The sequence below is a fragment of the Oryzias latipes genome, chromosome 9 (assembly GCF_053564925.1).
Source record: "Oryzias latipes strain Hd-rR chromosome 9, Olatipes_Hd-rR_3.1".
Classification (NCBI taxonomy): domain Eukaryota; kingdom Metazoa; phylum Chordata; class Actinopteri; order Beloniformes; family Adrianichthyidae; genus Oryzias; species Oryzias latipes.
The window spans coordinates 24,278,893-24,335,526 of NC_136245.1; the positions used below are offsets into that span (position 1 = coordinate 24,278,893).

The 56,634-nt window shown below is 37.9% G+C and overlaps 3 protein-coding genes across 16 annotated transcripts; all 3 read right to left on the bottom strand.

Moving 5' to 3' along the window:
* Window positions 1–7,609: 7,609 nt before the first annotated feature.
* Window positions 7,610–14,976, bottom strand: ndc80 (NDC80 kinetochore complex component). Its single transcript, XM_004072249.5, has 17 exons — window positions 14,840–14,976; window positions 14,262–14,360; window positions 13,665–13,748; window positions 13,301–13,427; window positions 12,962–13,134; window positions 12,566–12,668; window positions 12,393–12,482; window positions 12,187–12,280; window positions 11,937–12,037; window positions 11,668–11,812; window positions 10,970–11,175; window positions 10,682–10,825; window positions 10,485–10,574; window positions 10,305–10,397; window positions 10,100–10,230; window positions 9,841–9,943; window positions 7,610–8,391 (listed from the first exon to the last, which is right to left on the bottom strand). Exons 1-17 carry the CDS (start codon window positions 14,845–14,847, stop codon window positions 8,263–8,265), a joined length of 1,920 nt encoding a protein of 639 aa, XP_004072297.3. The 5' UTR covers window positions 14,848–14,976; the 3' UTR covers window positions 7,610–8,262.
* A 375-nt stretch (window positions 14,977–15,351) lies between these two features.
* On the bottom strand, window positions 15,352–41,692 carry nipbla (NIPBL cohesin loading factor a). Of its 2 annotated transcripts, none has more exons than XM_011479041.4 (48): window positions 41,262–41,692; window positions 38,476–38,625; window positions 38,079–38,244; window positions 37,054–37,154; window positions 36,788–36,899; window positions 36,420–36,583; window positions 35,730–35,872; window positions 35,196–35,286; window positions 34,373–34,594; window positions 33,999–34,253; window positions 33,718–33,893; window positions 32,300–32,510; window positions 31,475–31,651; window positions 30,251–30,424; window positions 29,872–30,033; window positions 29,680–29,786; window positions 29,504–29,590; window positions 29,173–29,404; window positions 28,726–28,877; window positions 28,542–28,622; window positions 28,343–28,443; window positions 28,092–28,221; window positions 27,894–27,976; window positions 27,284–27,416; window positions 26,869–27,012; window positions 26,025–26,111; window positions 25,524–25,744; window positions 25,258–25,360; window positions 25,034–25,132; window positions 24,694–24,840; window positions 23,181–23,315; window positions 22,974–23,072; window positions 22,400–22,453; window positions 22,209–22,317; window positions 21,975–22,105; window positions 20,949–21,089; window positions 20,758–20,851; window positions 20,502–20,656; window positions 20,264–20,354; window positions 19,616–19,789; window positions 19,286–19,476; window positions 19,040–19,147; window positions 18,646–18,846; window positions 18,299–18,445; window positions 17,643–18,019; window positions 17,079–17,253; window positions 16,741–16,938; window positions 15,352–16,641 (listed from the first exon to the last, which is right to left on the bottom strand). In XM_011479041.4, the coding sequence occupies exons 2-48, from the start codon at window positions 38,537–38,539 to the stop codon at window positions 16,279–16,281; spliced, it is 7,068 nt and encodes a 2,355-aa protein (XP_011477343.1). In that variant the 5' UTR covers window positions 38,540–38,625; window positions 41,262–41,692; the 3' UTR covers window positions 15,352–16,278. The 2 variants fall into 2 exon arrangements, with proteins under 2 accessions (XP_011477343.1, XP_011477342.1); XM_011479040.4 differs by having other exon boundaries at window positions 33,148–33,893.
* Window positions 41,693–43,412: 1,720 nt separating this feature from the next.
* LOC101170347 (excitatory amino acid transporter 1) lies at window positions 43,413–56,204 on the bottom strand. 13 transcript variants are annotated; one of them, XM_023958404.2, is made up of 11 exons: window positions 55,924–56,204; window positions 55,746–55,860; window positions 55,185–55,417; window positions 54,490–54,627; window positions 48,556–48,760; window positions 48,122–48,164; window positions 47,277–47,545; window positions 46,961–47,194; window positions 46,589–46,783; window positions 46,253–46,387; window positions 43,413–45,399 (listed from the first exon to the last, which is right to left on the bottom strand). In XM_023958404.2, coding segments are annotated over exons 2-11 (1,665 nt in total). In that variant the 5' UTR covers window positions 55,748–55,860; window positions 55,924–56,204; the 3' UTR covers window positions 43,413–45,188. The 13 variants fall into 13 exon arrangements, with proteins under 13 accessions (XP_023814172.1, XP_078808415.1, XP_078808417.1 ...); XM_078952289.1 differs by having other exon boundaries at window positions 55,676–55,860; window positions 55,924–56,142; XM_078952291.1 differs by having other exon boundaries at window positions 55,775–55,860; window positions 55,924–56,113.
* Between the last annotated feature and the right edge of the window lie 430 nt (window positions 56,205–56,634).

Below are 56,634 nucleotides of genomic sequence, written 5' to 3' on the forward strand. Positions count from 1 at the left end.
TGGATGATGGGAAATGGGGGTGGGTTTACTCTGCACCAGTTCCACCCACAACTCCGAGGCAAATTTCTGATGATTTACTTCTGCTCTGCAGAAATGATGTACTAGAAAACAACACTTTTTTTTTTGGCTGAAAATGGCATATTCATCATCTAAAAGGCCACTGGAAATGCTTTTACAATAGATCCAAAGATGATCAAAGTGGGACTTTTAATCGATTTGTGACAAAAAGCTAAACAAATTCTTTCGTTTCTTGATATTATTTGTTAATTAAAAATACATAGATTCCTACTGAATCTTTGATAAAAGCTGACCAGTCAAAGCATTCCACTTGATTGAAATATTTAGCGGGAGAAAAAAGTTCTATTTGCTTATCTGTCTCCAGCCTACCTTTTTTTGATTCAACATCCTGAGCGGTTAACCAAGTCAACCAGCTACAAATACCATCGATCCAGATGGATTACAAAGACCCTGTTGTTCTAGTAAGATTTCGAAGAAATGCAAAAAGGTCATTTCTCCTTCAAGCATTCTTCCGTGAAACATCAGCAGTAGCTGTTCATGTTCTGCTGTAGCATGGAGTCTGTTCAGCGACAGCACATGAGGACATTTTTATGTTTGGTCAAAAAATGTTGAAACAGCATTACAGTGCAAAACCAGGCTGTCTCTCTATAATTTTATTATGAAACCACCATGATCCTAAGACAACTGGCACTTGTAATGAGTTTGCTGAGCAAATTAACTATTTTTAGAGTAAAAGAATAGATATTTATTTATCTTCTTTACTTGTGAATGACATCATGACCAGGCTGTCAGAACTGAGTTTATTTATTTATTTATTTATTTATTTATTTAAGAGAAAATCCCTGCTTTGCTCTCATTGGCTTGACTGAAACACAAAGCTGAGGGATGGTGGATTAACACCAAGTTGTAAGCCCAGAGCGCTGATCATCAGCAGGTTAGCGCTAACGCGCAGGTTCCATTCAGGACCACCAACTGCAGACCTCACACAAAGACCACTCCATTGTCCTGCAGAGGGAATATGCTCTTAAATTCAGAGATGAGGGCGGATTTGATTGAACATTTCTTGGAATATCTTGCATGCATTTTTACCAGGTGGCGTTCAAAAAGCAGTGACTATAACAAAAACTGAACAGAAAAAAAGTCTAAAGCAAATGAAAAATCTGGGATATTTCTGCAGCCGTTTAACATATTTGACAAATTACATTTGATTTGACGGTTAAACAAACAAAATGCTTTTTTTCCAACACATTACTGTAGCTTGTGTAACTCTATCACCTGCTTGCTGATGTCTGAGAGATGCTTAAATATTTATCTGAAATCGGAGAATGTGCTTTGCAGCTTTCTGTCAATGCCTCACACCTGCTGCGCCTCTGTGCCTCTGTGTAAGGAAAAATGAATCTGCTGTAAACATGCCCTTTTTTATTCACTTATTTGGTCAAATTAAGTGTTTGTGATGAGATTATAAGAAAAAGAATGCGAATGGCCTTGTGTTTTCTATTTACTCCCCATTATGTGTGTTTTTATGGGTGCTGCAGTGGCTTTTGTGTTGTCTCTGTTTTTTATTATGCAAGATTTTCTCAAATTTTTAATTATCTTGACGCTTAATCATTTCTCTTAGACTTTTTAGTCCATTGCAGGTTCATTGAATCTCATGACAATGATACTATAATTTAGTCAGAAAACAATCTCATTGCTGTTTACATTTATGAAAGTCTGTGAATGCCAACGCTCAAACACTTATGTCAAAAGATTTTAAAGATTTAACCAGCATCTTTTGTTTGCTCAGACATCCACATTAGAGATGAGTGGAATTCCTGAACAAGCATCCTCATGAAGAACCGTCAAAACTGCATAATTCATGAAAAGCTAGTTGATGAAATGATTTCCTGATCAGCTCATTTTGACACATTAGTGCATCTGTATTTACAACTTGATCTTCATTTTATTTTTTAAATTATATACTTTTTAAATATTTTTTAAATTTAAATATTTAATCTCACAATTCTTACTTGTGAATCCTGTTTAAGCGTTGGTGTTATTTTTACAAATAATTTACATTTTGGATGTTTCGTGAAGAAATGGGAGTGCGTAAAAGATGAACAATTTCAGAAATGTAATTGTATCTTTATTCCACTTGTAGATTTACAAACAATAATCAGGCCTAAATCAATACTTTGACCGGTGTTTTTGATTGCAACCATGAGCTGAAATGTTACAGGTTTTTATTTTTGAAAATCCCTTTTTTTGTTTGCTGTGTAATGTGTCCAGAAAGCACTTTCAGTCCCTGTGGATTTAGCAGCATCTCGCATTAATTCAGTGAAGGAAATAAATAATGAACAAAGCTATGGTATATGATTGTGGTTTTCAACCTTGAAGTCGTGCCATAGTCCTGCAAACATCAGACACAATTTTAACCTAATTCACCTCAGTCAGATGTTATTTTTTATTTTTTTTAAAGGGAAAATTATAAATGTTCTGTGATAGTTAATGCTCACCCTTCTCATCACTCACACTTAAAGCCTTTATTCAGCTTTATTCTCCTTTATAGAGACTGTATGTGTTCATGGAGGGCTCTGCCCTGGGATTTTCCTCCCCTGTAGACTTTCCTGTATCCTCCCGGCTGCTCCCTACTATCCTTCCCACATCCTTCTTGCTCTTCCTTATTCCTTGTGGGTTTTCATGTTGATGTTTCCAGCACTCCTAACGTCTGCTTTTGTCCTGCTTTGCTTCCCCAAAACAAGCACAAATCTCAGCCAGCTGTCTGCAGCCTCTAATGTTTGTGTGTGCAAGAGTTGGACCTCCTTCCTCTTCCATCTAAATCTCAACACTGCAGATACTTTAAACCAAAATGCTCTTAACTGCTTTGAACATTAAACCAATAAGTATTTGAAAATCCTTTTTAAAGTGTTTATTTGCAGACTCAGGCTCCCACAATATGACTTGAATGTGTATTTGCTGAATTTTTAATGCGTTTTTATTCTATTTTTTTATTTATCAATATAACAGATATTTTGGTTTAGTCCAAATAAAATTTGTAAAAATAATAATTTTTACAAATATTAGCTGCCACCAGTTTCACCTTTTAAAATGATAAAGGAAAAAACTTAGCTGCCACCAGTTTTTTCATTTATCATTTTAGAAGGATAAAATTATTTGTTATCGGAGTTTTTTTAATAGTTTTCAAAAAAAGATTTTTTTGTTTTATTTTAAAAGACTCTAAAATGTTTAAAGTGGTATATGCAGGTAAGACATTTCTGGAAACTATGTAGTAATGTAACCATCTCATTAAAGAAAGTTGATCAACCTTCCTGCATGCCACTGTTTTTATGATATTCTTTTCTTTATATGTTCTTTTGTCATCTATTTGACACACTTATGTGTGAACTTAACTGTTTATGATCATTTCTAACCACTTTGGGAATAAAAATGAGGTGAGAACACTAAACAACTAAGTCAAAAAGACTATTGATCTAAAACGAAATATGTTAAGTGTTTGCTTTAAATCAAGTTTAACTCAAAGCGTCTACATCTGTTGCTCCAAAAGCTAAACAGTCCCTGAAATGGATCTGTCTCGACCAGAAAATGACTCACAAGGAGCCACCGGTTCAAACTTCTCACTCACAGCACCTTTGTAACCTCACTGCAACCTTTCATCCTCAAAAATCACCTTCTCAGGACCTCTAGTCGTCCTTAACCCCACCCATCCAGCGCGAGAGAGATTGATGGAAATCTGATCTGCCATGCTCACTTGCTCCGTTCTTCTCTTGTACACATCATCTACTCCTGATGAAAATCTGCGCGCAGGAATAATCTCCATGTCACCGTTGAGGCGTTTAACTGGAACTCAGTCATCCACACCAGGAGGAGTATGCAGATGTTGCACATCTGAACGCTACTTTTCACTTTAAGGGAAGGAGGAATAATCACGTGACATGTTTATTTGCCCTTGGTTTCACTTAAGTCATGCCATATGGCCATAAGTGCTCTTTATCAGTGTGAAACGGGCACACTGGCAGCAGAGATCACTGGGACAGGAAATAAAACGTTCACCTCTGTAATGCGAACAACGGTGACAGTCTTGTAAAAACATAATCTCTAACCCTCAACTACTTCCAGCCAGTTAAACAATCGTCATTTTGTTTCAGGAAATCCCCTTTAATGTTACGTTGGTGAAAAAATGTCTTGATTTTACAGTTTTTTTTTGTTTAACTTCTAACTTTGACCTTTCAGGTTCAACATCTGGGATAGAAAATGTTCTAGTTATGTCAATAAATCAAAGCTAATGTTTAAAAAAAAGCATTTTTTTGAACAGAACAATGATGCACCCAAAGGTTTTCCAATACTCTGACTGGAGTTTTTGAAACTCCACAGTGAAGTCTGCATTGTTGGAAAGTATTTCATGCCTTGCAGCTGAAGTGTTAGCATGCTCAGATGTAAAAAATCATCTTTGTAGATCGCGTATGTAGAACAGTCTATCACCGAGTCCATTGTTCAGCTGAAGACGCCCTAATTACGGCACTTTACGGTGCAGCTCTGCTTTCAGCAAATGGTCAGCGAACAGTGAAATCACCCAGGAAGCCGCTGCAATGTCAACACTGCACTCTGTCATGACAGGGAGCAGAAGAAGGAAGCGTGGGCCTCACGCTTGCCAGTGGAACAGTCGTGAAACACCTGTGATGGATTCAGCAGATAGTTCAGCGTTTCCTCAGTCCAGCGCAACCTAATAAAAGGCCTTCATGAGCTACACATGAAATCTTTTCCCATCACAACCAGCTGCCAAAACAACTAAAGCTCACATCATGTGTCTTCACTCTTTAAAAGTAAAGTTTGTCCTATTAAAACAAAAAGGTTTTCTGGGATTTTTAGTGACTTTTAAAGAAAAGAAAAAAATGTGATTTTCTTTTTCTTTCAACTTTACCAAGAAATTAAAAACGATAAGCATTCACTGCCTCAGCAATCTAACGAGGAGTGAATGTTGACCCACTGATGCAAGTATGCAGCAAAGCACTTATACTCTAGAAATTACATTAATTTAGTATCTGCATCAAAGGGCCTATATCATACAGCCTTTCAGACTAAACTATATTCACACGTATGATAATATTTTAGCTTTGGTGCACTAAATAACGATTTTGTAATGAAAAATATAAAGAAGTAAGACGACTCGATCTCTGCTGCCCATTTCATCACGTTATCCTAGAGTCGGCCTTGACAGCGTGTCTGCGTCTCGCCCTCAAAAAACAAACATCTGAACTTTTGCTAAGATGGATGTACATACTGTGCATTGACAGTGAAAACGTTTTTGCCGATCTGCTACGCAGAGAAAGAGTTTGTGTGTGTTAAGCCTAGGAGTGGTTCCTCACTTATCTGCATCACAAATGTGAGAACCCACTCGTTTTTGTGAATTGGGAGGGGCTGTTGCTCAGACAGCCGATTTTTAGAAGAATACTCAGATGTGTGAATGAATCAAAATGGGTCAAAATTATGTCTAGGATGAGGGGAAAAAAATCACATAAAATTTATATACAAACTCTTTTTTTTAGAATTTGCTAGATATTTTGCCATTTCAACTGACATTTTTCAATAAAGAATATTGGGAGATGTTTCCCAAGGCAAACACATAAACAAAAAAAAAATCTCTTTTTAAAAATAAAAAAAATACACAGGAAAATACAGTAAACCGTATTGCAGACTATTTTTAGAACAAAAACACAATAAAGTAACAGGGTTGGCATTCTCAGTGTAACTATTTTTGATCAACAGTAAATGCATTTACCTGTTTTGCAGTTTTTTTTTCATCAAGCCCATCTGTGCAATCCCCTCCAGTTAGAAATCCATTTGGATTTCAAGCACAAAACAGATTTGTCTAACTTTTCTCTTTTAAATATTCCAACACAATACACACAAAGACACCCACATTTTTTTCAACAGCACATACAGACACTTCCAAAATCCTTTGTTTTCATCATGAGTGCTTTTTAGGGCAAAAAATAGTGTTGAGTTTGAGTTCCGTTATAACAGTTTCACTATGTCAGTTTGGCTTTAGAAGAAACAGATTTGTCTTATGAATCTGGAGATAATCAACTGCAAGAATAACAATTAAATAGCCAGAACAAGTCATAACTAAGGTTCTTAGATATCAATCTAACATTTATGTTTGGACAAGGAGCTGGAAAGAATATTATGTTAAGTTTACTTTGCTTCTATATGTGAGTTTGTCTTTGCTCGTTTTTATTTTTTTTACATCTGATGGATAGGTCATTTTTGGTGTGAAAAGCCAGTGACGAGACAGCGCATTTACACCTCCGTTATATGAGGTTTCTGTAGAGACCCTAGCCTTTGAGATCTTGTTTATGGCCGCAGACCCATCCAGGTTAAGGGTTTGATGCTTTTGCCTCCAACAAGGTCATATTAGCTTCTCCTGAGCAAAAGCATTCAGTACAATAAAATCTTTTGGTATGATACTTTATTTAAATGCAGCAAAAACAGAGCCATGCAGGCTGAAGGAAAAAGACTCAAGGTGCATGTAAAGAACCAAGAAAACCACCAGGTACCTGCATTCCTGTGAGGCTGCAGAAACCATGACTCAGCTCACAGCTGCAAAGACAAGTCTTCTGAAATGGCTTTATGGATGCCACCTGTTCTTTGGGGGGTCTGATAAACACACTCTGGCTTGTTTGGTTGAATAAAGCCTCCTGGGCTGTTAACACCTCGCACCATCCGTCTTTCTGTCCGTCAGCCTCCACCACCTCAGCTGTATCTTTCTAACACACAGTTAAAGTGGAAGCTACGCATCACACGTCAACATTTTTCCCTCTAAGTGGAGCCTTTCGCAGTCACTTTATCTCTCCTCATCACGTCTGCCAAAACATTTCTTCCACACTTACAGCAACCACATCCGAACAGCATTGAAATAATGTGAAGTTCAGTGGTTTGGCAGTCACTTCACATCTCTGACTGTTGCGTACAATGTTGGAGAATCATAATTTCAGGTCCTAATGAGGCTAAATGAGAAAACAGCTCCAAATGAAGTAATTTTGAATATTTAGTCAGCATTTTCATTGGTATCTTTTTCATTTTTAGGAAAGTAAGGATTAACTGTTTGAGCTAAAAACCTGACCTCCGCCTCCAAATTCTTCTAAGATCTGCCGAAGCATATTACGTTGAAGCAGACACCAGGACATTTCAACAAAACATGCCTACCAAAAACAGCATCACAAAATAAACAAACTAGTCGTCTGGAAAAATAAAGAAACGCTTTCTTTTCCAACATTCTCAGAAATCTGTGAAAGTCTTTGGGTCTCAAAAACAATGATCTGTTTAACATTTTTTTGAACAGTGAGAGCAAAAGAAAACAGGTTTAGACTGAAGCAAAAATAAAAAGCATCTAAAGCTTTCTATTTTCTTTTTAAGTTCTTGTAAATACAACTTTATTGCTCAAATGTTTTGCAGAACATATAGATTGAATATAAATGCAGGACTGCAAAACAAGATCACACATAGATCAATGAATGTAGAGGTGGAGAAAGAATCAGTTTAAATGAATAAAATGTTTTTTGGTGATGTTTAAAAATGACAAACAGAACACAGCTATCATTTTACTTTTTATTAGCCACACATCTACTAAAATATTTGACAGTGCAGACATTTAAAATGTCTTGAAATAAATACGTTTTAATCTTATTTTGTACTCTAAATGCATGTAGTTTGCTGCAGATTGTATTTTATTTGTTAGCCTTAAAAGGTATTTTGCCAAATCACATTTAGTTTTATTGCTGCAAACTGAGACGTCCAACAGTTTTAATGTGCTGCCATCTTGTGGCTACATGGAAACATGACAGTCAATAACCTTAACACCTTTTTCATTTATTACGTAATGCGTGTACATGCAAGCAATGTAATGCGTTTTTATGTTATTAAGAAAACGGCTTAAACAATCCAAATACATTAAAGCAAAAGCCTGAAAAACAGAAAAGGGACTATTTAACTGTTTTACCAGGAATATATGAACACAAGAAAAAGAGTTAGAAAGTGTAAGGAAATATAATACATTTCAACAAACAAACTAAAATAAATGAACAATTGAATAACAACCTTTCTTGGTTTTTTTTTTTTACTTCACAAAAAAGCAAATAAAAAAACAGAAAAGGGGAAACTGAACACCCTTCCAGTGTTCTTTTTTTGGCCCCTTTATATACAGAACAACAGTTTTTTGTTGTTGGTTTTTTTTAATCTGCTGTTTCTTTATAAACTGTTTGCCTTGGATTTAAAGGTTTTCAGAGTTTCCCACAACTTCTGTACAGCAGCCTCATCTTCTTCAACTGCCTTGAAGCAAACGCGCTGCACTCTGCTGTGCAGGTCCTCCAGACACTTCTGTAACACATGAACCAGAGGACGCAGTGTTGAGCTGACAGAAACATTACAACATCCATCTTTTTATCTCCCGGCACATTAAACACGGTTTTTTTATGTTTCAGGGGTTGACATAGCCCAGAAATTTGCACTGGCCCACAGGGCCAGTAGTTTTTGAAAGTCACTGGCCCGACACCGCGCACAGCGAGACCCGCCGCTCCGCAGGTGCTTGCAACTTTAGGGGGGTCCGGGGGCATGCCCCCCCCGGAAAATTTTAATATGGTGCAATTTGGTGCATTCTGGTGACATCTAGCACTTATTTATACACTTTTCAATGACTAAAAATAGAGCATATCAAACTAAAATCTGCTCTAGTCTGTTTCAGATGTTTTGAAGAGAGCACTGCAGTTTAGTAGGAAACACTAGTTAAGAAGTTTTCATGGTGCTTCTAATCACTGCTATTTCACATTTGTTCCTAATCAATAGTTAAGAAGTTTTATTGACTTTTTTGCCCTGACTGCCTTAAGGTTCTGCTTTTTGTTACTGTTGCAAAGTTACATTTACTTTTTAGTTACTTTAGTTACCTAATTAAATTAAATAATTGAAAAATTAAATACAATTAAATTACTGAGATCATTCAGCTAACTAGAAATACTTACTGCTTACAGTGTTGTAAAGAAAAACAAAATTAAGTAGTTTGACCTTGTACTCCATTTGAGTCTGAGATTCAGGTATTTTGAGTTGCCTTTGATTCTTTGACATTCAGCTTAAAGCTTAGTGCATACAGTTTCATCTTCAATGCATTCATTAAATATCTTGCTGTCCATAGTACTAATTCCACCCGTCACTCCATCTAACATATTCCTATCTATTCCTGCCATGTCTTCCACATCTCTGACATGCTTCAGTCTCTCTTCAGTGACGGTGTTGGATTTATGATCATCGCGGTGAAAAACCACCAGGGGGCGCGCTGATATGTGTGTCAGTTTAAATATATCTGCCTAAAATGTAATAATAACCCACTGCCTTGTTCCTTCGTTGTTGCTGTTTAACATTGTTTAGTATTGAATTGTTACATTCAATAAAGTTTGAAAAAAAAATTGAGTGAGCGCGTGCCGCGTGGTGCTCGGCAGTGACAGCCGCGCGCGCAGGCGGGAGAGGAGGAGAAGAGTGATAAAAGGTTTCCCATAGAAACCCTTGAATTCTGAACACAGGACTAGCAGAAAAGGTGAATTATAGAGACGAGGTAAATCTACACGTTTTCGCAAAATATACTTTATTGTAAAAGGTGAAAAATGTATTAATTGTTAGATATTTTAGTGGCCCGAGCGGACAAGTAAAAAATAAAGTCTTGTGGTCCGTACTGCTCGAAAAACAGGACCGGGCCAGCGGACAAATGGCTATGTCGAGCCCTGTGTTTGTAAATGCTTTTTTAACAAACTATTCGATACAGACACATTTGAAACTTACTTCAGTAATTGACAAGTGGTTGGCAGCTGTGGTAAACACGGATGCCAAGTTGTTGGCAACAGTTCTCCGCTCCTCGTTGGCCTCCTGCAGCACCAGGTGGTACCTCGAGAAGACAGCAATATGAGTTCCAGACAAAAAGCAATGCTGGCAAAAAACAATTAGCATAAATGTGGCAAATAGTGTTCAAAATACAAATAAAACCAAACTGTGCCAGAAAGTGAGTCGGATTCGCCAAAACTGAAGCAGAGCTGTAGCTTACTGCTGCTGTGCTGCTTTCAGTTGCTGCACGGCCTCGTCATAACCGAAATTGACTTTCTTCTGCAGAAGTTTGCGGTGATTTTCCACTGATTCCATCTCCGCTGCCCACTCCTGCTCTTCTCGAGCCAGCTCCTAAAAAGGGTGTGGGTAGTAAAACATAAGGTGTACGTAGTTTTTACTGCCGTAATGTGGAACGCCGTTCATACCTGCATGTCACAATCCAGCCGCTCATCCAGCTTGCGGATCTGCTCTTTTATCTGCTTTAAGTCATTGGATTTGTCCATGATGTTTGAATTCACCTAAAACAAAGCAAACAAAGTCAAGTACATTCAAATATTTTACCGATGGAAACTGGAATGATGCAGTAAGAACGCCGTTTTGGTTACCTGTTCGTTAGACTCCTCCAGGCTGAGTTTAAGGTTGGATAAGCGACTGTTTTCTTCCTCCACATCACTGATCAGCTTCCTCAAAAGCATCTGCAATACAGACAAAAGCAAACTCAGTGTTGTGGATGTTGTGTAAACAAGTGTATTCAAAGCAAACCAAACTTCATGATCTATATGTGTTTTGTTTTTTTAAATACCTGTATCTGTGATTTATGCTGCACTGTGCTGCCACTCTCAAATAGCCGTATCTCAAAATCATGACCACATGCGTTTTCTGCCGTCTGGGGTATCAGCTTGAGTTTGCGAGCCAACTTGTGGTACTCTGTCAGCTTCAGCTCCGCCTGGGATTCAAGTAAAATAACACAAATAGATCAGACAAATACAAAAACAGAATACAAATTGATACTATCAGTACATAAATGATGAAAAGCTGATTGCCTGAAAGAAAAATCTGTTCAAACTCAATTTAGGAATGCTTGATTTACCTTCTCTTTTAATTTGGCCAGAGCAATCTCTTCATTCCACTTGTGCTGTTCAGCATTTTCAAGAGACTCACTGAGGCTAGAGATGGTCTGCTGGAGCTCCCTCTTCTCTCTGTTGATCCTCTCCACATCAGCCGGAGTAAATTTCTGGTTCTGCAAGAGTACTTGCAGTTCATTCCTCTCGTGCTTCAGACTTTCAAGGTGGCTGACTAAAACAAGAACAAAATGGTCCAGATGTGAAACCAGCTCCTTTTATCTTGTGCGTGTGAAGAAAATGCGTTTGCATGCAGGAACACATTCACAACATTTGACGTTTGCTAAACCAAAAACGATCAGTTGGAATATTTTAACACGCCACCCAACTCAGCCTGTGACTACACAACCATTACTGCACATATAGAGAAGTATTGTCCTGTTTGGTAAAGCACCGTGTAGCTTACCAATCAAAATGATTAAAAAATGAAAATCCTGAATCTGTAAAAATATTGATTAGCCATTAAGAAGTCTGTCAAACTTAATAATGCTACAATATGTCAAGTGTCATGGCAAAAGTAGGTGACTGCTTCATGTATTTAATATTCAGCTGGCACAACATGCAGCTGTAGCTGAGATAAAAAGACTCAACTAAAATTAATCTAGTTAAAAATTCCATTCTGAGTGGCTGTTTATCTGTGGAAAAACAAAGGTTTGCTTGTATTTACCAGTATTCTCCAGCTCATCATTCAGTTCTGAGTCTTTGTTCTCCAGGTTGGTCATAAAAGTGTCCAAGCTGCTGCGATAACTCTGGAGTTTCTTAAGATCTGCCTGCAGTTTAACCCTTTCCATCCTTTTGGTCATGAGACGATCCTGCCCAAAAACAAAACGTAGCCATAAGACAATTGTCAGGGGAAAAAAAGGCAGTAAAAAGTTAAACCATAACATGGCAATAACTGACAAGTCTTCAATGTTGTTGTTCTTTCTGAAGTCTTACCGTCTGACTCTCCTTTTCCAGACGCTCAACTTCTGCACTGAGTATTTGGTGCTTCTCTTCCATTGCGGCCAGCAGCGGTTCATCTACATTATAAAGCTTTTCTGGGGACACAAATGCAAATCTTGTTAATATTCTGACAGAAGAAATTTCTATAGAAACTATTTTGATCAAATAATTTATACATGAAAATCAAACTACTGACTGGGCCATCGTTACATCTGAACAAAATGTAATATCAAAATGTTCTTACTCAGTTTGTTGAGGAAGGCGTCATCTTCATCATCAAATGAGTCTTCAAACTGCATAAACTTTGCGTATGTTTCAGAGGTGTAGTCCAGGAAAAGCTGCAAAAATAAATAATAAAAATCAATCCAATAGGATCACAATAACCAGTTTAAGGTGCTGTTTATTCTCCCCAACACAGTGGTTCTGTTGTGTTTCTGTCTAAAGGAGTACCTTGTTATATTCAGGCCCCTCTTCAATATTGTTGCCGTCTTCACAGAAGTCACTGAACAGCAGCTCCTGCTTGTTTAAGCTCCAGTTGATCTGACAAACAAAACAAACAGGAACAAAACTCAGTGAAGCCGATTCCAGACCTCAATCATTCAATGCCGGTGTTAGTTTCTCACCTTCACATTATCAATAAGCCACATTAGAGCAACCAAAGCCTGAGGCCAGGTATGAGGAGCTCCGACTGAATACATCGAACATTTGGACAAAACAAATGGATACCTTCAATCAGAAAGCAAAGAGATGGGTTTTTTTATAATAATTCTTCCCCAGAAATGACACAAAAGCTAAGAAATAGTTAAGAAAAGTTAAAAAAAAAAAAAAAAATCATAAACTTTTTTTATTAGATCTTTGATTTTAATTGTACATATTTTGTTGCCTAAACATCTGTTTTTAACATCAAAATCGTGCCATTTTTCATCTATATATGCACTGAAAAGTTTGCTGGAAATATAAATTAAGGAATATGTAGCATAAACACAACATCCAAAAACTAAAAACAGCATCATTTTTACCTCAAGGCTTTCAGAATGGCTGGAACTTCCTCCTCCACCTTGGAGTTTGGCATCTCAAAGGTTGGGTCAAGTTGGCGGTAAATGAACTCAAACATCTTTACAAACTCCTTGGTGGAAGGTGACTGGAGGGTCTTGGTTGACAGAGTGCCCGGGTAATTTTGCTCTGTCAGAAACTGTTAAGCAAATTGTATTTTCTAAATGCATTAGAAATTTTTTTAATACAAGTAATTATATATTCTAGATGATGAATAAACATCTTAATCGTTCCCAGAAAAATAAATGTGCAAAAATATTCTAATTCAAATCATTTTTTGTTTAGATACAATTAATAACATTTACCTCGTGCAGCTGCCTGATGCACTGCTGAACAAATGATTTATCATGGAGAGGTCGAGCATCCTTGATCTTCTCAGTTCCTCCAAACCCTGACATGGTGCTATTGCGAGGCATACCTGCACCACTACTCCTACAAATATCACAAAAATAACCAACATCACACTTCAGAAAACACCTCAGAACTCTGTTTCCTATTGCTTTTTTAGAAGTAACTCAAGGAAGATCTATTTTAACTACTAAGTCTGCCATGTCAATCGTTTTGGAACAGCCTAAGCACAATTATATATAATGACAAGTCACTTTAAGTGTTGGAAGTGTTATACTATTGTACTGTACAGAACTAATAATTGAAATGTGCCTTCCATACCGAGCACCGAAGAAGCTGGTCCTCCTTTCAGAAGTCACTGATGAGGGTTTTGCCATGCTCAGTTTTCCAAAAGAAGGCTGTTTACTGAGAAGAAAGTGAATGGAGTCCTGGTTACACAGCAAAGAGATCCACAAATAACACCTCAACACAGTAGCAATAATTTATATGATTGCCCCTCGGCTGTTAGTTTGATGAAGTTAGAAAGATTTCTAACTTTGCTGTCACGCCAACAGCTATGGGAGATCATTCCTACCTCACTCCATCGCACTCTATAACTCATCATCCATTTGCAATAGATAAACTCATTTGAGGTCTGTACGTTTTTCTAGAGCTGTTATGGGAACCGATTTTTTTTTTTTTTCTTATTGTCACCCATAGAGCCTCTATGTGGACGCTGCAATGACCCAATTTCCCAGGCCATGCTGGGATCAATAAAGTTTCTTTATCTTATCTTTATTCAGATTGATCACGAATATTCATTTTTAATTTAAGATCTGTGGTAGAAAACAGGGGGAGGGGGCTTACTAAGAAAGGAAAACATGTTTATTTGTTGAGCATGATCCCACATGTATTATGAATGAGTTTTTTAAGCCTTACCTCTGAGGTGTTGTGTACACCATGCTCATTCTGTTGGTGTCTTGCACTCGCATCGGCAGGTCCGAAGGTCTACTGCTCGCAGCTCGGCTCATCCTTCCGCTTGATTTTGTCATAAATGAATTGAAGTAACATAAATAATCAGGTCGTCTCCAGAACAAAGCCTCGATGTAAAGCGTGGCATTATTATATTGACAATTAATGAATAACCTCAATAGTGACACACACGTTTTCAGGAACTACCGCTGTCAAAATTTAAGCAGATTAAAAATGGCATTTTCCTTCCAACTAAAAGACATTTACACTACACATATCGTGGATTAACTAATAAGCAGTGAGACTTCAAAGTCAATAACACAAATCCAGAGTTTAAACTTTAACGTTTTATAAGAAACACTCTACCGCGATTGTTTTGCTAGCTTACATTTAAACTAACGGTCGCTAGCGCCACTGACGCTAATGACATTTTTTTTAAATGCTGGTATAAAATTAGATTTCTGTTTGAATAACCGCGACATTTACTGTTTTTTTCTAGTAAAAAAAACAAAAGAAACGCATCGTAAGAGTGACTTTGAACATACCGCTCCATATTCGTAAATTTCACAACTACTCCCAAACAAAGCAGTCGTATTTGAAGAACCCCGCCAAAACAACTTTCAGACTAGCAGTGACGTCACAACACTACGGCAATTCCCGTGGTCCAAAACAGTTGTTGCAGTGCGTCTATCGAGTTACGCGAAAATCAATTCTCAAAAGATCTTTAACTGACGAAAATATAATTTTATGGTTCATATTTCCAGTATACCTCCACCTTCATGAGGGAGGAATTTTTTTTTTTTTTTTTTTGCAATATAAGGTTAACTTCATTACATAGAAAATACTCTAAGACACATTGATTGTGGTAAAATATTTGAGCACTTTAAGCTTAGTTTTCTAAGCACAAACTGTACTGTAACTTTAAATGTGTACTTCCCGAAAGTTGTCAGTTGGAAAAATAGAAACATTAAGTTCTGTCATTGAGTCTACACTATGGTTTCCTGAGCCAGCACATTTTGGTGAAGAGGTTATTAATATTGACATGTGAGCAGACAAGTGACAAAGACAAGTAGAAAATTTATTGCAGTATTTGTTCCACCAAAAGGGCACGAATCCCTTTTCCTCTTTTAACTTGAGTGACCTAATACAACAAAATCTACATTTACAAAATATCCTCCAGCAATAGGTCACATATACTGCATGCGTAGTTTCGGAATAGAATAAATTATATTCAGAGGACTCTGCCATTGTACAGCATGGACAAATAAAGGTGAACAAAAATAAAAATTCTTATTTTTATTTATTTTATTTTTTTTAAACGATTTTGTCCTTTTTTTCAAATATCTAAAAGCTAAAGAAAAATCCATCAGGATGCTAGTAATATAATTAAACTCCAAAAAACACTTTATTAAGAACATCAAAAAGACTAATTTCCAACATTCACTTAAGGTTTTATTCTTTTTTTACAGCTTTTTTTATTCAGAGATATAAACATTTTAGTTTTTTGTTGTGTTAAACTATGATACAGTGGGAGTAGAAATGAGCGACTAGAATCTGCTGCACAACAGCGAAGGAGCTCCCACAACAATGTTGACAAAACATTTCCCTCCACGTTTCGTTACTGATAGCCTTTGAAGGAATAACTGGCGAGAATTATTCCTTTAATGCCTTCAGGATTCGATCCTTCTGAACATGTACGCAAACATGAGCAGTCCCTCTGGTACGAGTCTTATGTTTTGTTTCATTTTTGCAAGAATAACCCATGTAAAAGAATGTAGTGTCAAATATTCTTGCCCTCTTGTGTTCTCTTACAAAAAATGAAGGAGAGGTCTGGTAGGAATCCAGTGAAGTTTGGCTGTTGGTTGGTGGTTTGGAAGGAGAAGCAGGGGAAGAGGGGAACAGATGGAAGTATAAATGGAGTGAGGGGAAACAATCCCCTCTCCCAAAAACAAAACAAAACAAACAAAAAAAATAGTAGGAGCCATTAGCTAGTCCCTCCTTCCCGTGCTGCATATAGTGAGCGTAAAGTCTGTACTACTTTGTTGCTCAGTTTGTGGTTGCTGGTCAAGGCAATCTTCTTGTAAATGATGTCCGACTCTTTAATAGTGTCCACCCAAGGCACCACTTTGCGGCCATCCCGTTTCTTGGCCTCCGCCCAAGGCCCTGAGTAGGAGCCCGCCATCCAGTGGATGGTATATCCATTGGAAGTCTTCTGGACAACTCGAGCTATCTGCGGTCGGTCCTTGTATTTGGGGCACCAAAGGGCAATGACATCCATAACATCAAGGATCTCACTCATACGACCAGGATCGGAAGAATCCCCCGCTCTCCTCGGCTTTCGTGATGACTGCTCAGAGTAAGACAGACAGAAGAAAAAAGCCGGCGTTAGTTCTTCTTTATGCTTTGCATGTTATTTTTGCATCTAGTTTGAATCTCTGCATCTCACCCCGGGGGTTCTTTCTTCACCATCACTGTCGTCGTCGTCCGTTTCTGGTCCCGCCTGATTGCGTGGACTGGGACCTGACATGGGTCCGCTGCCTCCCAATAGCGCATTTATGGCTTTGTTTCTGATGTTGGCGCTTGCAGATGCTTCCCCCTCCTCATCCTCTTCATCTGGATCCAGGTGTTCCATCAGCATTTTGAACTGTGAGCATTAAGTACATGGGCTGAGTGAAAGGTTCACAGATAGAGAGCTAGAAACAAAGCTAAACCCGAGGAATGTTTGAGTAAGGCAAACAAATGCATGCACACAATACATTCATCAGATGAAGCTAATTTGCTTACATCAAGGTACTGCTTTACTATCCGTCTTTTCACATCCTCCGTCAGTGTCGCGTGAGCCATGTTGTTGGAGATGAAGTCGATGGTCTGCCTTGGGTGGAAGTGGACGTTGCTTTTTCTGTTCACTGCCTTGTCGTACACCTTGGCCGACTCCGTTGGAGAATACTTCTGAATTTTACTGTTGGCAGAATAAGAACATTTTCGTTTACTCTGGAAGGTACAAAAAACAAAACAAAATTTGTTCGACTCGGAAAACTCCATCAACAGGCAACATGTGGACATAAATCTTTAGATGAAGCTCAGAATAAAAAAATGATTAAAATGAACTACAAAAAGAAACACAGAGACATATTTTTACTAGAAACAATTTACTCTTATTGTTTTCTGTTTTTTACCCATTTATTGCACTCAAGATAATAGAAAAACAGAAGAAAATTATATGTGTATAAATAAATACCAAAAACATGCAAAAAACAATTAGCTAAAAATAAGTTGAAACATATTAAAGTTATTTCAAATTCCTTAATAGCACTACATTCTATAATCTTAGAAACACCGCATTCCTACCTGTCAGAAAAACCGTAGAGATTCTTAAGATGTTGTTTCAGCACCAGCAGAAGCAGAATGCCCTGAACAGCATTGGCAAAGTCCAAGAGACCTGTGGGACTTTCTGGGAGGAGCCTCATTACTTTGTCCGCATCTTCCACAGCCAAATCCTCAAAATCCGACTCAGAATCCGAGCTGTTTGCAATGGGCTTTCTTGTCTTCTTTGGACGCCTAACCACATCTTCGTCCTCGTCGTTTTCGATTTCACTGTTGCCGTTTTCCTCCTTTTCACTTCTGGGAGAATCACAATTCATTTCTTCCTCTTTATCCTCCCCATCAGACGTGTTGACCCACTCTTTTACTTTCTTCTCTTTGCGCCTCGGTTCCTTCAGTAGAAGCTGCATAGGAAAAAAAAAGGAATTACATTTAGTTTTTCTTTTTACTTTTTGGGAATATAGACAACAAAAATAAAGAATTAACTTAATTTTTGTTTTGAAAGAGGTGCATAGCCTAAAGATAAGAGTATAATTGCCCAGAAACCAAGACAAAAAATAAACTTTGTAGAAAGGACATTGGTGGATTGTTTAGAAATTCAGCAAAGGTTTTTTTAAAAAGGACTTCAGACAAAATATTCTAAGATGAACAAAATGTAAACTATATATGGAGATGATTCCTACCTCTCTGAAAGTTTGCAACAAGTTGCTGCCAGAAACAGACAGAGTGATGTCTATGTGGTGCATGATGAAAAGAGGCTCCTCTTGACTCTGATAAGGAAAACAAGCCAGGTTGTCTGCTATGAACAGCAGCATGTTAACCTCTGTCTTCTGCAAGAAGAGAGAGAAAAAAAGTCATAGATGTTAGACAAATTTAAGGGTCTTGGTAACTTCTCAAGTAAAGATATATAAAGATTTATATATATGAGCGCAAAAGTATTTGCACAGAACTTTATTTAGACCTGGCAGGTGGTGTGCCAGAAAATACCAATTTACTCGGAGCGTGGCTGAGTTAGTGCAGGTAGACTCACAGCACTGTCATCAAAGAGGTTCAGCAACGAGATGAGAAAGGCCCTCCGATGCTGCCGGTTCCCACGGATCATGGTGTAAAGGTGGGAGCACAGAGCCGTGTGGGTCTCGTCCTGCCTGAAGCCTCTGATGGTGGTTTTACGAGGGGAATTGATGGCCTGCTGCAAGCTGTAAGACATCTTCATCCCAGCAACGGCCTTCATCTGTCATATTAGGTGATGAAACAAAACTCTTCAATATTGGGCAACAATCATCCCGCTTAAATTCATATCTCCATTCAATTGCATTGCGAGCAAATTTTTCTTGCTTTTCTGTAGCTAGTTGTCTTTTTGTGATAAGCAGTAAGCAAGAAAATGGGCTCTAGCAAGAGAAATGCAATAGTTAAAAGCAGCTCACATGGATGAATCCTGTGTATTTCTTATCAATCTCCACCAGTTGTTGGTCAGATTTGTTCCTCATGGTGGGTTCTGGGTCTGTTCCCATGGCTATGAGGTAGGGTACACACTGTGAAGGAATGAAAAAGAAAAAAGGAGTTTGTACTTACAAGCAAATACTCTTACCATGTTTTTATTTCATATTCTAAAACTAATCTTGATATATTAGGGAAATAAAAAACTAAAACAAAAAAAGTGTGAACTTCACCTGTACAGGATGGATGAGACCCTGGTTTAGCGTGAGAGCTATGACGTTGAGTGCAAAGTGCCGTACACTCGACTGGGTGTGGAAAAAAGCCTCCAACACTTGTTTCAGATAAAGTTGCATGATGGAGCTGCTCATTCCCGAAGAAATGTCTCCCATCTCCTTGAGATCCTCCTGCTTGGAAAGTTTCTTCCCTACAAATATGAAGAAATAAAAAGTGTCTTTAATCAAATATACCTACTTCATAAGCTAAATTTACCAGCCATATGCACACAATAAAGCAGGAGAAAAAAAAAAAAAAAAAAAAAGAATAGAGTGTGTTTCACTTCTTACATTCCCGATCTGCTTCCTGCATTCGCGTGTCTTCTTCCTGAAGATATGTCTGCAGGTTTTTGAGGACCTGGATTTTGAGGTTGATGGAAGAGGACCCATCAGCCAAAATGCCGTTGTACAAGGCCTTCACCTCAGGGACAAACATCTGGCTTGGATGCATGATCACTAGGAAACCTGAGAGAAAGAATCAGGAATGAGTTTTTTAAAAACGGTGCGTTCATGTACTGACACAAGGAAATCCTTCAAAAGTTTACATTCCTTAGACACACTTATTGCTGCTATGGGCTTTAACCAACATTTGTAACCACAGTGCTGTTCAGTGATGTAGAACTGCTGACTCCTTTTATTACTATACCAGATACCCATCCATCAAACCATTCCAAAATATAATCAACTTAAACTTCAAATTTCACCGGGCGCTGAGTGAATCCAGCAGTCAGTTAAATTGTTAACTAAATTTATTTCAAATCTCTTACATAAACATATTGTGGCAAATCTGTACAGATCTTTCTCATATTTGAAGAAAATTTAAGAATATAGAAAAATAAAATAGCCTCTGGTGGTTCCTGAGTGCATGTGAGACAAGAGAAACAGACAGAAATACAGAAGGTGGTGCTAATAAAAAAACCAACAGAAACCTGATCTTACCTAGACCAATGATTGCTTTGGTCTTGACCTCCTCCTCTTCATGCTTGGTGAAGTAAAGAAGCAGTTCAAGAACTTTCTCTTTGATAACAACCTGTAAAGAACACATCAAGAAGGTCTTCCGGTCATTGTGAGACACCACTGGTTATTTATTTGGTCTGTGGCACAACGTTAAAATGAAACGCTTTGATTTCTTTTGTTTAAACCTTTCAAACGTTCATGTTTGCAACAGTCTACCCACCTTGTTGTTGCCCTTGAACTCCTCCAGGTCAAAATCAAAGTGTCGGGCCAAGGCACCCACTGTGAAGAGCGACCGCAGCAGAAAAGGCTTGTTTACTACCAAGGATGAGCTGTTGGGGTCCTCCTGATGCTGAATCTTGAGCTTATTAAGTGCAGCTGGGGGGAAAAAAGGATTCAAAGGTTTTTGGTTTTAGTCAGAAATCAAATTATTACGGCAGAGACTTGACTTTTGTGTTGTATATAAATAGAGATCTCACTATAGAACTTGTTGAAGCAAGCCATGACAAACTTGTAGTTGTGAGTGACTTTGTTTACAACAGCTCCAAGGCAGCTCACACAGTGCTGAACAACCTAAAGAAACACAAAACAACAAAAGTGTCTCTAAAAAAAAAAACCTTAAAAGGAAGATTTTGATGATTATTAGGACTTGAAAACCACTGGCACACACCGTCATGCCGTGTTTGATGATGAGCTTCATGAGGTCTTCTTCAATTGTAGCAAGGAACGTTTCACTGGGATGTTCCATCAGAGGAACGACCAGCTCCAAAATCTTTGCCACGTTGCAGATAACCATGAAGTCATTGGCAGTCTGCAGGGAAGCAATTGGATGAATGCAAGAACGACTCCTGGAGATTCTCAAGTCAAAGCACAAAGAAACTAACTGAATGGTCAGATAGCATATGAGAGAACCACCACAACCGTACCCCTAGATAAAAGAAGAAAGTGACAATTCACATGTTATTTTTAAAATACGTGGCTGCATTTATTTTGAATGCTGAAAACACGTGCCTTAATATAGCTGCACTTCAAATATTTGCTGTGTCACTTGGTAACCATTCCTGTTTTTACATTTAATAATACGTGTAATATGTGTGGGCAGTGCGGCGACGTGCATCCGGGCCGCACGTTTTAGGTGTTCAGTTTTTGTGCGCGATAGCACTTAATATGCGTGCGATTAACAATTTCTCCAACACCTCAACAAATATTTTGTTAGATGGGACAATCTTATTTACGTTATTTGGGGAAATAAGGGGCAATGCTACTTTAAGGGATGCAACAAATAAACTACTTTTTTTTGCATTACTAAACAAGCTAAGACTAATCTTTTTCTGATCACTTTCTCCCAACATCACTGAAAAAAGGCAAAATAAATAAATAAAGTACTAAGGAAAAAACAACCTGACCTAACTCTTTGTTAGTGATCCTTATAAAAAAATAAACACCTTCATAAAATTTAATAGAAAGTCCTATAAACAAACTGATATGAACAATTATCTGTAATTACAGCTTCAAATCCCAGAAGATGATGATAATAAATGAAGCGTAACATCTCTAAACTATCCAAACACTAACAAAAATGTGTTCTTGTGAAGCAACTCTAAAAGACTCTCCTGCCCAAAACATTTTAACTGATGCTTTTCAAATAAACAAACAGTAAAAAACACACACAAGCATTTGATGGAAGTGAACTTACATTACACTTTGTTGTTAGATATGGCTGCATGGTCATGGCATGCTTGACCATGAGCTGGGCTCTGATCTTGCTGAAGAGGTATAAAGTGGTGATGCACGCCACGAGCCGTGTTGAGTTTACCCCTTTGTTTTCTGCAGGCGGAAAAAAAAAAAGAAGAAAAGTAAGACGCTTTACTTAATTCGGATATGTACAAAAATGTTGCTAATAATGACATACAATTAAAAAGCTGCATACCTGCAAGAGACTCTTCGTATTTAAGGATGTGTTCTACCAGATTGTCGACGAGTTGAACACAAGCCTTTTTCGCTGGTTTGTATGAAGCGTCCTCTTCAGATTTGAGGAGCTGAAGCAGAGGAGAGGAGGTTTTTTAGTTTTGTTTACAAAAATTGTTAGAATGCAGAAGTAACTACATTTGCAACACTTACATTTTGAAGAAGCTGTTCAAACCAGTCATACCCAGTGTCTCGGCACGCTGCCACCTGAAAAAGTTGTCAGATTACAAAGATTAGTGACCAAAATCCAAGGGATCTCATGCCTAAATCCTGGTTTTGTTGGACGAATATTGATTAAAATCCATGAGTCACAAACTTTGTTGAAGTCTTCAAATTACAGAAATCAAATGGAATCATCCAGATGAACAAGAAATGAAAAAAAAAAAAAAGGTCAGAGGAATAGATTTTCATGACTTTTGTTGCAGTTTTACGCTGTTACGGCTAATATTAGGCTACAGCCAAAGAAAAATTACCCAAAAAAATCAATTAATCAAACTATTCCTGTAACAGACGATGACAGCCATCATGCAGTCTCAGATTAATAACAGACAGACGTATAGTGCAGGGAGACTGACTTAGAGTGTCATAGTGGCATGATGCCTATATAAATGCTTACTTTTTGTTTTGTCAACATTTATCAAGGCAGAGGCTTCACCCCACAAGAGGAGAGGAGCATTTTAAAAAATTATTTAAATACACAACAGACTGAGAAATCATTTCAACTTACAACATCAGTGATGTTGAGAATCTTTCTGGTCATGGTCTCTTTGTCATGTGCTGGAGTTGGAGTGAACCACAACTTCTGGAATGTCTCATTGACCAATTTCTATAAAACGGCAAAGTGTAACGTAATGATGGATTAGGTAACAATGGAACTTAAGGTCAAGAGCACTAAATGATCTATACGATGAGTCATTTTGTATCTGATTCCTACCTTGATGCCTTCTTCATCATTGACTCTGCGGATCATCTTGACACACATCTCAGTAATCTTGCTGAAGGTTGGTTGCTCCAAGCAGATGTCTCTGAGGATCTTGATCACTCGCTTTCTGACACTGATACCAGTATCCTGCACACCAAAACATTAAACATCATTGACATGATAATAGTCTGCTGTGAAGCAATGCATCAGAAGCAAGGCTCTTATTTACACGAAGATCTACAAAGATGCAGTTACACTTTTTTACCAACAGGTGACAGCAGAAGGCCAAGGAAGAGTAAACTTAGCTTGTAAACATCCTCAGATTACCATAGCAACAGGCATCACATTGTCAACATATCCACTTCCTAGGAACACGTTTTTAAGATTGAGTTTTCCTTTTTTAAGTGTGTTGTGCTAAAAATGACCTCTATCATTAAGACATTTTTGAACATCTGTTGACTTTAACTAAAGGTCAGATTTTACTTTCATGGACCGGCCTGTACGAGGCTAAAGTATGGGTCTTTGATAACTTCCAGTTCTTCCTAACTTTTGAGGGTAAAGTTCATCTTTGTCCCCTGTAAAATATATGCAACTGCATGAAACTACATTTATACTCTAGATTTCATGTAGGAACCAACTACAAAATTCCTCAAATAAGATAAAACAGCCTTAAGCCTTATCCTGCTTTCATGGAGCGACGAATAAATAGAGACAGTCACTAAAATGGGTATTTTCTGAATATAATCATACAAATGAATCCACCGTTTGAGCAAGTTTTTTAGCAGCGTCCTCATAAGATTAGACAGTCGGTTGCTGACTATTATGCAGCAGTCTTATTGTTATAGTGTGTGTGGAAACAACGGATGCATTAAATCCATATTTTGATTTCTTTTTTCTTTGAAGGCAAAGACTCTTCTTTGTTTCCTTACCTGCTCTTTTCTGCAAAAAAGAACATTTCCAAATATGTTTTGTTTTTTGTTAGCTTGGGGATTTTAACTTAGCGTTCGGCGCAGCTGCTTTAAGAAAGCAGAGGATGTGTTTTGGACACGTGAGCAAGCGATTTGACATGTGTCAAGAAGGAGTCGGTTATGGTGAGGGGAATCCTGTAGTTTTCCCAAATAAAAGCCGCTTTCAGAATCATTTTATAATTACAACGGAAAATGTAGGTCGTGTTTTTCTTTGGTCTGCGTCCAGGTACCAACTGTCCCTCGGACCGGTACTGGTCCGCGGCCTCAGCGTTGTGGACCACTGATGTAGAGCACAAATTCTAATAAACTTTTGACCTTCGCTCAAACCTAACTACAGCAGTTCTACTTTAAAGCCAATATATATGTAATGCAAAAATAAAAATAAACCTATAAAGAGGGTTATTATCAGACACACTAAAGAGCACGACACGACCCAGATGCAAAGGCAAAACGCTGTAATGTCAGATAGCTTAGGAAAAACCTCGAAAATTACATTAGAACGATCTGGGAAGTCTTTTCATAACATCCCTCCAAAAAGACTAAAGCAGGAAACTTACCAGTATTCTCTCAATGAGCATGTCATAGTACTGCTCTGTGAGCTGGGGTCTGCTCAGCACAAATTTGCCCAACAGCTCCACAGCAGCTTCTCTCACGCTGGTGGAGTTGTCCATCAAACGGCCATGAACTCCACGCTGCATTTCAGACTACAGAAGAAAACAATATCAACTGTACCACTGGACTAGGAAACGGGACTGAACAATGACCAACATATGAAACAGGGGCAAAAGGTCTAAAATGGTTTTTCATTGTAAAACATAACAGAAAAACTGTGGAAATGGTGACATTTGAATCATTCAGGGGCATGATAATTTCTTTGAAAAGCACATTTAAACGTACCCGAGCCAGAATGCTGGGGTCCACTGCCACAACCTCAGACAGACATTTCATGGCTTTAGTCCTAACAGCAATGGCACTTTCTCCAAGAACTCGCAAGATCTAGAAGCAAAAATGTAAACAACTAATGGTCAGAATATTAATCCTGCTGAACTGATTTGTCTTTGGAATTTACTGAGGTATACATTTTCGTTCAGGTGTAGCATATGTTGTATATGTAATCTTACCTGTGTTAAATAAATATCAAAACTCTGGGCAAACGGCCTCATGGAGGCCAAATAACGTACGATGAGGCAGGAGTCCTCATAGTCCACAGTGTCAGAGTTCATTCTGAGAAGAACAGAGGTGAAGAAAGTTTACACACTTAAAATATTTGCAGTTACACCAAAACAAAATGTGCAAGTATTTTCTGTAAAACTCCACAAAGATTCAAACAGTCAAAACTAGCTTATCATGGAACACAGCTTGGAGAAAAACCCAAACAAATTCTTACTTCAGTGTGGCAAAATGAGCCGGTGTAGTTTTAATGATGCCGCGCAGGAATTTTTTGCGCCTTTCTGCGCGCTGCATAATTTCCCCCGTTGTTTCCATCTCCTTTGCATGTTGTGGTCCGTCGGAAGAGTCTTCGTCCTTTGGATTCTGGTTTCGCATGGACTTTTCGGCCTCTGTTGTGGCATCTCGGAACCACTGGGCAACATAAAACTTTCTAGCAAACTAAAAGACAACGAAAACATCACACAAATTATTTATACACAAGGAAAAAGAAAGAAAACCAACACAATTAAGGAATTGTTTTTAGCTTTGTGATTAAGTTAAAGTGTTATGCATTGCATGGTATTTAACAATGTGCCAACTCAGAAGAGTTATTGATTTGATGTCAGCAACTTCACTCTTATGCATTACTACACAGTCTGTTTAAATAAATAGTTTAACACAAAGGATAACAGATTTATTTTCAGATGACTGCACCAGCCGTTTAGGTCATAAAACTCACCACCAGCGATGGATCTGTCTCGGCGTTCTCTTCCAGGTAGTCCAGTAAAGCCTTCTGAAGCTGCTGGGTTTCATCAGTACCTGGAGACTATTTAATGACAAAGATACTATGAAATCTTTTACAACAATAAATATATTATGAAGTTTAAAAGCACAATACGAGTTGAATAAAAAGATAATCATTTCAATAACAAGAGTATTATCATATTTTCTCCACAAAAATGATTGTGCCCTATATTCCAGAGTGGTTTACATGTGGATTAGGATTCAAGCAACAATCCTATTGCCATAAGAGTGTTGCTTGACATATTTAACGAATCACATAAATCCATTTATGCTTTAGACCAGTCAGATGGACGCCTTCACGTTGTTGACCTATCCGATGGAGCCCTTTTATGTTAGATGTTATAGATGAGGGTCATTTGGAGTAGAATTTTTAAGCTATTGTAGTGAAATTATGCTTTTGGTTGTTTTGCTAGTTGTTCATGCATGTCTATTGATCACCAATATCGCATATCACAAAGTTTCCTTATAATATGAAGCCCTAATGTGGATTCATTCTGGTTGTGCTTATTGATGTTGATTATATTCTAAACATGCTAAAGCGGCTGACGTGTAGCGGTGTCAGACTGTGTCTTTACTAACAAGGAGTTACAGGTATTGTGAATACGCTAACACAACTAACATGTAGCGTGTTACAAACAAGTTCTCAAGTTGACATCTTCAACTCTTTGATTAATACGTATATTTTAGTGCGCTTCATATTTAAGATAAGTTTGAAGATAGATTAATTAATGACAGTGCGTCCTATAGCAATGAATTTGCGACATGAAAATAGTGTGTACCTGTTGTAGGATACGATCAATCGATCTCTGGTCCATCTTGCTGGTGACTGCGTCCTTCCTTAGACGAGAAGCCACGGTCCCCAAGTAATCTAAGGATGCTACTCTGAGCGCCATTTCTGTTTGTTTATTACTAAACTGATGAACCTGAAAAAAGAGGAGAAAAAGACAGAAGAACAAGGACTGTCAGAGCAGAAGGCACCATTACCAGACTGACCCTGACTGACCTTCAGATACAAATAAAAAAGAAAGGAAAAAAATGTTTTACCGCTTTGTGGTCACAAATGAGACAACCTGTAAACATCCACCTAAATGTGACAGTAATCTGTCCCAAATTAAAGCTACACTCTGCTTTTCCAAACATTCATACATAAACAGACTCTGGCCTCACAGAGTGGAAGGGTTTGATGGCACTTACCAGCAGTCTACCGAGCAGACTGAGCAACAGCTCAGCAGCAGGCCACTCTGGTTTGTTTACAGTTGAAAGGAGGTCCTGGACAAAGTTTTCAAACAACGGACGGTAATCCTCTTCTCCCTGCTTGCTACCACACCTGGAGGTGGGGAAAGTGGAGGAAAGTGGACGTCAAAACAAATACAAGCTAAAAATCTGGTTGATAAAGATTATGACAAAAAATAATTGTAGGAACTTAAAGTTAAGAAGAAAAAAAACGTAAAATAAGAAAAGTGGCTAAATAATCCATCAAATCACAAAAAGTGGAGAGAATGGTTTATTGAAATATTTAAAAATGTTCCAAATCACAAAAAAACAATAGTTTTAAAAGGGAAATTTGACATATTATTATTAATTGGAGTCTTATTGAATCAGAAATTCAATGGAATTGTAAACTTTTGAATTGAAATGAAATCCCCTCAACAGGTATTGATACCGAGCTCTATCCAAAAATAGAATACTGTATATTGAAACAACCAGTATGTTCTGACAACAAAAATGTGATTAAAAAAAACACCATAACTTTTTGAAAAAAAAAGTTAAACTGACAAAAAGTAGGGAAAAAGTTGATATTTACTTTTTGAGGAAGACTGAGAGGAAGTTCCGTGCCGTTCTCATTGCAGTCTCATAAGAGTTGGTAATTAAGACATCCTGATCCACCTAGGAAAAGAAAACAGCAAAAGAGATTTCAAATGACTGAAATTGTAAATAATGACGCTTTTAAATCCATAATTGGGATAAACAGCTTTTTTGTGGCAAAACGTTTTCCATTTACCTTATTTTCAAACTCTTCAAATACATCTTTGTCGCTGGGGAGATGGACCACACACTGGATCAGCTGCAGAACCAGAGCAGTGACCATTTGGATGTACATCGGCTCTCCATCCTGGTCTGAGCTGTTCAATCTAAGATACAAGAGACCAGGATGAGTTGCTAAAATGTGCTCTCCCTATTTATACAAGGAAATTCATATGACAACAGCAATGAAATGCAATAAACTTGTAAAATACAGAGTAAACAAGTAACCTGAAATTCCTGAGAGAGCGTTTGCTGGTGGGCAGTCTGGCTAAAGAGGTAAAGATCTCCTCCAAGATCAGCTGCCGGTGTTTCTCATATCGTGAGAACACCTAAACAGACAGAAAATCATATCAACAGTTACTTGCATAAATGCTAAACTTTAAAAAGACTAAAGATAACTCCAAAAACTTTTGATTATATGGTTTACCATTGTTACTAGCTTAATGGCACACAACTGCAGCTCACTGACGTTCTCCACAAAAAAAGGAGTGATTCCCATTGAAGAAACCTGAAAAAGAAGTGAGGAGTAAGCATCGGGGATGTAACTGTGTAGTTTTCTTAATATTAAACTGAGGATTTAGGTGCAAGACAGTAAAAGTGTGTAGTTTCACCTGGAGAATGGTGGTGTCTGTCAGTAGTTGGATCTCTAAGAGCTCAGAAATGTTGCTGACGATGTCACAAACTTTGTTGTATAGCATGACGATGACACGCTGCTTGTGTGTCGAGCATTTTGCACGCTTTGCCTTTGAGCTCAGCATGCCGCCTGGTAAAAAAAATAAAATAAACATAAATGAAAGGAAACAAGGAATTAAAAGCTAAAAACATTAGATACTCTAAACAGAGTTGAAAGAAACAATTATCTTTAATCTATTTTTAAATGCAAACCTCCCTTTGGAGGATATCTAAAGTAAATACATTTTAAAAAATCTTTCAATTGTCTAAACTTAGCTAACTCATGTAAAGCAGCATAGGCCCTCTGTTTCTCATTTCCCTTCTTCCGCTGGAACTCAAATGAAAGGTTTGAGGCTTGTGGATTTCCAGAGAAAAAACACAGTCACCTCCGTGTGGGTCCACCCTGTAGACCGGATCGTACTGTGGATACAGCGTGTTCTGAAGGTGGAACTTGGTGTATTGTAGCACGCGCTCAATGACATCCTCAATGTAGACCGCCTTTGGCATGCGTGCTGAGGTCATAACATTAAGAGCTGTCAGACAGGCATCTGCAGACTTTGTGACTCTTTCCATTATCAGATCCCTCCAAAGTCTTTCCTCGTCTTCAGCATCTTGGTCCTAAGGTCAGAAAGTAAGAAAATGTCAATACTTTTTTTCTGAGAACAACAAAATATTTAACTGTCGTAAAAACAATGACAAATAATAGAGAGGACCCACATGATTCATCAAAGTGGAAAGTTTGGATCCATCCTGGATGTTCTTTTCTAGGATGTTTAGGAGCTTCACTAACTTGTCTGATGGTATCTGCAAAACAGAGAGAATTCCAGGCAACATTTAAAATACGATTCCAGAAATGAGCTAAAGTGAAGTTTTGGCATAAGTCCAGAACGTACCCTGCCAGTGATGCCCATGGCCTTGATTTTGGCAGATTCGCTTCCCAGCTCATTAACCTGGTGTTTACCCAGCAGCAACTCCTGAGGTATTTCATCATCATCTGCCGCTAAACAACACAAATAATAATCAAATCAAGTGTAATCAGACCTGGAAACTAGATTGTGCTCCATCCACTGATCATTGTGATTTACCCATGGCAGTGAAATCCACATCCTCCAAACTGTCCAGTATGTTGTCGATGCTTGCCAAGAATCTCTTGAATGTGGAAGAGTCCATTAGCTCCTCTTGGGTAAGCTTGGGTTCGTATGCTTTCCTTTTCTTCTGCTTTTCCTTCATTTTCATCTTTCTGGCAACTAAAGGGAAGAAAACTCAGTTTTCCAGATCCACTTTTTATTTTTTTCGCGCCAGTTCTAAATGTTTAAATACGTCACATTAATTAAGTATAGACTTAAAATATTGATAAATTTGCACATTATCACATTGACAAAATCTAAAGAGGCAGGCAACAATCCTAATGTTGAGAAGGTCTTCAAGACTAAGGTAGACTTTTAAAAATGCTTGAATACACACTGTCACTAATGCTGGGTGGTGGAGAATCTTCTTCCGATGAGTCCCGATAGCGGCTCCCTGAGCCCCGCCGGCTGTCTTTGTGTCCACTCTTCCTGTGTTCACCTGAAGCCCGCCGTTCCCTTTCTTCAAACTCCCAGGCCCGGTCTTTGTCCCGGCGGTGACGTTTCCTCGCAGCTGTGTAGCAAAAGAATCCCTCAATTGAACTGACAAACTATTTAGAACAAATATTCTGACATCCGTTGCAAATAGGGATGTACGATAATATCGGCTGCCAATAATTATCAACCAATAGCGAACTATGACTCCATCCCGATAGGCCTAATAAGTGAAAATGTGTCGATTAAAAGGGCAGATAGTTAAAATCTCAAATTTCACACTTGCGTTGTGAATCCCCCCTGACAACATCATGTCTCCTCTGTCCATGTAAGTGATGTCATGGTTCAGCGCCTGCTAGAGAACTCTGGAACAACATGGTGCTCCATTCGCTTGTGCGGGCTTACTTTAGCATGTTAGAGACAAATGATTAACGTAATTTTTGCTAAATATGTTAGACATTAGTACCACAAGGGGTAGAAGAAAAAAAAAGCCAGACTTTATCACAGCAAATCTTACAAGTCGCCTGGAAATCCATCAACTCGACGTATGGAAAGAATATGAAGCTGCCAAGAGTCCTAACGTTAGAAGTTACCCAGAGAACTTCAGTTACCCTTTAACACCACAGCTTTAGCTCCACTGCTGACATTCTTTCGACTACTGTAACTCTTTAACCATTTATGCAGTTAACGTAATTCTGATGGATTCTGTCATGGAGAAAAGTGGTTTTGCGCCAGTATGCAACCCTTTACGTTAGTAATGTGTTGCATATTAGTGCAAAGCCGATATGAAAAGCCACTTTTCTTTGCGTCAGAATCAACCTGATTGATTGTATTGATTGTGTGAATGACAAAGCAATAATCTATATATGGCAAAGCATCAAAAAGACGATTAAATGTGTTTATACAGTTGTTTGCAGGTAAAAAGGGTGCTGTGAGTTTATGGGATAAATCAGAGTTAAACACTATTACTTTGTACTTACAAGTGATTTTTTTCGGCTATTTAAAGCCAAAAACAATTATCGGTATCAGATACAAGAAGTGGGAAATAATCAGTTATCAGTCATAAAAACTCCTTGTGCATCACTAATTGCAAATGAAGGTTTAACCACAAAATAATGACTTCACTCACATTCTCCATTGGCATCCAAGTCATCATCTGAGCTGACCTCAGCGTATTTGGGCTTCTCGTTTACAGTGCTTCGTTTTCTCTTGTTCATCTTTACCCTCTCACACAAGGGCATGGTTGATTCAATTTCTGCCAACAACTCTGGCGGCAGTTCTTTCAGAACTGCTGGGTCCATTCCACCTGGCAATTCCAAAGAATCTCAAATTAAAGTAAATCAACATCAGAAATGAATAATGCTTTGAGAATTAATAGTAACACACTGTCCTACAACCAACTCACAAATATGAATATGGGAGTCTGGTCCAAATCAAAAGCAGGCCATTACAAAGCTTACATGTAAGACAGTCACGGCGGTAACCACACGCATAGTTTTGGACATTTGAAAGATTGTTTGAAAATACGATTGAGTTAAGAGATTACAAATCGCTCCACAATCCATATCTGACAAAAATTCTGTTGTTTAGCAAAAAAACCTGCAGCCAAAAAGACTGCGCATCGTCCATAGAAAGAATGATTGGAGAACGTTCAACATCATTTGATATTGGAAAAACAGACATTTCAACTAAAATATAAGACTCGTACTTTTAACAAAAAAGGAAATGAAACCAACGAGTATAGGGACATTTTATGGACAAGTCATTCTGGAGAGTTAAGAAAAGCTCCAACTGTTTGTTTAATCTGGTTGCACTTTTATGTAAATATAACCCTTAAACAAAAAAGAAATGCATTTAAAGGATGAATTACTATACAGAAGAAAAAAAGGAAACTGGAGTGAAACCCTTAAAAAAGAGCTGATATAAACAGTTTCATTTATGCAAATGTTCTTACTTTTGCTGGATTTCGATGAGAACCTGTTCTTTCCAGATTTGCTGTGCCGAATAATCCTCTGAATTTGGTCAACTGAAAGCTTTTTTAGAACCACCACAGGCTTGGGCCGCTTCTCAAAGTCCCTCGCCAAACCCAGCCTCTCCAATTTAACCTTAGGCTGGCCCCACATCTGACTTTCAGTGGATCCACTAACATCCTTTTCACGATTAATCTGAAAGAACAGAAAAGAAAGTCATGAGCAAAAAAAAATATATATATGTATCAAATGAAATACAATTTTTAATAATTGGAAATCAAGAAATATAAAATGTAAGCAATGATTTTCATGAAATCAGTGACTTTGAAGTTAGTTCCCATTGATCAGACAGCAAAGAAATAAAGGTATTTTCCACTGTTTTTCGGTAAAATTGTATTTCAATTTAGAATAATGGAAGCTTATAAGGTTTTTTCTTTTTTTAAATAAACTATTGCAAATGCCCATGAAAAATTTATAAAAAGAATATGAAATAAAAAAGTATTTGCTGACAGGGAAAATGCTGCTTCTTTCCATCAACGTTTTAGTAAACATTTCCCCACAGTGGAAAATCTCTTTAGCATGTTTGCTTAACACCAACTACCTAACATTAATATAGTAAATAAAATATTCCTCCTACTTCTGAAAAATGGTTAGGTGTGGGTTAATGTATCAATAGAATTTACAAAGGCAAAACCAGAATTTAAAAAGGCATAAAATGGGAAAAAGAAATCATGAATGAGCAGTGGATTGATTTGGTTTTGTGAGACAGCAAGCAGTGACAGCTGAATGATTGGTAGGTGGGTAGATTATTGGTTTGGCCAGTCCAGATCACCTTAGGGATCTGGAAGTTCTTCAGGGCTCCACTATGCCCTCCCAGGAGGTGAGCTGGGAAAGAATCTGGAATTTTAGCAGCTGTTGAGGCTGGTTTGGAACCATCGTGCCTACTGCTGCTCCTGCCGGGCTCTCCCGTGGAAGAAGCGTGGTAGCCCAGCCTATCTCGATCGCTTCGGGAGCGGGAGTCAGGGGACCTCCTATCTCGACTCCCAGTCTCACTTCGATGCCTTCTGTCCCTGTCAGATTCACGGTCCTTGTCTCGTCCATATTCTCCGCGATGTGATGACTTGGACATCTCTCCGCGTCTGTCTGAGGACTTCTCGTCATGCCGGTGTTTCGAAGACTCTCGGCCTTCTCTCCTGCCGTCGTGTTTCTCCACCCTGTTCTTGATGACATCTGGCCGTCCGTCTGGCTTCAACCGTAAAGCTGTGTCAGAACCTTCCACCGCAGCCGGCCCACTAGTTGGTTCTTCCGGCCAACGTTGGGCTTCGAGGGCAGGAATAGGAGCAGCCAGACAAGGGTCGAGCTGGCCATCAGCTCGGCCTGCCTGCTGGAGGTCGATGCTCACCATGAGGGGAGGGCGGCTGGCACCGTTTCCGGCTGCAGTGGCCTCTTGTGGCGTCAGTTTGCCAGCATTGCCCCCTCCAGTTGATCCACTGCCTGGGGCACCTGTGGGGGCACCTGCTCCCCCTGCACCTGGTTCAAGGGGAAAAGAGTCCTGCTTTCTCTTTTTCAGTGGCTTGTCTACAAATAGAAGAGACAAAGAGGGGGGGGGGGGGGGAGTCAGGATACTTTTAGATTGTTGCTTTTATTTATGCAAAAATGGTTACATTGAGCTATCCACCATACCTTTATCTTGTACCTCCTTAGAACACTTCTCACTAGCTGCTTCACGTTCTATCCTTTCAATTTCTGCAAGGGCATCAAGCTCTGCAGCGTCATAAGGGGAGCTGGGAGGCTGAAGACCACTGGCTCCACCTGCCTGCTGGGAAAGCTGCTGCGGATGCAATCGAGCGGCGAGATTTTGCTGGAGAACAGGAACGTGCTGAAATCCTAGATCTGCTTCCATATTGTCCGAATTTTGATCCATTCCTCCAACATCTCCTAATAAAAAGGTTAAAATGTTCAAAAGGCAAATAAGCTTAACATTATTTTAAAGCCATTAGTTTCCTATATTTACTAAATTGATAGCTGTAAAAACTAAAATAAAATGTCAATATTACCTGGCGGATCGGATCCGTTTGACTTGACCCGAGACAGCTTCAGCGTGAGTTTCGTAGAGTCCTTGTTTGGCGAGCTAACAATGTCATACATGTCTTTCTCCTCTTTCACTTCAGGGACTTTCTTTCGTTGTTGTAGCAGCTGCTTATGGTCCGGTCCCCCTTCCCTCGGCGAGGGCGCATATGGAAGCGGTGACTGGAGTATCAGTGGTGGTCGAGATCCCGCTATGAGATAATCCACCAAGTTTAGAAAGTGACAGCAAAAGTTAATTAAAGTCATCCTTCCAAAACGCAAAAAAAACAAAAAACGTTAACACACTGTAAAGCACATGTAGAATGACCGTTTATAGGGTGATTCAAATACTAGCAATATCCCAACTTTTCTAGAAGATTTGTCTTTTTTTCTTAGAGTATTTATGTCAAGAAATGTAAACTTTTTTAAGTAGTTGTAGCATTTTTTGTAAGAGTTCTGCTCATGTTCTCTACCTAGAATACAAATGTTTAAACCATTTTGATTTGTTGGCTGAATTATTCACCTATGTTTATTTAGCAGTTAACGGCTATTATAACTGCCAACAAACATATGTGCAACAATCGTATCTTCTTTTTATATTTGTTCAATTACAATAACATTAATATATGGAAGAAAAGCACTGATGTTATCCAGTGACAACAATACCAACCACTAAAAGTTTTTTTTACTGTACATGAAGCAATCTCTCTTAATTATTTGCAACCTAAAAACTTTTTTTTTTATTTTATATATTTTTTAAACATATTTTTTGTGTGTGCTTATTTTTTTGCAGTGGCTTTTTGAACTGCTTACATTTGGGTGTTCCATCGCTGGACGCTGGAGAACAGCCCGACTGTGGAGACCTCAGGGGGAAAGACGGATTCCTTAAGGTGGAGTCGCCCTCCTAGACAGGAAAAATAAAAAGAACATCAAACATTTTCTTGAAATTTGGCCCAGAATTTCTTTCACCCAAGCTTTAATATCGATTGCAAACAAACCGAAAAAGATATCAATAGATAAAACTAAAGCAATTATGTACCTGATTGTGTCAAAATTGGTATGTACAATATTAAACGTATATTTGTAATCTTGAGATGATATAGAAAAATTGAACTCAACAGGCGAGTATATTATTACACAGAAAAAATGTTGGTTTAAGACGAAATTCACTGCATTGTATTTTTACTGTCTTTAGATTTATTTAAGCTCCAGAATTCATGTCTTCAGAAAAGCTGCATTTTAAAAGCTGATCAAAACATTATATAAAGATAAAATAAAAATGCAAAAGCATAAATGGCAAGAAACAAAAATGTTTGGTTTTGGTAGAAAACGCCCCATCATTCATACCTCACTGCCCAGGCGTTGCACGATGTTCAGGTAGTCTTCATGTCTGTCTGGGTGGTGATTGGGAGCACTAGCCATCTGCCCCGACACTTTGCCCTCGTGGATATTTCGCATTCCACCGGGCACCAATGGACTTGCAACAGACACTGAGAGGTTAAAGGAAAAAAAATAGTTAATTCACTAAATAATATTTAAGATCAAACAAAAACTAATGTGGCTTTGAGGATTACATTCTCACAATTCTTTCTTGCAATACGACCAGTTAAATAAGCTGTTTTGCATTGAGATTTTTGTTTTTGCTTTTGCATGACATCGAAACAAAATTCTAAAAGAAACTTTTGTTACGGAAAACAGAAAATTGTTAAGTTCTGGTTGAGGAACATCACTAGTTGCACTGAAATCAATGTTTTTCTAATCATCTGACTGATCCCCCAAATTCAACGTTGAAAACATGATCAAAAAGAAAACAGAATATCAACAAACGTCGCTTAAAATTAGACAGTATAGTGTTCGCTGGTCTTTTACAACATGCAAATGGGATAGTTATTCATTAATACATAAATACTTTGATGAGACACAAAGTAAGACCAATGTAAAAAAAAGCTTGATTTGATACAGTGATGTACTAAACTCTACCACTCCTCCTCACGCACGCACGCATTCCAACATGCCAACACTAACCAGCAGTCTCACCTTGTTGGATCTGCTGATGTTGGTTGTAACTGGGAGGTTGTTGATGGGGATACTGCTGGATGTAACCAGGAGCAGGACTCTGAGGAGTGTAGGGGCTCGGTACTGGACTGCTTTGCTGGCCCATGTACCGACTACTTGAACCTGACTGTGGCGCCACAAAACGACTGAAAAATATTAAGAAGAAAAAAATTTCAATTCCTTCTCATTCTCTTTACTCCTGGTTGCAAATTCACATTAATAATGTTTTAAAATGAGCAGCAATACGAATGTCAGTTTAATTTATACATCACAATTCCAACAACCATAGACTGCCAAATGTGATGCACACTACCAATAGTCCGAAATAATAGCTGGTATTTGTAGCTCACCTTGATGGATTGGGAGAAATTGCAGCTGGCTGGAAGTTTGCAGGTTGGGCAGGGCTATGCATGGAATTCTGGGTGACCTTGAATGGAGGTACCATTGGCTGCTGCATAACATCTAAAAATTAAAAACAAATAAAAACAAGAAACAAAATAAATTAAAATGTTTTCTTTTCATATTCAAAAAAGAAACCGTTTTTTGTAATTTTGCAGTTTTTAATTGAATAATTACAAGAGATAAACCGATGATAAAGAAGTATTTATCGCCATACTTTTCTCCCTGAAGATGCCAGGGTGCCTGGCAAGTATGGTCTGCAACAACACTGGTGCATCTCCCTCTGGCTCATCGCTACCAAGGTTGTCCTTCAGCTCTCTGAAATCACACCAAAAACATCCTCAAATAAAGTAGAAAGCTATCAAAGGAAAAAAGGAGAGACTGTTTATAATATCAGGAAGCAACAGGCTCCAGTAAGTAAGTAGCATACCAATAACTCCAAACCATAAACATTTCTGGGATAAAGGCAGCACAATTTAAAAACCTCTGAAGTTTTAAAACTGGGTAGAGATAAATGGATGGAGCACTGCTCCTCCTCTGCCAATTCTGACTATAAGACTTGGTGGGCTGCAATGAGGCTGAACTAGGTAAACAACCTGCACCTCTCCATGTTGGAGAACACCCAGTCAGTTGTTTGGGGTTTTTTTTGCCTTCCAAGAACCAAACCAGAGAAACAGGCCTTAAAAAGTTGAAACATGAGGAGGAAAATCCCTTACAGGTATACCTATAAATCTACCAATGATAGGATGTAAATTTCAGGTAAACAAATGTTATAAATTCAATTATTTCCTCTTAACCACAAAAATCAAAACAAAATGTAAGGCATCTGATTGTGTTTTCCTAATTTGACTGCTAATAAACTGCCCAATTCCTTTTATTTTAAGGCAAAAAAATAACTTTTACCAATGAACACAAAACTGTTTCCTGTTCACGTTAAACATTTGCAAATGGGGGGAAACGATGTTGACTCCAAGACAGATGCTATGTCATTTCATATTTCATTTCATTTCAAATGCTTATTATTTTATTTTCAAAATAACAGTGCATTCTTAGATATCAGCAGTGGCATCTATAGTGCTGTTAGATTCTCCTGATTTGCCACACAATGTACTTTTAAGGTAGACTCAAAGTTTTACCACATGCAGCCCCTCAAGTGTGCCCGGGGCCTTTAAATGTGTTCATCAAGATACAGACATGAAGACATTTTATCTATACAACAGATGTATTGTTTAACACACTCACATGTGCTCTGTGGAAACCTGGCTGAGGCCATGAGCGAGTTGGGAGGCAAGATTTTCATCTCGACAGCCCAAGAGACAAGTAACTTCCTCCGCAATTCTCCCATTGAATAAGAGGCTCTTAGTGGTGGTGGCAGGTAGAGGAGAGGGGAGGGGCAGCTGGTTCAACACTACAACCAAGAGAGGGTTTCAAAAGGTCAGATTCAAGTATTTAGCCAAATGAAAACAAGACAGAAAAAAAAGGGTAGGAAAAACAATCATAAAAGAGAACACCAATGAAAAAGAATACACAACAACATGAGATCCAGAGCGAACACGAGAATATTTTGCATTTCAAAATAGAGAAGATGAATGTAAAACCAGGCATCAGTGTGGTATGCAGTCAATTGTCGAATACTCACAGTCTGTGAGGCTAGCGATACCAGCAAGAGTGGTGATGGGAACATGAGGCATATCCCCATTCATGCTGAAGGTGAGGGTGGGGGAGTGTGTTCATACACAGGAAGATCAGGGGGTTGAAGAACAACTCCCGTCCTCACATCTCCTGGCACCTTCAAAAGAACATGGACAAATAAACCTAAATGACAAGCCGAGAAAACTTTTAGTTGATAGAAGCTTAAGGTAAAACATATATTTATTCTACTGTCAATGCAAGTGAATCACCAAAAGGCAGAGAATAATAAATATTTTCAGTTGGGTAAGGGCTTTGTGCATTCTTTGCTTCACTTCAAGTAGAGATGATGCATGCCAGGTCGAAAAATGTAAATACTCCTGACTGGATTGTTCCACAAGTTTTCAAACATGCACACAAATGTCACTGACATTGTGTAGAAACGGAGAATGCACTCCAAAAGTGCTAACAAAGTGCATGTTTCTAAACATATAATATTGATCTAAAAGGAAACTAACAAGCCTCTAAGTTTACTGATAAAATGCCATTTATAAACCAATAATTTAAGAAATAGGTGCACATAAAAGGAAAAGAAGACTTTTACGAGAGCGGAGAAACAGAGTAAACCTTTTACTTTATAGAGCTGCGGATATTAGTGTTTTAAGTCAAGGTTTAGGTACTGGTGGTAATTTTTTTTTTTTTAAAGACATACATTTGGTCATTAACATGTGTGGGGTGCATTCAGATTAAAGAAATATATAATTAAATGTCTATGAATCTAAAGGTTTAATAAAAAGGAATGCTCCATTTAAAGTCAAATGGCTTGCATACTGCACAGTGTTTATTATTATTAACAATGCATTAGGCACACGCCTAGTTAAAAATAATAAAAATGCTATATTCGATACACTGTGGTTATTACAACACCATCCAGCCAAAAATGAACATCATGCATGCTGTAATACATTGAATTGTGTGCACATTAAAAAGTCTATATCTATTTACTGTATGCACAAAAAAAAACAAACTTCATTTAGTTTGAATTGTTACATTTTAAAGCAACACATCACTGTAGGGCATTCACACTTTAGGCAATGTCAGGTTAGTTTTCCATTTCACAACACTTTCTGTACTCAATGTTAATCCAAGCTTTTACTATGTGTAGTAAACAAGTAAGATAACATATACAAAGAGACTGCTGTCAAACATATTTAACATAAAGGTAGAATCAACAACAATCAAAAAATACCCGTGTTAATAAGGACAACTAAAAGATGATAACATGGTTGTATGAATTCTGTGCCATCTCTGCTGGACTGAGTACTTTTTTTTAAAGAAAAGGTTTTTTAAAGCGTGCTAAAAGAGAGCATGTAGTTTAAGAGGCTACGACACAACATTTCCCTTTCTACATTCTTAAGAAAAAAGGGGGGAAAGTGCCAAACATTACAGTGTGGACTGTCACACTGTTACAGCTTTTTGTAATAAATGCAAATACTTAGCATTCGATCCGGGAAAGACCATGAGTACAAAATGACCAAATGAATATGCAACAGTTTTTCAGCAACAACTTCTGCATTTTACTGAGCCGGGTGCGATTGCAAAGTTGTACTACAACAAGAAAGCTGGAGTCGATACTGAAACTTATTCTGCACAACGTCGCAGCACCACTGGAGGATCAACAGATGGAAAATGTAAACAGTATATTAGCAATGGATACGGTTAACACGCTGAAACTGTGCGGTTTTCCTCTGCACGCACGCAGGGGCTTGGCTCTTTGCTGACAGCTGTGAGACTGACAGGCAGGAGGCAGCACAAAGGAACAGATGCACTGTGATGGTTGGTAGCGGCAGTAGTGGGGGGCTGCATCCTCCAGAAGCCAAAAATAAAAGAAAAAAGAAAAGAAAAAAAACACGCACATTGCACGTTGAGCAGGCAGCGACTAATCAAATGCTGCGATTTCTTTTTTCCTTTTCATTTCACAAATATCTGCCCACCAAACCAAACTACACGCAACTAAAGTGAAGTTGTGCTGAAATCGTTTTCAAACAAAACGAAAACAAAGACGAGCTATGCCAAAAGCTCCATGAACAACACAATCCGAATAACTTCAACTAGTTTTGATCCTACAGTAAAACACAAACTTATCCATTTTAACGGTAGTCCCAGTTGAATCGCGGGGCTTTGGTTCACTGCTTGCAAGCAGAAGCATCAATCAGCCGCTGTGTGAAGTTGAGCGGATGAATCTTGGGAACTGTCGCCGAAGGAAGCTACAGTCAAGCTGAAGCTACGATGATCATTCTCAGTCATACAGAAGCCTATCAGTCGCTAACAATAATAGTCTTGTATTAAATGCTGGCTAGTTATGCTAACTTACTAGCAGGGACAGTTATTGGTTAGCGTCTATCGCCGCTTCGTGCTTAAATTCGGAAGCCTAGGCTCAAATATCACTAGGAAGAATAGCTCCGAGTGTAATGATTCTACAACATTTAACCATGCACTTGGGGGAAGAAAAGTGCAAGGTTGAAGAGTACTTGTGTGAGCAGCTTCGCGGTTCGCAATTCCGTAGCAACGGCCCAATCCTCGGGCTCGAAATGACATCCAGTTGAGGCCGAGCGCCTCAGCACAGCAAAAACACACCTAGCTAGCTTTGCTGGCTAGTTTAGCTAGCTTCCGTTACCTCCCGTCAACGATTCAAAACTCCGCAAGTGGTCTTGCAATAATGCATTTCCTCGTCCTTTTTGTGATAAATGTAATCCTCAAAGTGAGTTTCGAAAAGCAGCAAGGTGAAATATTTACCTTCTGATGTTACGTCCAAAGGGAGGGGAATGTTTTAGCTGTCCGTGTGCGTATCTCTAGCTCCCCCTTTCTTCTTTCTGGCAGCTCCTCCAGAAGGAACTCGATTGGCTCGCAAGCTAGCTTTTGAGCTAGCTTGGTAGCTATCAACAATAATCCGGGTCGGACTGATTCGTTCTTCCTCCGTCACTTACGGGTGAATGTTTCAACGTATCTTCATGGGGAAACATTCGTTCTTCGGAGTCTCAGTCGGTCTGCGCCGACATGAAGAATAGTTCCAGCCAATTTCGACAATAAATGAGAAATATGACGATTATTGCGATCACCAAGAGGTTCTCCTCTCGTAGAACAAAATGCCGACCGGAAGTTCTGTCGTCTGACTGACCAAAGATCTCAGGAGTGACTCCCTCCATCGGCGCCAAACAAAATGCCATGCAAATTTGCACATTCGAGCCGCTAGGGGGCGCTGTATGACACTTTTTTTGTTCAGTGAAAACTTGAGTACAAAGACACAAAGTGAATATTTAAATTCTTTCATATATAGTGACAAAAGACTGTTGAGAAACTATAATCCAAGGGTCTCAAGATCATCTCAGCGGGGGGTTTCTCACTGCTCGGGTAAAAAAAGTATCTAAAAATATCCACTTTACATTATAAAAGACTGAAAGTGCAAATCATCCCTGTTCTTCTTGATCTAAAAGCCTTTTGTGAACTAAGAAACGAGGACATGTGCCTTTTTTCTGTTTGGGATAACACTTTGGTAGATATTCCTCTTCAAATACATTTTGGAAACATACTTGGGTATTTATGTTTTTTTGGTTATGTATTGCACAGAAACTTTAATGAATTCAGAAGAAAGGCATTTAAACAATAATGTTTTGTTTTTCAAAAACTGCAATTAAAAAAAGCCTTCCTCTTCTCAGATTGTAAGAACACATTTTCTGTCTAATTTAGTTCTATTGGATCTTCCAAAGCTGTAGTTTTTTGTCTGTTTGCTTAAATATTGGTACCATCGAACTAGTCTATTTATAAGGTCAAGTTAAAAAATAGAAGAAATTAAAAAAAAAAAACTTAAGGGCCAAATGTCATGATATCATTTGTAACACAAACAAATTAAAAAAAAAAAAAGAAATATTTGAAAATAACCTATGGTCAAAAATGCCTTGCACTGATTTAAAGTTATCTTGCAACTTGTTTTAGCCTTTGGACCAGGCATGACCAATGTTCGATCAAATGCAGCACATTCAAATTTTCAATACGACTCCTATCATAAAATCAATTCTTAATTTTTCTCGGCTTCAAATATGAAATTCACATTAATTTAGGTAAAAATGAATTAAGATGTATTTCTGTTTTATGTAAAAAAAGAAAAAGAAAATTATTTAATTAAAATAAAAATCTCATTAAACTGTTTATGTGCATTTAATGCTATTATTAGGGTTCAAAGAATGCTGGCCGTCATACATTTTTACCTTGCCAAAATTGGCCTTTTTTGGACATCCCTGCTTTAGACCAATGATTTGTGCAGGTAAGACTGCAGAATTATGTGTTTTTCAGTTGCATTTTAAATTGGATTTAAAGCAGAGCTTGTACATTAAGCCTCCTGAGAATCTTCATGTATGTCTGACATCCTTGTGCATTCCAGTTACAACTTAAAGAGCAACATAAATAGGTAGTATTTAAGAACTGCACTGCTGATGAAGAATTTTGTTTCTGCATCAGGTTGTGTTTATTTTGTTTTGGCATTTAGAGTTGTCACCAGTGCTTCATGTAAATTAATATTAGCAATAACCTATGTGGCCACAGTAAAAAAGTTTGTGACGTTTAGATTAAAAGGAGACAGAACCTAATTGTTGTTTGGTTTATCAACTGTTGCAAAAGCTTTCTGCTACAAATATATCTGCAGTACAGTTTGTTGAGGTAGTTAAACTCTCTCTTCATCAACAAGGATGGATTAGGAAATTGTTTTTTTATGCTTTAAAATTGTCTCTGTTTGGACATCTGGTCAGATTGTGCTTAAGACACCCCAAAGTTTTTATTGTATCATTTATCATACTATCTTGTTTAACTTCCATTTCTATTTAAAACTCTTAACAGTATCTGAAACAATCATATTTTTCCATGTTTATGGTTTGTAAATGACAACACACTAAGTTGTTTCACCACTTTTATTAAAAAACATACATGCAAGATAAATTTATGTACATGCATTTTTGTTTTTTTCATTTTTCTGTGTGCACACTTCTCTTTCTCTCTGGTGTGTACTCACATTCGATGGAACACCAATATTAGTAGTTTACTGTGTTTTGGTCATTTCACTAGATCCACACAATGAAGATGTGTCTGTGTGCATGTGTGTGTGTGTGTGTGTGTGTAGGAGGAGGAGGTCCAACAGGTGAGAACACAAATGTTTAATTTCTAGCTAAAGAAGATTTGGTCCCATCAATCAGACTGTTTTCACATTTATAAAGATTAGTTTTATCATTACATAATAGAAAAGCAATCACATCTTAAACTATGCAACGTTTATGTAAAATGTTTTACCTTTATTCTACAATCATTTTTGAATTGATCTACATCTCTCTATATAAGTTCTACAGGTTTGAATGAACCATCTATACAGTTACAAAAACAAACATTTTTTTTAAATGAGATGGAAAAAAACACATGTTAAAAATGTAATAGTGAAAAATGTATTTAGCCCCATTAGAGAAAATTGTTGTAATATATTTGCTTTTATATATTAAAGTCAAAAGCAATTTCATTATTATTTTCAAGGCACTATTTTCACATTAATGAGCTAAAGGGTGAAGGTACATTGTCAACTAAATAGGCAATAATTACATTCTAACATGTTTTAGTCAGATTTTTATCAAAAGCATAAAGATTTTTATTTTAATTAACCCTCAGCTCTAATTGTTCAAAAACAAGTTTCAACTCTAAATTTATTAAAAATGTAAATTTGAATTAGAAATAAATGTTTACACTACAAATATTTTATTTCGTATGTTAGAGGATTATCTCAGGGCTGACAGTCACATGCTCAAGGGTAATTGACACTCATTACTTTTTAAATCTTGGAGAAATCTGTCTATCCATTAATGTTTTTGGTTTTTTTTCCAAATGGCTTGTTATCTTTTTTTTTTTAAATAAGTAGAATTTTGTTCCTAGGAAAACAGTATTTAAATATTTGGCAAAGTACTTTTGGTGTTTCGGTGTTACATTATATTTAAAAACAAATTTGCAACAAAATATTCTGTGATTTTTGTTTTCCCAGCAACAACCAGACACATTTAAGGGAAAAAACTTGAACTGCGACTGAAGAAATTAAATAATATCTGTCCTTTAATCTGCAGATATTGCAGCCACAAATAATGGAATAATCCTTTAGAATAGGCACTTCTTCTCAGCATTGGTCAACCAGTTGCTTGTGTGTTCAATTTACAAAATCCAATTGGATTTGCAAATACCGGTAGTTAAACTTAATTTTTCCTATTTAAAACTTGTTTTAGAAAGAAAGAAAGAACTTTAAGCCAGAAAAAAGAACAAACAGTATAAAAAAGGTTCCCATGAGCTGACATGCGCTGTGACGTTTAAAGTCAAAGCAATACTGGCCTCGTGTGGGCAAAATTAGCTATTACAATTGCACAAGCTGGATGTGAAATGTAGGCTACTGACCACTGGACTTTGTAATTCATTTATAAGAGTAAACAGCTGCCATTCTATGATAATTATACATCTCAGGAAATGTACATATTAAAAAAAAAGAATGTGTGTTAGGAACAGGACACAGGTTAAACTCCCTCATTCAAAACAGATTTGGATTTTATGTGTCTAAATCTCAAACTGAGATGGTAAAAATAAAAACAAGATTTTGGTTCATCGCAATGCAACTGCATATGTAAAAACGAATGAGCATTAAACCTATTTTTACATCTTGCTCTCACTATCTGTGAGCCTCTCACTCTCACACTCGTTCTCTTGACAGATGATCTTGTACGGCTTCTTGTCTGCCTCCTCCACTACAACAGAGTTGCCGAGTTCAGGGTCCTTCTTTTGCAACTCGTGGCGAGACAGGTGCTCCACTATCCCTGCACCGATGGAGTCTCCCAGCACGTTGGTGGTGGTCCGCAATCGGTCTCTGAGGAGACGGAGGTGAGTTAAACACAGGAGTTGGTGACCAAATGAATGATTACAAGGAAAGACAATAGATAACATAGTGAACACTTAAGTGCCGTCCGTCCAGTCTAAGCAAAGTTGCCCAGATTTCACTGTCCCTCGCCACTTTCTCCAGCTCCTCTGGGGGGACCTGAGACATTCCCAAAATAGCTGAGAGATATAGTCTCTCCAGCGTGTTCTGGGTCTTCCCTGGGGCCAAGTGAGACACGCCCGGAACTCTTCTCGAGGGAGGTGCCCAGAAGGCCTCCAGATCAGATGCTCGAGCACTACAACTGGCTCCTCTGAATGTGGAGAAGAAGCGGCTCTACTCCAACCTATCACCAGGGTGACCAAGCTTCTCTATGTCTGAGTGAGCGCCGAGCCACCCTACTGAGAAAGCTCTTTTTGGACGCTTGTATCCGAGACCTCATTCTTTCGGTCATGACCCAGAGCTCGCACAAAAAGATTATATTACAAAAAGAAAATAAGGCATGAGTTTGAGCAGAATGCAGCATCATTCCCAAAAGGAAGAAAAAAATCTGAACCAGAACCAGAGTCAACCCCCATAACTCAATGAAATCCAGATGGATTGTAGGAGAATGAATCAAAAATTCACCCGTGAAAAATCAAAAATGCGGCTGGGTCAAAGTTAATTAAATTCATCCAGCACATTTTATCTTCTAATAATGAAACAGTTCTTGCTTCTTCCAAAAACCAAGCTATTTCCAGTTTCTACAGATCTCAGAAGTTAAGGTGGGATGGGATGACTTCTGCAAGGAGAAAAAAATAACCTTTTCTGTTGACATTTCACTGTAAGAAGGAAAGTTTGTACTTACAGGAACCAGTCGACAGCAATGATCAGCGAAATGTCATCAGTGGGCAAACCTACAGACGTCAGAACTATCATCATGGTCACCAGTCCTGCTTGAGGTATTCCAGCTGCTCCGATGCTGGCAGCTGTGGCTGTAATACTACATTAAAATTGTATTGTATTGATTTCTTTGTGACAAAATGTATTGCATGTTAGATTATTCTGGGCTTTTTGATCAGTAAAAGCCTCTTTAATGTGTAAAACTCATCAAACAGATGTTCCAGCTCAAAAAAGTTCTAGTAAATAACGGGTTATGTTGATACCAACAGACCCCTTTCAGAAAAAAGGTTGCATTACATACCTGATAGTGAGAATTTGTCCGAAGTCTAGGCTGTAGTCGTTGACCTGAGCAATAAATATGGCTGCCAGAGCTTCATATAAAGCTGTACCGTCCATGTTTATGGTGGCACCAACAGGGAGCACAAAACGTGTCACACGTTTGTCCACCTTGTTATTTTCCTCCAGACATTTAAAGGTGATGGGCAATGTGGCAGAACTGAGACAGACAAACCCAGGGTTAAACCAGTAGTTAAATATCTTTGACCCAAAATAACAATATTCAGGTACAACTTTGATTTGAAAAAGCTTTTTCTCAAACAAAATGCTGAATGTTACATTTGGAGACTTTTCATGGTGATCTTTTGGGAATGTAAGCGTCTGTGCGAGCACATACCTTGAAGATGTTCCAAGGGCAGTTATAAGAGCCTGTAGCAGCCCAGCAATGAACCCAAAGGGGTTCTTTCTAGTGACAATGAAATAAAGTGTTGGGAGGACAAAGACAGCATGGATAAGCAAGCCACTGATAACTGTCACTGTATACATTCCCAGTTGACCACCCATGGCTGAAATGTCCTCCATCTCCACAATCTTACCAGCAATAAGGAACAGGATGCCAACAGGGGCATACCTAAAACGAAATTTATAGAAGTTTCAGTATTTTGTGTGTTCACTTCTTCATTCAGCAAGAAGACAGAATTCCCAGCACTTACCACATTATTATGGCAACCAGCCTCATGATGGCTTCATTGAGGCTGTCAAAGAAATCTCTTAGGGGTTGTCCCTGTTCATTCATTTTCCCGATAATCAGACCGAAGCACATGGAGAACATTACCAAGCCCAGGGCATTGATTCCATTCACGGATCCTGGGATTGGGATCATTTCTTCTTGAGTAATCTGTTGGCTTCCATTAACGGTGACTATTGAGTCGTTCACTGTAACTGTCACATGGACTATTCTCTTGCCATACTGCGTCTTGAACTGTATTTTAAAGAAAGACAAAGGTGTTTTACATTTATTCATTCTTGTGATATTTCAGACTGAAAAACAACATTTGAGAGACAAAGAAAAAATACAGCAAGCAACTTGTGGATACAAACAAAATGTTACTAAAAGTTACTAATCCTATCTTTCCTATCTTTTTGAAGAAAATTCCTGACATAAAGTTAAATTCAGCCATTTGTGGCTTTTCAGTTTGCCTTTAGATGCCCAAAAGTTAGTCAAAAACAACATTTAAAGTTATGTAAATTTTTGATAAACTGTGAAGTCCAATTAGAAATTGATGTTTGCTTCCAAACTTCTTTGCTCTAAGACAATTCACTTCTGTGATAATTGCTTTTGTTTCATTGAATATTAGGATGCATAATTAGGCTACACATCGTAGTTTTGTTTTAACCTTACAATGTAGTTTTTAACTGTTGAGTCACAATTCAGTCTATATTATAGTAGTTTGAGTGAAGACAGATATAAATGTTAAACAGAATTTACAATATGAATGAACTATGCGTGTTATGTGTCCTCAGGTTGAAAGCAAAAAAAAAAAAACCAGTGAATTACCTGTTTTGTACAGGCTTCGACAAGATTAGGAGGAAACATATTTCTGGAAAAAAAAAAACATTGAGTTTTAAGTTAAAAGAAACCTAAAAAAGCACATTTTTTATATTGTTTAACAGCACAAATAGAGTAACTTAAATGTCTTAAATGAACATCTCCATTTGAATGAGTCTGATCAGGGCTGCAAAGACAGACGCGGCAGATCCGAACCCCTTGTTGCAAGAAAATGGGCACGATAGAAGAATATCGTGGGGATTTTTTTGCAACTTGTTTTTCTTGAATCACCAACAGGAATTTATTAATGCTAATACAAAAAAACAAAAAAAAGAGGGCCCTGGGCACCTTTTTTATGTGAGGAAAAAAGGGCAGGTGCTGAAGCGCTCAGAGGGCCCTATGTGTGCATCTGGCTGCTAATGAGCATCAATGTTTGCAGATACCTGATCAGGTCCAGAAAGGCATCCGCAGCGTTGACCTGCTCAATCGGCGGCTTCTTGGCAAATTCGGCTTTTGATCCTTTTCCAGGGTGGATAATGAGTACCATAACAATACCAATGAACACAGCAATGACAGTTGTGGTGGTGTAGTAGATCACTGCTCTCATACCCATTTTACCAGAAGCACGGCTGTCCAGAGCGGCCATACCTTAAAAAGAATATAATTGCACAAGAATATCAATACAGTTTGTTAATATTGCCAAGTTACATAAACTACAGTAAATTTGAGTGTTCTAAGCCTTCCTGTAGAGGGGGTAGGAGTGCAGCAGACGTGTACACGCATGACCACATCAGCTGTTAGGAGACAATTCTTTCAGGTTTTTTTTTTTTACATGAATGGAAAATATCCCTATCATCTTTGCTCATGGTGCTCTGTAATAATTGAGTTTGCAGCGGTGTGTCACCGAATCGAGTCCCATGGTGCAAACAGTTACTCTGGGAAACGAAGCAGTAATTATATGTCAAATACACCCATCTGGATTATCTGACTCACCCTCAATGACAACAAAGAGGGGTGAGAAACCCAATCTGACACTGACCTTTGCTGCTGAGAAGACTACACATATTGTAGAGTGAAAGCCAATCAAGTCTATTTTCATGTCTTACATCCATCTGTAGGTACAGGGATAAATTACCTGGGAATGTAGTCCTTAATTATATGAATTTTGTCAAAAAATCCTGCATTAGATGTGTTTTGCTTCTCTGTTTTTTGAGGACCCATGAGTGTAACATCAGTGTGTCACAAAAACAGCGTGTAACGATTAAAAGTACACTATTTTGCACAAATGATCCAATAAAGATGCACACTAATGAACGTCAAGCCCAAACCCAGGCAGGGGATGGAGAGTTTCTAGGAAAATGTAACATGTTCCACATGGAAGTAGGATTCAAAACATTTTGTTGTTACAAACAGACATTTTTGCATCCCAATACTCATTGTTCTGAGTAGCAACTACAGCTCTGTACCAGTTATGCAAAGTTTTACCCTAATGACAAGACATTAATCTATATGCACCACAGAGAAATATGTTTAATGGCCACCACAAATCTACATAAATTAAGGCTAGTTTTTCTCAATAGTTGTGGGCAGTCAGGAATTAGAAGCAGTGCAGAAAAGTAGTAATTACAACCCTCTTTCCTACATAAAGTTTTAGGAGACATCAACTTTTCTTAAATTTTTCTGATGTGTAGCATAAACTGCCTAACACAATGGACATTTTATAAACAAAGCCAAAAGAGTTTGAAGCTCCAAATTCATCATTCATTAACTTTCAAATCACTTTTGAAACACCAACCCAATATAATATTTCTACAAGTAACCATTACCATTTTTTGTGTTGACTCAGTTCACAGATTTTTGAAGGGTGGGCATTTTTGAATATCTTGTGTTTTTTTTCAAAGAACATGCAGTAATTTCAGACTGCGGACTTTCTCTGCCATTTTATCCTATCAAGTTGGACTTTTTAAGAAATGCTCTTGGGGATTTTCTGGAATGCTCAGCCCTCCTGGCTTGTCATGTGTGATCCAGTTTCAGTTAAATTTAAGTTGTCAGATTGAGAAACTAAGATCATATCAGATGTGACTCAAAGAAACCTTTGGTGTACTTTCTTGGTTGTGTATATTTTGCAGTAATTGGAAAATACTCATGTCTTGGTGTTGATAAATTAGTATAAATTCCCGCAGATCTTTTGTTCAGGTTTTGTCTTAAGAGAAATGTGGATTGTGACCAAGCATCTCATTTTTTCCTTATCTGTTCAAATTATTTTGATTTCACTTGTGGTTTATTACTTTGCAAACTAACTAATTTAACTTTTATTGAAGAGTGGCAAATGTTCTTCAAAAATGTCACAGCCAAAATTTGTGTTTTCTTTCAATTTAACAGTAATTCTTTTTATTATTTTGCGTATCAATATTTTAACAAATACAGGTAGAGAATCACTGTGATATGATTGATCTTAAGGCAACTTTCTTTACATTCAGTTACTGAAAATTCATAGATTATGCTTTATAAAGTATTCAATGATTTATAGCTCTTTTTGTTTAAAAAAAAGTCCTTTAGGATCCCTTTATAATGACAATGGTCATGAGAAAATGGATTTAAACTACCTAACAACTGTGACAAAGGTAATTTATTGTCAGCTCCTACCATGCCTGTCCTTTTCCTCTGAAACTGTGAAATCAGGCTTTGTGTGGTGGGAGCGCGTTGTTTTGAGTATGTGAGCACAGGGGTCACACAATAAATCCTTTGACTTGATTGTTACAGCCAGGTTCAAATCAAGTTCACAGTAGGGTTAGTGAGAGATTGGCTTTTCCCATTAATTAGGGTGGGAAGGGTTTGGGTAATAAGCTGGATAGTAGATTTAGTTAGTGATTAAGTTGATATTCACAGGAGTCCAAAAGTTTGCTAAATTGTTTCTTCTTTTTTTAACATTAGTTTTTTTTCTCATTTATGAATGGCATCTCAGGTTTATTGTCTGTTTGGATAATCTTCCTAAGTTTTAACCCCATCCTTGATCTCAACCTGATCCCAACTTGGTGTACAGCCCCTTGGAAGGTATGAGAAGTGCTATGTAAATGAAGATAGTTTTGATTTGATTTGACCCATGTACATGCAACCATCTTCTTCCACTTTAGGTCACGGAGGCAGCAGTCAAAGTCCAGATCTTACTTTCCATAGACACCTCCTACAGTTCCGAGCACATCCTTGGTCATCCCCTGGGCCGCTGGCTACAATCCTTGGCCCAATGACTAGAGTCTGTGTTCAAGGATTGGGCTGTAAAGGCACTTGCCTTTGACTGCTGCTCAAATCCCAAAGCACCATCTCCTGATCCTTCCTGCAGGTGGTGGGCCTACGGGAAGCGCATCCCACGCAGCTTTAATTATGTTTTTTTTTCTTTTCTCTCACAGAATCTTGCCTCTCTTTTTCTTACACACTGATGTCTGTGCTGCAATTTCCTTTTATTATCCACCACTTCAGCTGCCCCCTCCATTGCCCTTTTCTCTTTCCCTCTTTCCTTCATCCTTACCCTCTGTCCAAAGGCCCTGGGAAAACCTGTTGACTTCGTCCGCGCGACACACACACACACAATGATTTCTAGCCCGTTGTCTCGGCAACGACGGATGCAGCTTCATCTATTCAAACTTTTCAAAGGAACGAAGGAATCAAGATTGAAGGAGAGCAGGTAGAATGACTTTCTTTGTAGTTTGGGGGGCATGTTCATCAAACGCAAGCAAGAGATCACCTCTGAGCAATGAGGGTGAAAAACAGGACAAAACTACAGCAAGAGGTCTTTTTTGGAGACTTCCCATGTCTAATGATGAATAAACAACAACAATACCAGTAAAAATGAAAAAAGAAAAATAGTTAAAAGCAATAAGATTGTCAAGAATAAAGCTTTTGGATTCTAATTTTAGACTCAAAGGATTTGTGCTAGTGAGACATATTAGGGTGAATAGCTGTGAGTAAAACAGAGTGAAAAGATGCAACTATTGACTATTGTGATCTTCAAACATTTTTTTTTATAATTTAATAGATAAACATCCAACTTATAAATCCTTATTGGGTTATGGTTCTCTCTCTCATTTTACCCTGAGATTGCTTCTTTCAACTTATTTACCTTTTAGGACCCCTCTTTTCTGCTCAGGTTACCTCAAGGGCCTCTCTGGAGGACTCTTTGATTCTCAGTTCTCAGAAAAACATGTTTTTTTTTTCAAAGAAAACACCCGTTACATAATTTTTAAGTTGAAGGGGAAAATAACAAATACCTGCAATGCCACAAAAAGATAGAAACAAAAACCGGTTCTTATCGACTAAACCAAAAAAAAAAAGCAGTTTGCTTAAATAAACAATGTGTTGGCAAAATACCTACCCTAACTACTATTCATTACATATGAAGAACAACAAATAAAACTGAAATATACTTGAGAATGTTCAAAGTTTTTGAGAATATCTCAAATCTACAAAAATTTATTTTTTTTAATAATGGAATCAACATTGTTATTTTAATTTTTATAAAAACAAGCCTTTTTTTGTGAAGAGATTTACTTCAAGGTAGAAGTAAATATTGACCTCAATTATGAAGGTTAATAACTGGTAAAATCATTATTGTTCTTTGTGACAGTCATCCCAAAGATTAAGGTTTTAAATACTTGTTCCATTTAAATTTGCACGTCTAAAATAAAGTACATATAACTTTAAAATAATTAAGCAAAAAGAGTTGTTTTGTCTTGAGTTTAGAGTTTTTCTCTGTAAGAGTAAACCCAGTTGGTGTTGTTTTTTTCTAAAAGTCAATTCATTGTTTTACGGAGAACTAAACTTAAGGGTAATGCTTTGTCTTTGCATAAAATGCAAATTGTAAATTGTCAGAAATACTTCAAATTTTACAAATAGAAGGTTTTTTCCACCATAAATATCTCTGCACTTGTTTCTAACAACCATAATTATCTTAAAATATGTTTTCTTTTTGTCAAGAGGTTCCAAGATGTGATTTGCTGCATAATCTGGTATAACTAGTTGTGGTGAAATAAAAAAAAATGTTGGACAGGATCAGTATTTTCCTCATTTTCCTCTCCACATTTGTGTAAGCCTAGCCATCATTCATCATAAACTGATGACCACATTGGGGGAAAGTCAAAAGGAACTTTACAGTGGAGTTTTTAAGTTGTTCTTCTGCTCAAAGACGTCAGCAAATGTTCAGGCTATTTTCAAATCGGAGTAAAACCAGGGTGGTAAAGGGTATAGGGGTTGTTTCAAAGTATTCAACCAAGGTTATCTAAACTTTCTGAGTTTATAGCAGTGTTACACGTATCCTCAATGCAAAGCCACATTTTCCACTCATAACAAACACAGAGATAATGGGGACATCTATATGCAATTCTTTAGTGTGTCCAAAGGAAGATCTGTTTTAAATTATAGACAGTAAACTGTCTTAAAATGTGTAAACACATTTGAAAGAAAAATCCATAACAATCTTCATGGGAGGGTATATTCTATGACAAATCCCATTTGAATGCTGATGAGAAGAAGCAGGATAATAAAAAAAAGGAATCAGACTTAATTGTCTTAAGTTAAAACCAACATACAGTATGATAGCCCTTACTTTTTGAAGATAGACTACTCTTACAGATTATCATTTTTTTCTTAATGTTACAACAGTCATAAGGCATTACGTCGCAGGATTCTGATGCTACATCCCAGTACAGCACAAAGCACACTATTATAGAATAACAGGAGACTACTCTGTGCCTGTCAGTCCCTAAAACCACTCAATCGGTCAGTTTTTATCCATTTGTTGGAGAAACATGTACAAACAAATATAGATGTTTAACTGCCAAATGGTACATGTACGTATATATATATATACCCAAAGGCAAAATATTTCTCCTCTGCTCTTTACTAGGCACACCGCAGGGTTTGAAAACAACAGTCGGCTGAGCAAACAGCTGGCTCATTCCGCTGATCATGAGGTACATGTTTGTCAGCAGAGCCGCAGGCCGTCAAAGAACTTAGTCAGTGTCGCTACTGGCAAACAAAACAGATGCCGCTTGCCAGACAGATTCAAAGTCTTAAAACTAAAGTCAAAGGTTACTAATGTGCAAGTGGACAATGTGGCAAATGTGAAGCAATCTGTGCAGGATTGCAGAATCAGACACAAGTTGAGCAAGAGAAAATAAAAGCTGTGTCACTTGTCTGATTTTAGATACCTGCAGTATCTTTGGGTATGTTCACTCCAAATTACAGACTTAGTGAAGTGCTTCATGTGTGTCCACTTTGATGCTGTATTTGTATGGTAATTTAACAACACAGTTAATGGCTGGATCACTGGTATTTTGTCTGTCTTTTTGGGACTAATTTGACAAATTCAAACCTTTTCATACCTGTGATGAGGCTGGAAACAAGCAAAGGCAGAACCAGCATCTGGAGCATTCTCATCAGCAGCTCTCCAGGAAAAGAGAAGAACTTCATGTCACGATAGGACATTTTATAAGGGCGCAGGGCAAATCCCAAGATTATGCCTGGATTTTAAAAAAAAAAACAATACCAGAAATCAGTATGAAAATATTACAGTACAAGGTGAAAAATAAAAGTGTTGTTTAGTGTTATTGTTAGCAATTGCTTGCTGTTTTGAAATGAATATCAGTCCAGTTTTGCCTTTTTTTGTGTTTACGCCTGTTCGACAGTATCATAGAAATTCCAAAGCCTAAATTGTGAGCTCTTTAAAATGCTTTGACAAGCCCAGGTGGTCTTATCCTTCAAGCCAAAGGCAGGAATATCCTGAATCTGATAGTCAGTCAAATGTGGTTGTCATGTGTTGCACTTTTAGCCGTTACTTAGTGTGGGATTCCGAGGTGAAAGGCGGCAGGTGTGAGGTCAACTGGAGGGTCAAGTAAAGGCCAGTCGGCTAATTTAGTCACAGTTACTTCTGTTCATTTAGGGAGTTTTCCTCTTTTGATGACTGGCTTGTAGTTACACCAAAGGGAGTTATTTAGAGGACGAGAGTCATAGTCTTATCCTCTAAAAATAAATGTTGTTGTCTACTGAAAGCATAAATCCTTTTAAGAAAGGTTCTTACCTATGATTACAGCAGCCACAGTCATAATAACAAAAGCATTTCTGATGAAGAATCCCTTCACGTCATTCTTCTTAATGCTCTCCACTCTCTTTTTGGCGAGCATTGTTCTGGCCTGGATCCTGGCACTGATTTGCTGAAGACCACTTTGGTTTCTCTGCAGGTCCTGTTGGTGGCTTTGAGCCATAATTGCAGACGGAAACTTAAGATCTTCCTCAGGACTGCAGAAACTTGACCTGCACTCACATGTAAAAAGGAAATAAAAAGTCAAAAAGGTGGTCAATGTTGCTCTTTCCTTTGGTTACTGTTTCTCCTCTCCTTTATTTAAAGAAATACAGACATCTAGTAGAGGAAAGGCACAGAATGTGGAACAATTTGTTTAAATTAAAAAAATAGAAAAATGTTGTGAACTGAAATCCATCCATGCAACAAAAAAACACAATTTTTAAAATTAAATTCAAATTTCTAAGTGACCTCTCCAAAAAAGTATTTACCTTACACTAAAAATTTGCAATAAAGCCACTTAAAATAGAGAAAAGGCTGCATTTTATAAAAGGCGCACACATGTTTCACTTGCAGCTGGGGCTTCGTACTTCCTCTTGTGTACACTAAACACGTGTACAGTCTGGTTCAGTTTCAAAGTCTCATGCTGAAATCTCCTCCAAACTCAACAACCGATCTGCAAACATAATAGATTAGAAATGATACAGTATCAATATAAAAATAAAAGTTGTTCCTGTACCTTTGGATCTGAGGAATAACTTCCTTTTGGAGCAATGTGTTTGTATTCAAAGGGAAGGTTCAGGCTTAAAGCTGGATCGTGTGAAGGGGAAGGGAGACTCTTTGGCTTAGAGCTGTTTGGTGTGAACAGCCAGCTCTGAGGAGCAGCAGAAGAGAAAGAGGAGAAGGGAGGTGAAAGGACGGGAGAGAGGAATGGCAGGGATGGCACGAGAGAGCCAGTGGGAGAAAAAGGGCGGTGCTTTGGAGTCAAACAGATCTGGTTTGTGGAGAAGTGAGGCGGGGACTAAAAAAACTGAAGCTAGATAGGGGAGGGGGCACTTTTCAGGCAGAGGGGAACTTGAAGAAAAAGGACTTTTTTTTCTTGTCCCTCTTTTGAAATCGGTTCAGGCTGAATAAATTCACTCCCATTACAGATTCCAGTGTAGAATCAGTCATAAAGAAAATAAAAGTGTGTGAAAGATTTTTTTATTGTAAATTTAATGGTGAAAATCTTCTAAACTCTGCATTTGAATTACAAATGTTTCTCTTGTTTGACACTGTTTAAGTTTTCATATAGAAGTTTATTCCTAAAAAACTGTAGAGATTAAGTTTTTTAAGATAAACCTAGAAGGTAAATATTTAATACTGCAGAGAGGTAAACATGTGCAATTTCTGGTTGTAAAATTCACAAACCCCCTTACATCATTTCAGATTTTTATATTCCAAAAGTTTA

Bases quoted from the DNA above. Each gene is read 5' to 3' on its own strand.
- ndc80 (XM_004072249.5), bottom strand. The intron at 10,398-10,484 runs GTAACCAAAACG...GCTTTGTTTTAG, and splicing joins TGGAGGAGTCTAACGAACAG to GTGAATTCAAACATCATGGA. The intron at 9,944-10,099 runs GTAAGCTACAGC...TGTCTTCTCGAG, and splicing joins CTGAAAGCAGCACAGCAGCA to GTACCACCTGGTGCTGCAGG.
- nipbla (XM_011479040.4), bottom strand. From the start codon at position 38,539: ATGAATGGGGATATGCCTCATGTTCCCATCACCACTCTTGCTGGTATC. The intron at 36,900-37,053 runs GTATGGCGATAA...TTTAATTTTTAG, and splicing joins TGGCATCTTCAGGGAGAAAA to ATGTTATGCAGCAGCCAATG. The intron at 19,790-20,263 runs GTAAGATCAGGT...TCTTTCTCTCAG, and splicing joins CAAAGCAATCATTGGTCTAG to GTTTCCTAGTGATCATGCAT.
- LOC101170347 (XM_023958395.2), bottom strand. The intron at 54,628-55,184 runs GTAAGAACCTTT...TTTAAAATCCAG, and splicing joins TGTGGCTGCTGTAATCATAG to GCATAATCTTGGGATTTGCC. The intron at 46,388-46,588 runs GTATGTAATGCA...ATTTTAATGTAG, and splicing joins GGACAAATTCTCACTATCAG to TATTACAGCCACAGCTGCCA.